At 38.7% G+C, this 72,089-nt stretch overlaps 1 long non-coding RNA gene across 2 annotated transcripts; it reads right to left on the bottom strand.

The window, feature by feature from the left end:
• Positions 1–49,378: 49,378 nt before the first annotated feature.
• LOC139591112 (uncharacterized) lies at positions 49,379–59,569 on the bottom strand. Of its 2 annotated transcripts, XR_011679560.1 has the most exons (4): positions 57,702–59,569; positions 56,652–56,808; positions 55,479–55,631; positions 49,379–54,209 (listed from the first exon to the last, which is right to left on the bottom strand). It is a non-coding gene; the product is annotated as an uncharacterized lncRNA (long non-coding RNA). The 2 variants fall into 2 exon arrangements; XR_011679559.1 differs by having other exon boundaries at positions 56,652–59,569.
• Positions 59,570–72,089: the final 12,520 nt, after the last annotated feature.

Below are 72,089 nucleotides of genomic sequence, written 5' to 3'. Positions count from 1 at the left end.
TTATTTGAATGCTCTATATAGTCAGGAACTGCAAACCAAATGAAAGCAGACGTCTATTTTGTGTCCACTGAAAGTTTTGCAAATTCTTTTGAGATGGGCTAAGAGATAAGAACTTGTGGGGACAAGGTAAAAGAAGATCTGATATTTCAAGATCAGCTTTAAAGAAACTTCTAAGCAGGAGCAGGTCCCTTTCCTTGAATCTGATCACTAGAGAAGCAAATGTTAAGACACAAATTAGACCACAGGCATTCCACTTCCTGTGCTAAAAATAAGGTGTTTTTACATTTACCCATACTTTTTAAATGCTATAAAGGAAGGTGTTTTGCTTATTTCTTTAACTAGTACTGGTTATTGCTGAGGAAGAATCTTTTTACTTGGCCCATGCTTTTCCTTACTATATTGTTTTAGATGATCAAAGGTATCTTTGGGGCAAAATGTGGAACACATAGGAAAAAATCAGAGCAGATTTTTTTTATCCCTTGCCTAATTGAACCAGCCTTTCCCCACAAAGGCCTGTGCTATTGCTTAGTTTTCCTCACATATTTATTGGGGAGACTCCTATTATGGGAATAATTCATTTAATTCCTTTAAAAGAATATATTTTTAAAAATCCTTTGTTTAGACACTTTTAAACATACTGATTCTCAATCATCCAGCCCAAAGCCTTGGATGAAGTGATTATTAGGTGTTAAGAGCTAACCAGATAACCACAGAGGTTATCTGTCTCCAGGCAGCCACTAAACACCTAAACAAGAGTAAAAGTATGAAAACATGAGGTGCTCAGGAGCATTCATCCATAGTAAATTCTGAAACAATTTGAAACATTTTGAGTTACTGGCCTGCCCTTACAGCCCCGCACTGCTGTGACACATCCTGGTGTGTTTAACAGTACCCACCCACTTAGAAAACTCGGTGCTCATGATAAAAACATGACGTGTTTAAATCCATAAATCTTCCTGAGGCCCCTCTTTTTCAACAAGGAAGCATTAAGAAAATCCCTCTCCCACATAACTGCAAATCATACAGGTTCATTTAATCAAGGCAAGGGTTTTGAGATGTTCTTGACCCTGAGATCAGTTTGGCTGGTTAGAGCATGGTGCTAATAATGCCAAGGTTGTGGGTTCTGTCCTGAATGGGCCATTCATTCAAGAGCTGGATTTGAAAATCCTTGTGGGTCCCTTCCAATTCAATATCTGCTATGATTCTTACTGTTTAGGAATCCTTTTGTTTTCAGAGGTGAAGATTTCATGTAAATTATTCTGTCAGTTGACTTGGAGCTCTTCATACATCCTTCCTCCATCTGCTGAATTCACAGAAATATAAGACTTGCCATTACAAGATTCATATCGTGTTCAAAACAAAAAGAATTTGTAATGTAATAAGTGGTTTTTTTTCCTCTCTCTCTCTTTCCTCTCATGTAATTTTTACATTGATCCTCTTTTTTTTTTTTTTTGGTGAAGATTCCAGGCTTTACCTACCTGATGGATACCTAAGTGATATTCAAGAGACAAACCATTTGTATAGTGCTTAAGGTAATATGTTGATAATAAGAATTTTTTTTCTTTCTTGGGACGCTAAAATATGTCTGATAAAGCATGATTATCACCATAATTAAAGTAGGGTACTTGCCTTATAAATCATTTGATATAAAGCTGACCAGCTGCTGCTGTGGTGAGAATGCACTGATGAAGTGGGTTATTGCAAAACTGTGTTTGAGTGTATTCCACTACCCTGATAAGTACACAAACATATCACAGAGATTTGTTCTCCACACTGAGCCCAACTTATCTTGAAGTAATTCAGTTAGCATACCAAGAATGACAACAATAATAAATGTGACTTTCTTTATTTTTTTCATAATCTCCTGGATCATGTTTGCACATCTATGAGGAGGTTTTGTGTAACCATGGTCCTGTATGCCATGGAGATTCCAAAAGCAGGGATCATTTTTTTGCCATTCAAGCCCACAATTTTTATCTGAACTAAGGTATACTGGTGTAGATGTGCCCTTCAGTTATGTCACATTACCACTGTATCCATGAGTTTCAGGCCATTTTAGGGAGTGTTAGGTCCAGATAGTTTTGTAGTGGCTGTGTTAAAATCCACCAAATCAGAGCTTTGCTAAAGTGAGAATCAAAACTCCCATGCACTTCAGGGGACAGTGTTTGGTCTTCCCTTAACTTTGACATGTCAGAGGTAGTAATACCATGGTCATGAGCAATAATAAGGGGATTATTTTGGTGGCCACAGATTTTCCTAGTATCATTTCAAGGAACTGGCTTTTTAATAAGAAAATATGAGAAAGCATTGCAATATATTCTTAGAGAATGCTTAATTGAATGGCACACTAAGACTAAAAGCATCTGTGAATATAAGACTTCCAAAATGTTTTTCCTTTCTAATCATCTCCTTGTATCTGTAGGTCAGACTCTGTCCTCACTTTAAACTGCAGTGTTCTCTCCTGCCCCCCCCCCCCAAAATATTTTCCAAGAGCTTGAAAATGATCCTCCTCAGATCACTTTTCATAAAATTTCTGAATAAGCTGAACCAAATGTGGCTTGTCAGAACAAGTTACAAATCTTATATTGCCTGAAATGTTCCTTAAAAGGTAAGGGAAATCAACAAGTATGTGAACTATTTAGCTCACTATTCAATATTTTACAATCTAAAAGTGATTAGCAGCAAGACAACTAATAAATACTTCCAGAGATACTCCAAATACATGCTATACACATTTATGTGGGGATTACCATAATAATATTATCACTAACAGAAATATGCACATATGAAAACATCTCAAAGTAAACATAACATTTGCACATAGTAAATACCCATATGTCTCAATAAACACAATTTTAAATTTTAATATGGCAAGTGTGTGGTTCTTTTAATTGAGGATAAAAAATTAAGAGCAAGCCCTTTACAGGGTGAATCCTGCCATTTTCAATGGGCAAAGTTGGTAGAAAAGCATGGCACACCCTGTGAAAATAGGTGGCATCAGGGCAAGGTCTATAGATAGTGATTAGAGACAGAACACCAGATTAAAGTGCCATCAGAACTACAGCACCAAAAAAGGTGTTGTGGTCTGCTTAACACTGTGACTACAATCCTGGTTTTGGCTACCAGAAGAATGTCTGCTCTTCTTTTTTGAAGTAATGGCAGATGTACTCCATGACATGTCCTCTGTTTCATGGTTTTTTTTGTAGTAGTAACTAATGCACAATTTTTTCTATTTCTCTGAATCCACTGCTAGTTACAGATAGCTTTGCTTGCAACACTAGCAAAAGAATAAATGAAGAGCAAAAATCTGTGACCATATTCTGAAGAGCAAAGTCTCTCATTTGCTGTAATTTCCAAACGTTGTTCTTTTTCTTATGTCTTGATTGTTTTGCTGAAGAATACCCTTCTAAAACTTTTAAAAATTAAACACAGTTCAACAGGACTAAATTCTTCCTGTGGCTGCATATTTTAGAAAGTCTTTGATTTTTAAAGTATTGGGAATAAGAATATTGCCAGCCTCAGAATGCCTTCATTAAGACTACCTTGCCAGGCCTTCTTCAAATATATGCACTCTGTCATTCTAACACAGACATTTTTAGCCAGAAAACTTCCTGGTCCTTGCTTCTGGCAATTTACTATTCCATCTTTCTTTTCTTCCTTTACACTATTTGCAATCATACCAGTTGTCTCAGAGAGCTGTTTTCAGAGAGCTGTGGTTTCACCATTGAAGTCTTCAGCAAAGACCTTCACAGTTTGATTTTGAGATATCAGACTGTGTTTTCATTACCAACTAATAATCACAATGAAAATATCACTTAAATTCTCTACTGAACCAGTGTGTTATGGACATATTGATGGAGCATAAATATCAGAAAGCTAAGATGACATAGAATTTCTGATTATAATAGTACTATATGAAACAGATACAAGATGGCATATGTTTCTAGCTGTTCCCTCCCCCTTTAACACATAAACACAATTTGTTAACATTCGGGTGAATTTAGTCAGGACTCTTGAATACCCCAAAACAGCTTTTACAGTTTCTAAAATGGATCTGGTGCCTGGGTTTTTCTTCAAATCCCTTCATGCAGAATGGAGACTGGACAGCAAACTTTCTAACTGTGCCCATGCACTCATAAACATCTGTAGCAAACCATAATTCTGCTGAATGCAGGAGCCACATGGCCATGACATTTTGGTGGTGAATGTTAGAGAAGCATGTGGCTCTGAATCCTAATGTTATGGATTTTAGGGATCTCAAGTGGAAGCCAGCTCTCCAAGTCCTGCAAGCATTCAACACATCCTGGAAAGCTCTTGAAAAGCAAAAGACATGCAATGTAAAGGTCTTGTAACCTGGCAGTAGCAAAAGAGAGGGTCAAGGTGAGGATGGAGGTAGCACCTCTCGGGAAGGGAATGGTTAAATGGCCATAGCCCCAGGAGCAGGCAGGCAGCTCCATCACTGCAACAAACAACAAATTATTAACACTGGGCAATTTAGCAGCTCAACTTAGAATAAGCAGCACATTGGGCACTGAGTACACAGTGGCAGACTGTCTATGACTCTCAGCTACCAGCCAGCCAACGAATTTTATTTTTCGCCCTAAAAAGAGTTCTTTGAAAACTCCACTATAATAGCCCATTCTGTACCTAGGAAAAATTTTAGAGGGCTGAGTCCCAGACTTCCTTTTTGCAGGTGCAAGGCAGTACATTCACACCTCCAGCTCCAGCCACCGTTTCCAGGGGTTGAGCTGCCCAGGCCAGACTGTAAAACAGAATTTCTCCATTTTCCTTAATGCTTTGCACCACCATAAGCAGGTCTGGCCCATCCAAATCCAGTCCCCCAGAGATGTGCAATCACAGCAGCGTTAAGCCAATGAGCAGCACAATCTAGATCCCAGGTTTGGAAAATCTGGCCCCCTCAAGCAGATAATTGTATCAATGCAGCACTATTTTTAAAAAGGGCACATTTCTTGATCATACCTCACACTGCAGAGCTTCTGTTCAACTAACTACACGACAGTCTGTTAACACTGAAGGAAATCCCCTGAAAGCTGTGTTTGTTTGACCAACACTGACTAAAATTAGAAAAATATTAAATGAAAGCAGCTGGTCAGCTACCAGCCACAATATTATCCCAACTTCCTTCACAGGAAATATTATAATAACATTTTATTTGTTTTTTCCCCTGCTTGCTGCCACTGGAGTGTAATATTTCTTTCATATTGCTGATAGATCAAGAGCACTTCTGTTGGACTCAGGCTGTACTACATGCTGACAGTGATTTGCCCAGCATGGACTTTAATTCATGATCCAGTCAATGTCTAAGGGTGCACAGGGGCAGGAGGGAGCGGAGTGAAAGCAGAGACTATTGACTGCTCTACCCAAGGTTACATGCAGCTTTGTTTTTTATTCTGGTTCAGTATTTTGACTTCTGTAAATGAATGAACAAATAAGCTCAGCAGACCTCTGCCTCTGACCTCTCCAAAAACACAGATCCAGAACCATGGGAAATGCACCATGAAACACCTGGGTGCTATGTGAAAGTTACCTCTGACACTGGGACCATGTGTGTCTGCAGGTTACTGCTCATCCTCCCTCCGTGCAGGGCAGCAAGGAGTGCCTGCACAAAGACTTTGCACCTCTCCTCCAACTTTGCATTCTCCCCTCTACTGCAACTTTTTCACTTCATGCTAAAGTTTCAGCAAAACTAATCAGGGGCCCAAAACAGGGCTTGAACTCCATGACACAAGCCACCCATACTCCCAAAACTCCCAGGTGCCCCTGGACTAAGACTTCAGCTCAAGGGGTTTGTGGCCCTGCCATATCAAATGAAGCCAATTTTGCCTGCTGGCTCTTTCACCCAGATCCTTGCAGAGGAAGACAGCCTGACCCCAAACCGTTGGACTGTCCCCAGACAGTTTTGCATATTCCTTCTCCCTCAGGGAACAGTCTTTGTTTCTCTGCTGTCACAATGGTTTTAACACCCCATTTACATAACACCTTTTGAAATAGACCCCTGAGGTCTGGTCTGTGCTAGGGAAGAGTTTGTTGGGAGAGCTCTGCCGGTAACCAGTCCTACTGTGACTGCCATTGTACCACCAACAGGACACTTCTAGCACAGCTTTTGCCAGTTCCTTCCATAAAATTAGCTACATCGGCAAAAACATTTCCTTTCCAGCAAAAATGTCTTTATAAACTTCTGCCAGTAATGGAAATCCCTTCTGAAAAATTATAACGTGCTTTTAATTGTCCTCTGTAAGCTACCAAACATTTCTGCTGCAGGCATAGCTTTATGCAGCAACAGTTATGCTTTAACATCAGTTTAAGTATATCAGGTATAATCAGTTCACAGGTTAGTGATAGCTCTTTTTCCTCAGCACATGCATTAAAAAACAATATGGCTTTCATCCATCTTCAGTAACCAAGGGTTTGTGCATATGGAAGCCATATGGAGCGTAAGAGCCTACCTATATCAGAAATTATAACAATATATAATAATGTGGGAATTTAAACCACTGTAGCTGGACAATATAACCCCCTTTTTCCTCCATAAGGATGTGAATGTATATGTGCGTGTGACTAAAATGAATGGATTTATCCATTTTAGCTTCTGTTGCTTTGAAAGCAGTTTATCTAAACTGGAAACAAAAATTGTTTATTTCTGAGTAAGAATGTCCACATGGAGAGTCGTGGCAAAATAAATGCAGCATTTTAACTATATGAGTATCATTTGTCATTCCTACAGACACAATTGGTTCTATATCAAAGTCCTATATCTTATTTTTGCATATAGCTTCTTGTCACTACCAGCATTTGCATTTTAGCAATCTGCATTTCTTCTTTCAAATTAAAAAAAAAAAAAAAAAAATGTTCAGTTGAGATTTGCAAATGAGCAAAGGCAGCCAGGTGAAGGCAAGCAGGAGAGATGGGGGAGGGTTGAAGGTGAAGGTGAGAGGCAGATAAACAACAGCAAAATAACAGCTTTGCTCGGAAGGGTTTGGTTTTTCTCCAACCAAACTTGGTGTGTCCAAGTTTGCATCATGAGTCTAGGTAAGGTGATTTTGCTCAAATGGCATCAATAACTCACTTTTAAGAGCACATATTTATTGATTTCAGGGTATAACATAATTAGGTCTCATATTACTCACATAGGCTGTGCAGTTCCTGCTGTAAACCTAGATATTATTCAGAAAATCAAAGTAATCTCTAGTGAGTATTGAAATAACAATACATTTGAGAAATGATTGCTACCATTTTTGAAACTGCATTAATGTTCATTATTTATGTAATATACAAGTTTAGAAGGGGCTGATTTTTTTTTAACTTCATTGCTAGTATAAAAAAAGTGTTTGAGTTCTTGGAATCAAATGAATGCAAGTTTCCTTTTTTGTATAGGGCGATGAAGAGAAATGTATCACTGCACATTAAAAATACATCTCACATTTTATACATTTACGTATGTGGTGCTCTTCATGTTAAAAAAACCCCACACATACAAAAAAATCTCAGAGCACTTTAGAGAATTCACCCAGAGACAAAGCTATTGTTCAGGAAAAGCCAGATTAAACATGCCTGTAGTCTTGACTTGAAGGCATTTATGGAATTAACATTCTGAGTCTCAGCTGGCACCATGCTCCAAAGCTGGGGGCAGAACATGCAAAGCCTTTGGCACCTATGAGTTTCCACTGATATTCCCATTATAGACAAAAGCCCAGCATTTTAGACAACTCCAAGTCATTTCTGAATATGTGCATTAATGGAACCAAAAGTTTTAATTAACATTTGTGGCCTTAAATAATGTGGTACTTTAAAGACTGTTGGAACTGCCCTGACATCACCAGGCAGGCAGTGAGTGACATGACCTTAATACAGAATTGATCTGGCTAGTCTGGGTTATTAATATTCAAGGGCAGCTTAGTTCTCCATACAGTGCAATTTGTAAAGATACCCATGATCAGGGATTTATGGAAACCTAGACTAAATGTGGCTAAACAGTGGAATATTTCCTCTTTTATCTAGGATTGCAATGCTTACGGTCCTTTGGAAAAAAGCCCTAGGATTTGTTTCTTTTTTCATGCAAAGTAACAGGTTCAGGGGCCCAGTCTGATCTTTAGTTTTGACAGGGCTCACCACTATCTTTCATGCTACATGCTAACATCAGCTTTCACAATCACTCTAGTTCCTGAGACACCCTGTGTCCGCTGTCATAGCTGCTACAGTACACAGACAATTCAAGGAAAAGCACAGCAAAGCACAGAGGTCAGTCCTTGACATGACCCAGGATCACAAGAATGAGTCCATATCAACCATCAGGAGATAGTGCTGCTCTCAGCTCATTAGTTGCTAACACACAATATCTCTGAAATACTGACACTTTGCTTGTTCTGGTTGAGCCTGAGATCCTTCCCTACCATACTAACATGGTTCCTGAGTCAACAGAACAAAACCCCATGCAGGAAGGTGGAAAGTACAAGATCCATAGAGGAAAAAATAAAAATCCCCAAAGGCACGGACGCACTCATGCTTAATTAGTCAGGAGCCAGTGGCATAGACAAGGGCCTGGTGTGGTGGAAGACAGCAGAGTAACTAATTCCCAGCCTATGGTGTAATGCTGTTACAAAAAGAAATGACAGATGTCATTCTGACATGTGTTAACCAGAACATCCTGTGTAAGACATGGGAAGAAATTGTCTCACTCTCCTCATTGCTAGCAAGCTCAGCAGTACTTCTGTGTCAACTCTCAGTGTCATACTTCATGAAAGATGTAGACAAATTGAAGAGACTGAAGAGAAGAGCAGCAGGAACAGTAGTAAGATGTTTAGAAAATGGGTATAATTAGAAAGAAATGCATGATAAACCCTAACCTTCACACTCTGGTGTGGTAATGGAGGAATCATTGAAGTCATGAGAAGAAGCATTTGGCAATTGGTTTATTTTTCAGCAGAAAATTCCTATGTGTGTGTGTGTGTGTGTGTGTGTGTGTGTGTGCACGCACATGTGTGTGTATAAAAAAAAGTTATATAGCTCTGGGAACTATGTGAAAACTTCAGCAAGGATGGGAGATTTTTAAAATTAGATTAAACATAATTTGGAATCATCTAGATACACTTCTTCCACCTTAGGTGAAAAGGAGGAACAAGATCACTTCTGTGGTCCAATCTATTTTGAAGGCTTCTGCAACATTGTACTCTCCCTGTTTTTCTAATATGTTCTGCTGTGTTACAGTCCACTCCAGTCAATTAATATGTCACTTTTTTTGCCATCATGAGTCTTCAGCACAGCCCCTTTCTACTCTTCCCCAGACATATTGCACCAACAGACCTTTCTGGGCAATTGCCAGGACAAGACATTCAGTATTAGAATAAGCATTACTTGGAATAAGCAGACATCATAGTTTCTAGAAGTTCCAATGTTGATTTGATTATTTTGCTGAGAAATAGAGTCAGACAAAATATCTTAATTTATATATGTATAGAGTGCCAGAGCCAACCAAGAAATTCTATAAGTAATGATTAATGCTTAATAATGATAGACCACAGGGTTTAAGATTTGTGTCTGATAATCAGGATATCGATGTGTTGTGCTTTGGGAAGAGTTAGAGTTGCATACTTACTTCCCTCTGTGACCAACACATGGTTGACTACAAAGAGCTGCTTCTCCACCGTATTTCCATATATCTCCATCCTGCAAACAGTACTGCAGGTATGGATTTTCTACACAGAACCAAGAAAATCCCTCATCTCAGCGCCTTAGGTTTCTCTCCAGCTATGTGTCATCACTAAACTCTACCAATGGTATTGCAGTACTTCTGGAAGTCACTTTTCCAGAATTCTCACCATTTCCACATTCCTTTTCTGAACTCCTTCCATATGATCCAGCTCTTATTTGGAAGTCTCAAAAATAGACCTAGCAATCAAGCTAGGTTTTACCATTTCTGACCAGAGCACAAGCATTTCTCCTGCATGACAGACTGCCTTCCTGTTTATAAATCCCATCACTAATCTTATCTCTTCTGGATCCTCATGATTTACAATCCACACTAACCCCAAAACTAATTCTGAAAACCTGATCCTAACCAAATTCCCTGCCCAATGTTTGGTTACCTGATACACCTGCCTTCTTGCATCATTTGATTTTTCATCCATTTTTCAGGCTGTATCTACAACTTGTCAAAATAATTTTGAATATTAATCCCATTTTTCAGCACCCTTTGCTGTCTGTCCAGCTTCATGTAACCGGAAAATATTGCAAACATGTATCTCCCATAAGGCTCATATTGTGTCACACTGAAACAGACCAAAAAGGTAACAAGATCCCTGCAAAATATTAATCAACATGAATTTGCATTTTAACAGGAAATCCTTTTTTTGATAACCTGCATGTGGTCATCCAGCCAGCCTTTGTAGTGCTGTATAGATTCTTCAACCAGACTGTGTTTCCATGTTGTTCTCATGAATGTCCTATGACATGGCGACAACATCCCTATGAAGTATTTGTCATTATCCCTAAGACTAAGTAGCAAGAAAGTTCCTAGTGTTACCCTAGAAATTATACACCTAAGCTGTAAACACAGTCTTTGTAGAGTAACTACAATTCCATGGAAGCCTAATAATACAGAACTACAGAATTTATCATTGCTATTGACTTCACCATTCATATATAGCCCTCAAAGGCTATATATAGATTCACATAATGACTCAAAAGAATGTTGTTGGGATAACTGGGGGATATTCTAGGAAAACCCAGGGAAGATGCTCCTAAAGTTATACAGTGTAGTTCAAGAAGTCTGTATTGCATTGGTTGCTCATGTTCCAGAAGGTTATCATGCCCTACTTACAAATACTTGGTGCTATAAGGCAGGTTCAACATCTGCATGGCCCTGGTAGACCAGTGCCTGAGCTGTTCCAGAGATGCTCAGGCTTCACCAGCACTATGGAAGTGTCTCACTGACAGTGACAAATCATGTTGGTGCATTCAGGCTTTGCTTTAACTCTGCAAAGTTAAAGTCTAAGAAACAGGCTCACTTTCCATTTGTCTTCATTGTAGGTGACTCTAACAGGTAATGACAGCTGGCAAACAGCAAATAGCAATAAAGCCAAAATAATATTCTGAAATGGGAATTATATCAACACCCAACACTGCCAAAATTGTGCTTTGCTCTAAAGACACCCAGTTCTTGGATTTTCAAAACATTTGCCTCAGCATACAACAGACGGTGTGAGAAAAAAATCTTAATCCTTCTTCACCTTCCACAACAACAAAAAAAACCAACCAAACAAAAAAACTCCACAAAACCCAAACAAAACAAAACAAAACAAAAAAAAGAACAATGTTGTTGCTCTGTGTTCCCAAAGGAAAAGACAAGGCTTCCTAAAAATGTTGTCCAGGCATACAAAAAGAAGGTAAGGAATGTGGCTGAACTCTCCCAGAAATACAAGTTGCTAGTGGGAAGGATGTGGGCTTACCAGAATTCATGCCAAGTTATGGAAGCCTACATATTCACAGCTCCCTACCAAACACAAACATAACATTAATGAAGGTGTAAGAAAGACATATTGCCTCTGTAACTGGGAAGGGAAGCAGTTTGGTCATCAGAAATTTCGTAAGTCATGGCACAAGGGTATAGGAAAATTATGAGGCTCAGAAGAATTAAGAGTATCTGGACTGTTACATTTTTTCAAAAACATAGATTAGTTTTTATTCCTGAATATTTTTACATTTTCATCAGATATTTTAGTATCAGGATTAGTAAGCATTCAGTGTCTCTTAGACACTGTTTTAATGAAAACATAACCTGCAATTAGGCAGTATTTGGGGGAAAAAACCTGTTGGTTGGAAATCTGTTTCCCTATTGACATTAAAAACAGTCAATATAACTCTGTGATGATGCAGAAATTTAACTTTTGTACATTTTTATTACATTCAGGGTACCAAAGATAACTGGATTTATTCACCGAATGGCTGTTATTGAGTTCAGTTTTCTGGTACAATTTCCTTCCCATATAAACCCATAAAAAGTATGATGGCTGAAACATTAGGAATGCTTAAAGCAGAAGCTGATGTATCTCCATACAGAAAGAACAGATATATTGCAATCTGTTTATGTCTTTTACATTTTTTACTGTATTAATAAGGAAACACTGTGATTACCAATCAAAAAAAGACTCAGGAGTGCTGCTTGTAAAGTGCACTATTATAAAGATTTATATCTGTATCTGGGGAGTAATATAGAGCATTGATATTTTAAGGAGCTCAGTTCAAAATCTCTTTATTCAATGAAAGCCCATGAGAGTGAAATATATTTTTCCTGGGACAGCATCATTGTTTGTTTATGATAGAAGCTATAAAATTTTTCTCCCAAAATTATATGTATGTCCAAAATATCTCAGAATTAATTACAAGAGAATTTTCTTGCATTTAACAGAAATATTTTAGAACATGATATTAGGCAGTCAAAAAAGAAATCATCTCCTGGTCCCTACATTTGATTATGTATGAACAAAAAGGTATCTGTATTCAGCATATTCTTCCTGAACCAAAATGTACTTCTCAAAATACATGGAGACGGTGACTGCTTACGTATATTTAAAAACTCAAACCACTGAGAGAAGAGCATGAACCAATCCTGCCACTGGGGTTGAGGGGAGACCACAGAGAAATCGCCTTTCTGGAGGCAGCTTGTCCTGCAGGTTGCATATGTGTATACTTTTGGCTACATTCTCTCAGCCTTTTGCAGGACCTGAACTTGTCCTTTTTGAATCAAGAGCCCATATGTAATGTTTGCTTACCATGGCATCTTGAAAGAACAGAATGAGGAGCTAGAACATGATCTAGCAACTCACAGCAATCTTTCCTAGTACTTAGTTAACTGATGCCAACAAGCTGTGTATAATGTAAAATAAATGGTTACTTTTTCATACAATCAACTGTAAATTCATGTGCATGCTTCTCACAGCACAAAGTACCATGGCAGTGATGTGTTTACAGAATGTTTGTGTTAAATACTGTTGTACGTATTCTGTTAATACAACAAAAGTCTTAGCAGTTTGTGCCTGGCTTGACTGTATCATACCTGTTCCTTTATTAATCAGGAGAGCTCCTGATATTTTAAAAATCTTTAGGAATCAAAAAAATTATATTAAAAATATTTTCTAAATAGTTTTTACTTTTCTAAATAGTTTTTACTTTTCAATATAATTTTTCCCTTCTTCTGGAGAGCAACATGTCTGCTCTCTGCCTACTTCAAAGATCTTTGGTAGGTCCTGAACCAATTCCACCATTCTCTTTGCTTTAGGTCACATTTTGATGTGCAGACTGGGAGAATACCCTACCACACCATTTCAGGTCTGTTTTGGCACAAATAGACACCTGCTATACTTTGGAAGAGCGCTGTATACCCAATATATGAGGTTCATCGAGAGAAAAATTAAAATGTGGTAATAATTTAATTCCTTTCTTCCTTCCTTTTAATTGTTAAAATGTAATCTCATGGCCGTACTCTTGTCCTTAGGGTATGATATATATCAAACCCATATGTGTGTAAGTGGATTTTTTAAATGTACTATGAAAAGTAGCAACGCACAGAGATCAGAATCTAAGCAAGTGAAAAATAAGACGCATAGGAACTGACAGCATAAATCCAAAGTTTATCATATAATTCCCAGATCTGTGTAGCTGGTCCCTAGGAACATAAAAAACCCAACAGTACAAAGGAAAACATTTTCAGATGTACTTCTTCTTCTTTTTTTTTTTTTTCCTAAAGATCCTGCTGCAGAGGTTATATCTGGCAGTGGGGAGTTTTTTCTCTTATCTTCAGTTCCCACAAGAACCAAGCTTGAACATCAGAGCTCCCTAAGCCTAATAAATGAGAGTATTCTTGTCTGCTTTATCTTTTTTTTTTCCTTCTGCCTAGTCATATGCTGAGGAAACAAATACATGATCTTGTTTTCAGAAGAAGCTATTATATTAAACTGAGGGTGTGAGCCTATCCCATCCCCTGGGCTCTCACCTAGACCTGTGTGGCAACATGCAGTCACGAGAACGTACAAGGCTGGCTGTTGCTCTCCTTGGAGCAATTGTCCTGGTCTTTGCTTTGGAGCTGGAAGGAAAGTGGCCTCTCTGCAACTTGCTGGTTATGCCTCCCCACAGTCACTCTTGTTCTGATTACTCCTACAGAATGGGGTGCACACCACAATCAATTTCCATAAATATTCACGTACGACTCTTTTGCCTTCATTTTCCACAAACATTCAAGTACTTGGCTCATGTTCACATGAACGCTCCCAGAAAGAGAATGTTAAGCTTACATGCTTGAGCACTTACTTGTAGTAAAATTTAAAATAACTGAGTATGCAAGTCATAAGATGGGAAATAGAGTGTCTTTGCTGGTCCCTGGCAGAGAGGCATTTAAATAAACCTGACAAGTACCTGCTTATGTCCTTCTCATCTACAGTTATGTCTGCACAAGCAGTTTTATTTGGAACAGTAGACTCGCAATTTGCTCCTCCACCGTAGTTCAATGGATGTGGCGTGGAGCAAGAAATGTACAGCCCTGAGTCTTTCTTTCCTCTAGAACAGGAATGATTCTGTTCTGTAACCTGTGCCCCATACCTTGGGATTCTCAGACAAAATCTATTCTATAAGTGTTGTAAAATATTACTGAATGTTGCTTATCATGTTTTTCATGGAAAAGATCTTCCATAGGAAAAAGTCTTCCATATTCTTCTGCAAATGGTCATGGACCACAAAGAAATCCAGTCAAAAAAGCATATTTTCTTAATGCTAGTGGTGTTTTCTGAACTCCTGAGTGCTCAAACTGAAACACTTAAGTCTGAGTGCAACCAATCAGCCTCAGCTTTTATGTCTCCTTCAGCCAGGCCAGCATTTCATTTCTGGCTCACATACATTTCTTCTTTATTTCCTAAAGTTTAAAAAAGTTAGAAATATGAGATTTGGACACAGGAGGTGGAATTCCAGATGGAAAAAGAGAGGTTTATCAAATGAAAGAGAGAAAAGCCAACAGAAAAACTGAGAAATGAAACATCCAAAAGAGTCACTAGCTTGAACATGGACACATGAGGCCAAATTTGTCCTCAAAGTATTTCTGCTCTTTCAAACCTGATGGATTAAGCCTGCTATTTAGTTGCTGAACAATCTGTACTAGCAGGAGAACTACTAGAAATGGCACATAAACAATTTACTGAGAAGTGGCTGTATTTGCTCTGAGCTCTAACTGGTTCCACAGACACCACATAAAAGATGCCCACATCAGTGTCTGGCAGTTTATTTCACCCTGAGCCAGCCAACACATTTTCTCTCCAAACCCCAGCAGGTCTGTTGCACAGAGGAAGGACACCTGGGGGTAGCTCCACTGCACTTGGAAAAACCAGCCTCATTGCAAGGCCTTTCTTATTTACCATTCAAATGTTGCTCTATCTCTGAGCTTTGCAGACTGCTCAGGCCTCAACAGACTGTGAGCAAAATTGGACCCAATGTGAATCTGCAGTAACTCACTCTGCAGTGCTTGATTCCCCTGCCTCCTGCAAAGTGTCTCTGAGGACTCACACACAGACACCATGCAGATCAATAACTTTACAGTACAAACAGACAGAAACTTTCCCTTTTGGGAACAGGATAAGGCAAAGTCAATTAATGTACAACAGAGAGATGAGTAATTGAGCCAGGAGTATTTTAATAGGATATACCAATCTGACATTTGCATTTTCAAACTGGTATGTACCTCCTGATCTAGAATCACTTTAAATAAAATTTTTTAAAATCCCTCTGAGGCTGGGAGAAATCATTGTCACTTTTTAGATATTGAAGAATGCTGGTTCGAATCTCCAATACAAAATTTGAACATAAGACTACTCACTGCATTTTCTATTTTCTTTTATATGTAGGCTTGCAGTGGCATAGCCTAAACTTCCTAGGTGTACATACTCAGTTCTCAGACTTGGATTTCAAAAATGCCAAGGTTTCTGTGCCAGATCTTGACTCTTCAGTGGCCAAGAGGCAAACATTGAGAATTAAATAACTAAAATGATGGCAACTGCCATCAGAAGTCAGCATTTTATATCATGGATTCTGAGGTGCCACAGGAATTTCCTTCCCTAGGGAAATGAAGCATTGTCTCAGGCATGGTTGTACCAGGGAGAGAAATGCTTTTTGAGGCCTTGTTCTCTATTGCAGAACATCTGGATTCTGTGAGACACCTGCTTGTCCTAAAGAAGCCCCAGCAGCCTTGGTGAACCCAGCAGCAGCAGTTCAGGCACTCTGAGGCTGAGATGCTTTGGGAAGGAGAGTGAGCTTCTATGTCAACATATGTGACAACAGCAGTACTCATTTTCTGAATGCTGTGGGAGGATTCATGTTTAAGTTATGATTGGGTTTAGAGACATGCAGAGAATATTTCATTTTTTAAAGGGGGACTGTCCAGACTGTGAGAGAACAGCACTATGGAGGAAAGCATAACTCATTCCCTCATCTTTCACCCTGCTTTGTGATAATTCCTGCACAGCTTCCACCGTCAGCTTTTATTTGTTTGTAGTATTTTACACACTCACCAACATTTTCAGCAGCTGTCTATGATTCCAGATACAGTTTGATGTTAAATACAGTAAGTATCTGGGAATAGTAAACATTTGCCAGTAAGACAGGAAAAACAAAAAGATTTAGCAAAGAACCCTTAATGAGAACCATGGGACATGTTACAACTCTGCTGAGGATGAATGTGCTTTGCAAAGGCATTTGCATACTGTCACTCCTCCCAGTGTGGCTATTTCCTTAACCTCTTTTTAGATTACAAACATGATAGGCCTGTGCAAAATTTCATTGAGGCTTATCCCAAATTGAGGATAAAATGATCAATGGCTAAATCATGACTCAGGCAAAGGAGACTTAGCGCCTAATTTTCTTCTAACTTTTAGTAAGTTTATGCTTGTATAACAATTCTACTGACTTCTGCGTTGTTTGCTATATTAATGTGAGCAAAACCAGAAGCAGATTCTGACAGCTTCAGACTCAACCCACGTAAGAAGTCAAATCAAGGACCTTGTGCTTGTTTGGTCAACAGCTGAATTTGATCCTTAGTTGTTAATAAACTATGTAAACTATATGCCTCTCCAAGTTTTATGGAAAGTCCTTTGAAGTCAGTGGACATTCAGTTGCCTTTTGTGGTGTTAGTGGAATGAAGGGGACCAGATCTGGCAGGGATAAAGATGTAACTCCCTCTACTCAATATGCTTAATAACCACAAAAAACACACCTCACTTCCTTCTTTTATGACCCCATGACCATTCTGTTATGACACAAATATGAAAGGAGGACCATATCTTTTATAAGAACAGAGGAAATTTTAAAGTTAGTTCACATAAGCAGTGATATCATAAACTCTGCTAGTGCAGTTTACATAATTTACTTGTCAAGAGATATTAGAGTCCCACAAATGCAAGTTGATCTGTGTTTGGGGCCACAGGAAGAAAACCCTGTGAAGAGGTACCATGTTGTGGGTAAGTGGAAAGGTATCATTTTACATCAAGCAGTCACTGACTAAAGGTTCTGAGAGGTTTTTTTTAAAAGCTGCCTTTAGCTAAGGAAGCCCATGTTGTTTAGCTTCTCAAATGTCAATGAGACAAGAAGGAGTTTAGTGACTGAGTCAGGATAGGGGCTTTTAAACCTTGTCAGGTTCTGAAGTGTTCATAGGAGGCACTGGCAGAAGGAAGAGCCTGGGAAAATGTACACTCTCTGAAGTCAGGGTTTGTAAAAAGGACACATTGCCTTACCTTTAAGGGTTAACTGGAAAGAGGGTACACGTTACTGCTTTACATAAATCTATCAGCAGTACAATGTGTACCATGTGCATTCCTGACTCCAGGGAAGTTCAAGAAAAGACTTCTTTGAGTTACAGAACATCATCCATTTTCTTCTCTATATTCCAAGCTGAGCTGCTAAATATACTCTAAAATGTAAAAATACTGCTTGTACACCACATCCTTTGGCATGTTAGCAGAGGAAATCTACATTTGTTCCTTTGTTATTAGAGACCCTGGAAGTACAATCTGACTCCATGAGTTTTATGGTGATTGAGATTCTTAGCTTTCTTGGCACTGGGACTGATGGCATACTTCCATACTTAAAAATTCCTTTTACTGTTGACTGAAATGCAACGAGTTGTCAGTGCTAAAATATTACCTTCGTGTCCATCACAAGTAGTGGGGTTTTTTCTGCACATTTTTGAGTAGTCTGGGAAATCAATTGGTAATTAGGGAAATATGTCTGTTAATATACCTATAATGTAATTAGTGTAATGCACAGAGCAAAACTGAAAAGCCATCCTAGTAGATTTCTGCACAGAGCTGCTTTCTCAGTCTTCTTTTTATTGGAAAGGCTTTGCATCAATAATCCTAATTGTAAGTATTTGCTTTAGGGTCCTCCTGCTCCCAGTGACATAGTTTGGTTGAAAAGTGGCTGCTATATTTTGTGTTAAAGCTTCTTGTGGTCTGGCTTTCAGTACGTCTCCTTGAGTAGGTAAACATGACAGAACAAAAGTGCCTGGAAATGCAAACAGTCCCTGAATTATTATGCCTATTACTTTTTATTAGTAGTAAAACCAAAAGAAGCAAGGAACAGTTCTATTTATGCAGAGCAGTTAGAACATAAATAATATTAAAATGTTACAACTATAAAACTACTTATGCCATATTAATTTAATTCTAATAAAAAGTAGGTTTTGGTCTTGCCTCCATGACAGCCAACGTGGTGCAGCTTTGCTTTCATCCAATATTTATTCTCAAAAACATTTTGGTTTAGGAAATAAACTAGTGATAAAAAATTACAGTCTCAGAATATTGGGCTTTGACTAGTCCCCTGCTGCCCTTTATACTATGTTTCAGTAAAATACAGTACATCTTGCTGTTTTATTTCATTGTTTGTGGCCCATGCAAAATCCTATTGTCCAGCTGCCCAACACAAATGAACAACAAATCAGAACAACCAGAAAAGCACAGTGACTGATTAAACTAGGTCAGAATTTTTGCCTGCACCGTTAGAAATATGACTTTATTCAGATTTTTGGTACATGTTTACATCACCTTGAATGGCACTGAGGAAGCCTGCTGATGGAGCGTTTTATTTTTAAGTGCTACAGACAAGCAAACCGTGCCAGCTCTCCTTAGCACATATTATCAAGTTGTTTGGTTCTGTTGATTTTTTTTTAATTATTCCAAATTAGCAGGGTGATCCTGCATGGGATTAAGCAGCATGTAAGTGAACGAGGAGAGCTACAGTTCAGAGCAGACATTTGAGCTGGATGCGCTCATTTGGACAATAAAGTCACCTCCGAGCACCCTCACCGCAGCATCAGGGCACCCCAAAACAAAGGCTCCCTCCAAGCACTCTAACCCCCTCCTCACTGCAGCATTTTGCTGTCAGCCCCAACTCAAGCCTTCCTTGCCTGTCTCAGCACCCATGATCTGGAGGAGGCCAGGAGCAAGCTGTGGGGTTATAAAGAGGTGCTGCGCAGGCTGATTCTCATCCACTCCCTTGGGGTGAAGAGTCCAAGAGACCAGTTATCTCTGGAATAGGTTTCTGGGAATATTTTACTGCAAGGGGGGAAGAATTAGCTGCCTCACCCAACAAAAAGTAGTAGTATAGTGAGACACAGCAAGCTGACTTTTAGTTTTCCCTCTTTAAGAATATTCTTGGACAGAGAGAATTTAGCCATAATTTCATCATGTTGTCAACTCAAACTTTGGGAAATTGACTTCACGAGCTGAAGAGCTAATGCAATTAGGTTTTATACTTATCTGTGTCTTCCTTCTCTCAAAACTTCTCCCAGAACCAGACTCTTAGATTCTCTTATGTCTCCTGTCTCTATCAGGCAAGAGACAGTACTTGCCCTGTTTCAGGCTATAAATCCACCTCCTGAGAAACAGCATAATGCCTGAGTTTTACCTTTTTTGACTTTCAGGTCATTGCAGTCATTCAGCTGAGGTCCCTCTTCAGTACCCAGACAATTTCCATGAAACTTTAAAAATGCAGTAATATTTCAGATCTACCCTTTTATCAAATTTGTTTGAAACTGGCAGCAAGCTCATAGGTCATTAGGAGGCTACTGATTCAGAGACAGAGAAATTTCATTATTCCATTAGCTGGAACCCTGTAATCAAACCCTCTGCACAATCATGAGACTTGTTTACAGATCATAAGACTTTGGAAAATAATAGACTGTGAGTTGTTTCCAGTTTCAACATGGGATGAAAGTAAAGACAAATATTACACTGAAAAATAGTTTTAAAAGGAGCAGCTAAAATGGCAAAATATTTCAGATCTAATGTTACTAGCTTAGAAAATACACTTGTCACCTATCAAAAAAGACTAAAAATACAGAAAAGCTTTTCGGCTTAAGCAGTAAAGTATAAGAGAAGCTTGAAAACTAAACAAAATATGTCTGTATCCTTCAAACAGAAGAAATCAAGGAAAAAATTAGATAAACTCTGTCTCATTTTATATAGCCACAGCTCTAAAGAAGTTTCTAAAACTGTAAGTAAGTCATATCAGGTAATAAAAAATGACAGCTCTGATGGGTTTTTAAAAAGTTTCCCAGGGGAAGATACAGACAACTACAGCTTCATAAGTCTGATATCATTAGGGTCAAAATTGGTACAATCAATAATAAGGAATGTGGGCAGTAGAGGTGTAAAAATGATACACTGGGACAGCTTCTGCAAAGGGAAATCATACCTCACCAATCCATTAAAATGTAATGAAAGTGTTAACAGTAGTAAGCAATCCAGCTGAGAAAGTATTTTTTGATTGAAAGAAATAGGTCTGGCAAGATCCTTCACCAAAAGCTTTTAAAGACATTAAATCAATGTGCAATAATACTCAAAGTACTCTGATGACTTAATAATTGGTTAAAAGACAGGAAGCAAAGAGTTAAAGTAAAGTAGGGGTTTCCTCTTAGAGGAAGGTTACCAGGTCCTCAGGGACACACGGGCAGACCTGTGTGCTTCAACATACCATAAATAATGTGGAATAGGAAGAGAATGGAGAGGCTGAGAAAGTTTCCTAATAACACAAAGTTTTTCAAGACTTCAAAACTGATACAGCTGGAGTCACAAAAGATTCTCACAGTGCTGAGGGACTGCACAGTGCAGTATCAGCGAAATTAAGTGGTGACCTGCAAGAAGTCATGAAGACCAGGAAAAAAATTCTTAACTACACAGACAGAAGTATAGGCTTTTCACTAGTATTGACACTAGGAAAGATTTCTTGGAGTAATTTTGAATACTAATCCAGAAACGTCTGTTCAACATTCAGCAACACTCAAAAAGGCCAGTAAAACATTAGAAACTATTAAGAAAGAAATAGCAAAGAAAATGGGAACATTATTCTGCCTCTGCCTTGTTCACCTATAACTTTGAATGCTGCACATATTGAATATTTTAATCAGCCATCTCAACAAAGTTACAGTAGATTCAGAAAAGGCATTGTGGATAGTGACAAAGCTGATCAGAGATGTGGAGGGAGTACCATGTGAGAAGTGAATAGATAGAGAAGGAGTTCAGCTTGGAAAAAGGAATAACTGAGAAGAAGAGCAATAGACAATCATGAGCAGTGTAGAAGAGGTGATCAGGGAAAGGTCATTCACTGAATGACTCTAACAAGTAAAACACAAAAGGAGATGTGCTTTCCCATAATTAATTATATCATGGAATGTAATGAGGAAAACATGAATGAGTTTAAAAAAGCAACTGGAAAATTAATTGAAGAAAAGTCCATCATGCAGATGCAATCTTCTCCCCAGGAGTCCCTAAACCTGACATGAAATTTCCATTCTTTACTTTCCTTCATTACATTTCTACTCCTGTCTCTAATCAAAGTCAGGACACTGGCTTTTTTCCCACCTATATGTTAAACAGCAAAAAGTAAACATTCTCCATAGGTAACAAGTCTAGGACCCCTGATTCTTCCACCACATCCTTTCCTTTTTCCCTTTCCAGCAGTCCATCCCACAGTATCATCTTTTCCTCTTCCCTCACTTAGCACCTTAAAAAACAACAGCATTTTTACCCTGAAGGAGAGAACTATGCACACTGGCTGGAATGATCTCTCGTCAACTTTAGCTGATCTTCACCAAAAAAATGAAAAGCTGTTTGGAGGGAACAGGTGGCTAGATTGAGGATGCCATTAGCCAATAAATAACAGCAGCCTTACCAAGCCAGTCTAAATAGATGGTGATCTTCAGAAATCAAATGAACTTACACCTCTGTGTGTCTTTGAGAGTAGACCCTCAGCCTTCTCTTTTAAAAGTCTGCCTCTGGCTATGAGGAGAAATCACCTGGCTTACAAGAATTGAGAACAAAGATGAATTTTTCCACACAGATCTTTCCCCATCATTCACTTCAGTCCTAATGAAATGTATGAGGGTTTTGGTTTGCATCCATGTAACTTGGTGCAACCATATTGTGACAGCTTTCTAATGTCAGGACTTGGTGCACTAGCTCACATCACAGAAAATGAGCTAAGTGCTTACTCAAAAACACAAATATACAGCCAACTAGCCTGGCACTTACTTCCCACTCTGTAGAAGGCCAAGGACCAGGCTCCTTGTCTTTCTTGCTGTTTTGGCTCAGCACCTGAGTCCTAGTTAGGGAGCATACAACAAGAGCATCTATCAATTATTTCATTTGTCTCAAACCTCTTAAAAAATACAGAACTTCCTTTTCCTGCTAGATGTGACAATAGGAATTATTGCTCAAAATAATGCAGAACTTGAAATTTCTAAAGCCAGTACTTTAAAGATATAAGAATTTAAAAAAATAAAAAGTAAACCAGCTTGCACCAATGGCCCTATGCTGTACTGCAGGCTGCAGGTCACTGCACAAGCAACATTGCTGACAGACACCACTAAGCCCAGCAGCTATCAACTCATCCCTACTATACATTCTTCAGGGATGAACAACTAAAAAAGCATGTAAAATCTGCAATCCTGAGGCTTCTCTTTGTGACACCATTGCTAGCTCTTCCTCTTTTCTTGTGTTGTAGCTACACATAGCATCATTTTCATGACATGGTGGAAATTCCCAAGTTGCAAGTAATCCTATTTTGCTTTATCTGTCCCTTTTTATTTCTGCAAGTCTTTGGGGATTCTGAAATTACTTTCTGACAATTTAAATATCCTGGTTTTCAGCTTTCAGCTGAACAAAATGGTAGCAGTTGATAACCTATGCTTGATTTGTTAGTGCTACTCTGTAATTTCAGAGTGCTAAACAGAGATGAGATTGACTACAGCCTACATGAATTGAGATTCTTTAGAAGTTTTTAGTTGTGGTTTTCTACAAATTTACTGGATAATAGGATCAGTAATGTTGCATCTATAACCTTATTTCAAAGCTTGAGCAGTGCAAATTCCTGACAACTGTCCTATATCCAGAATGAGGCATTTATGAATTCTGTGTGAAGTGTACAGACTTGATATGCAGTCTCCTTTCTCTCTCTAGTAGAATATTGAAGAGAAAGAATAAGAATCAAAATAACAGTTAAGGACAAGTACAAGGTTTTTTTCCAGCCAATATAAACAAATTAATACCAAATTTCCCTGTGCCACCAGTGTTTTATTTTATTTTCTATTTTTTCACTTGACTGTATTTCTGGCATAAGAAGAAGATTTTATGGCTTTCTCAGTTTATTATAATGCCATTATGTAAGGTCATATCAGAGGTTCATCTTTCCCAATACTATATCTCCAACACTTGATAACAGTAGATACTGAAAGAAAGGGTATGAGAGATGGTTGAGCTGATTGTTTGGTATATTTTACTGGCTTCCATCAGAAGCTGGTTTAAGGGCTTCTTGAACCAAAGGTTGCAACTAATGACTGAGTTAGCACAATCTCTTTTTGCCCATTTACACTTCTGGCTTTCATGCCATACTGTCTCCAAGACACAAGCCCCATGTAAAATACCCTAGTCATCCTCTGAAATTTTTTCCAATGTCTAAACTATGTTTGTATATTCTTCTAGAAGATATATCTGAAACACCTTAGGAATCATGTTCTTGATTGTTTAAAATTCCCCCACATCTCTTGCTGAGAATTATTCCTAAAAGTATGTACTGGATATTCCTAGCATTTTTCTCCTCCCATCCCCATCCCCATTCCCATTGTTCTCCAAGGTAGCATTTTACATTCTGTGCCACATTCAGTACCTCACAGCACCTAATTCCTCCCATAAGCTTCTCCTTATTTATTACAACCAAATGGTTTCCTGTGATTGATAAATCTGGATAGCTTTTCCAAGCAATAATTTTAGGATTTCCCATAACATCTCTCAAAGTGTCTTGACCCAGATTGTGGGCACAGTCTGGTTCTTATTAGAGAGACTGAGTGCCTTGAGAACTGAAATGGACTCTTCAGATTTAGTCAAGTCCAACCCCCCACTCTTTCCACCTTCTTTTTGGTATTATCTTTTAAACAAATTATTTTCTATTGCATTTTTAATTGCGGTGCAGAAGCCTTCATACTTCTGTGGTACTATTCTGTAGCTGAGCCTCCTCTGCCAGAGCTAACAATGAACTGACAACATCAATTCCTGGAGAATGAGCAACTGTTGGAATAAGGCTGTATCCCAACAGCCTTCTTTCCTGCTGGTCCCAATTGCTTGCAGCTACTGACTGAAGAACTGTTTAAACCTTCCCTAGTTAACTCCACTTTTGAAAAGGGTTTGAACTTTAATAGGGTTTTAATTGTTCCATTCTTCCAATCTGTCTGTTTCCTCAAATTGTTTAACTCTGGGTATAAGAGTATTTCAAAGCTGACAAAAACCTGCTGTGTTCTGCTTCTGAGTTTTAGGTGATCAGCAATATGTGATGTAAGCTGCTTTTATATCAAAAAGATGTGGCTTGTGACAGACTCTCCTCAATGTACTCTATCATTCCCTCTGGAAATGGTTCCTCCAGTCAGGGCTTTTCCCACAAGCACTTAAATACAGAAGATTATATGGGTCCATTTTCTTTTGCATGGGTAGGATGACTAGTAAAAGAGCTTGTATTCTTCCTTCTCCTGTCTCTCTACATTAAAATTGAGTCCAAACCAGAAAACATACATGGGTGTCAATCCTGAGCTGCCAGAATATAGGGCATGTCTCTAGCTTTACTGACAACCTTACCACAGCCAAGACACACATTCCCACAAGCATGCTCACAGATAACTATGTTTTTACCATATACAGGTTACTGTGCAGAGCTGGATTAAGAAGTGATTTTAAAGTGCCCATGCACTCACATGGTCTCTGGTCTCTAAGTGCCTCCATCCACAAGAAGAAACACAAACTGCTTCTTGTAGGCCAAATTCAACAATGGATAAATTTTTAAAAACTCAGAATGCCTAAAAGACAACAAGTAACCATTAGAAATCTATATATGATTTTGTAGGCTCTATTTACTGCTGTTATGAAATAATTTCACAAAAAATAAGCTCCACAATTCTAAAACTGAAACAAAAAATAAAGTTTTTAACATCTCTTTCACCTGAGATAATTGATGCCCATTTTACACCCATTGTTTTTCATATGTGGTAAGCACTGACATGACCCCTTGCTTGCTTGAAAACCAAACATAAATGCCTCACTTCCTATTCATAGCTCACTTCCAATGGATATGTCACTGTGGGGTACAACACCTGGCTGGTAAAAGTTAGTATGTGTCCCAGAGACATTTTGGACACTACTGATTTTCATCTCAGACCACTGGATTGACAAAAGACATCAACATTTGTCAATATTAATAGAACTCATATTCTAATATATACACTTCTCTGTGTCTGAAGAATGAAATTCCTGAACTTACAGCAAATACAGATCAGATTTCAGATTTAAGGAGCAAGTTCATTGCCAGGAATCAAAGGCCTGACTGCTAGAAAATAGCTTTGGTTCCCTTCACCCAGGTTGCTCTCTTGCCTGTTGACAAAGGCAACCAGCATAAGATTCACAGGGGACACAGCCTCAGAGGCCTGGATAATAAAACTTTATTGTAATTCATTACTTTTCAAAAATGTTATCCTAATGGATGCTAATTCTGTGGCCTTTCCTTCTGTGTGAGGGTGACTGTGGTCTTTGATCGAAGATAAAGCCTTTGTAAAAATACAATGGTAAGGCCCTCACTTTGCTGTAATTCACTTTGGTGCCATGAGTAGATTTCAGGCAAATGCAGCTCTATAAACAAAATAAAAAGATGGCATTTCAGCAGCAATATGTAAAAAAGATACTGGGTAGAAATACTTCAGAGAAGCAGTCTGCTTAGTTGTAAAATGAGTTTAAATTAGGCTTTAAAAAGGATTGCTAAATCTTGACACATATATGAGCAGCTTATTATCATGCAATTGTGCAGTAGTTGCTTGATCTTGTTACTGATGTGCCACATATGAATAAGTGATTAATTACCACAAAGGCTAAAACAGAGCAGAGTGAGAGTACTGTAGCTCACCCTGAAAGAGGGGCTTAAACACGTTTATTGCCCTTTAAGTGCATTTCATTAAGGCCAATTAAGGACTTTCATGTCTTATTAGAAAAATGAAGTAGATTTATGAGGTTTTCATAGGCTGGAAATGCTGGGGCTAGCAGATACGAAACTGTGCAGAAATACAGTGGTTAGAAGCTAAGAAAATGATATAAAGATACACAGAGGAATAATTCCACTAAGGAACCAGATCACATGAAGGTGGTCTCTGCATAGAAGGAAGGGGAGAAAAAAACCAAACCAGAGGTTAAAATGCATAACATTTCCTATCAGACTCACTCCCTATAATTTTATGGGCAGTTTTGAAATCTAGTTCTCTTTGGGGTCTCATTTTCTTCCATTCCATATAAAATTCAGGATGACATGAAGGGTTGCCATTCAGCTGGGCAGAACTTGCACCCAGTGGGCACACCTAATCGCATACCTGAAAATAAATGCACAGAGCAGGAGGGAGCAGATTTGTTGACCACCACACAGCACAACTCCCAGCAAGTCTACATACCTTAATAATGTTTAATCTTGCTGATAGAGATTGTATGAGGGCTCCTTTATTGGTGTAACTTGAAGCATTGACTCAGAAAAACACATATGGTCTAGCTAAAAGTTGATTGGAGGATGTGTTTAAGTTTTCTGCTGCATAGGAGTGAGGATAAGCACGCGCTTAAAGTTAAGCTAAGTGTGTGCTTCAGCATTTTGTTGTATAAAGAACTACAAAGGTGAAAGCCCTGACCTATTCATCTATACTTCTTATTTAGAGTTTCTGCATTTCCTACCTCAAACTGGGGCATTCTTGCTGCTTGAGATACTTCTATATTCCTTTAATTAAAAAATAATTTTAAAAACCCCAAATCCAGAAAACTATTGAACAGAAATGAACCCTTTCTATCTGAATAATCCATGTGTATTCAGATCCACAGGGCTCAAGAAATGAAACATGAATGCTGACCTTCTTTTCTTAAATCATGCTGTTCTTAAGGTAGCAAGAAGGAAAAGAAAGGAATGGAGTAAAAAAAACTCAGCAGCATGATCTGAGGACAAAGAAAAACTTTGCTTTGACTCTTCAGATTTCTGAAGGTTTGCGTCACAGCCTTCATCTTATTTGAGTGTAATTTTGTCTATAGAATTTCCTTCCTTGTTTTATTTTGAAAGAAATCTTTCATGGGAGGTTATAGAGTATGTATCATTATCCTTGGGGACTGTGTCTGTTTCAGCATCATCCAAGTTTCTAGGTCCCAAATACAGTATCTGGGCAGCTTTTTTACATATTATATGTATTTATGAATTTTTTAAAATATGCATTATTTACTCAGTGGACTGGAATAGCAATGTCAAGTGGGGGAATATGTATTTATAAATGTTTTTAAAATGCACATTATTTACCCCACAGACCAAACAGTTTCAGTCTACCATGTGTAGTCTTAGCCACCTAATTAAAAATCTTATGAAACTTCTTTGAAAAGCACTTGTAGTGCATATGCAGCAGCAACTTTTGGAGCTTTATTATCTCAGCTCTTTTTTATTTTTCTCCAAAATACACAAAGCATTTAGACATATTATGGTCTAATCACTTGCCAAATTTCATCTCAAATAGAAGCTATATAGGAATTCTACAAGCACAAAAAAAGCATCAAAAAGTGCAGATCAGCTATATTCTGGGGGAGGAAGTATGGGGGGGTTGCTGCACCGATATCATTTTAAAACAAACAAACCGATATTCTTTAATTTGGTGAAAAAGAATTAATTCCCACACTGAGATTTGTTTGTGCCAAACCTTAGCTGCTCCTTTTAATGAGGTTTTAAATAATTTTTTTCTGCCAACATATTCTTAAAGGGGTTTGTACCAAAAAATTGACAACATGCTATCTACATGGTCCAACCACTACTGATTAAATTCTTCAGGGATGAGAGACCAAAACTACATATTTTATAAAATTACATGATTAAAGAGAAGAGGTAAATGCAACACCAGCATACATCTGTCATTTGTTGTCCAAATATAATTTGAAATAATGATAATGTTCCCATATTATGTCCCTTAGGTTGGATTTCCAAAACAAAGGATGACTCATATATCTTTTCAGTCTTTGAGAAGGGATTTATTGATCTAAGAAGTGATAAACACCTGCCTCTGCAGATTTATAGAAGAGAATGAAAGTGGTGCATGTTGAGGGTAAAATGAAAATCCCTTGATTCTGTTCCCAGACACAATTCAGAGCACTTCACAGAGCATCCTGAAACCATGCTGCAGCATCACCCTGGTTTTTGGGGTGGGAGGGCACTTCTAGCTAAGCAGTCACAACCTTTTGGAGCGTGAACATCAGCTCCCCACAACCAGCACAGCCAACACAAACTGTATGTTCTCTGACTCTGGTCATTTGCACAGGCTGCAGACATGAAACACCTTAAAAATAGATTTAAAGACCATCATATGTTAGAAGCTTTGAAAGAAAAACTTTACCAGTCCAGGTTACACAAGAGGCTTTTGACTAGTTTATAGAGGTTTATACAGTTTAAAAATGGTAAATGCTTACCTGTGCATACTGTGGCCAGAATTTGTAGTTGCTTTCAAATGTGGAAATAGAATCCAAACTATATTTAGAAAATTAGCTTTTATTTCAAATATTTTTGACATATTTCACATTCCAACTGAAAGCAATTTACTTGTTAGAAATCACCAACAGGTTCTTGTTATAAAGTTCATTAAAACAACTTGATCATTTTGGGAGGCTGAAATTTTTCTATTTCCTCCTGATAGGAAAAATGTATTCTATAAACAAAGAGAATTGTTTTTAATAATATTAAAATTGGAACTAACTAGAAAATAAATTAATAGACTTTTTGTTAAATGGTAACGACTATGTGATGTGACATTATATTTCTGAGGTTTATAAATTATCTTAATTTTTAAAAAATTGGAAAAGGCATTGTTCAATAATATTCTGAGTATGAAATTTATGTGTAAATTATCTTCTGACATCTTACTGAAAGCTGGCATTGCAGCTTGGCACAATACCATAGTATAGTTCCCTGGTCCAAACAGAATTTGATGAATTGTCGAAAAGCCACTTTTTCTTTGCCTCCAGTCAGAAAGAATAACATGGACACTGGCCTTTCTCAGAGTGTTTCCAGCTCCAAACAGAAATGTTTTTGAAAGTAACTTCTAGTAAAAACTGGAGATGGACTGGATATGTAGTAGCTCTGGATGTGGTGGAAGTGCCTGGGTAGGCAGCACAATGCTTGCGGCAGGCTTTGATAGATGGTGTGACAAAGCCTCTGATGCAGTGAGAGCATACCAATGCTACTGGCTGTGCCCACGGGGCATCAGTCACACAGCTGCACTGTGCTGCTCCCTCCTGCACTTCTGCATTCCTAGCTGTATGAAATATTAGAGGGTATGAGACACCTGAAGTATGAGCTAAAAGATAAAAGAAAAAATGCAGGTAGTGAACTATCGCTTTCATTCCCAGCTAGTCTTACGGCCATGATGGTGTTCTTTGACTTGAGATGTCCAGTTGGGACAAGCAATGGTTCCTCTATCCCAGTGTTCCATTCTCAAAAGTCTCATAATAGATAATATTTACAAAAGTGTATGAGTCCCCATGTTGTCCATCACCCTCAGCAGCACTGAATGTCAGGTTGGACAGGCTCTGAGCAACCTGATCTAGTTCAAGGTGTCCCTGTGCCTCACATGGGAGTTGGACTAGATGGCTTTTAAAGGTCCCTTTCAACCCACACTGTTCTTTGTTCTGTGATTCTTTGATGTCTTGACTGCCCCAGCCTCTACAAATGTTGAATCAGGCACATCCTTCTTTGTACCCCTTACAGATGTACTTACCAGCAAACAGACTGCTAAACAATACCCTTTCTCTATCTTCTCACTAAAAATTCTTTCTTTTAGAAACATTCTCACAGAACATCTATAAATGCAACTTTATAATACTAGAAGGGTTCAAAACAGGTTTTGCATCAAGCCCTTTTAGCCAGTTTTCCTGCATTTCTCAACATATGCACATGTGGGTGCAGTGACTTGGAGCTATAACCAATCCACATATAAGCTAGAGAGGACTCTAGAGGAAAGAAATGTCCTATGAAAATCAGGCTTCAGTTGATTGTTGTGTCAGTGGGGCAAGAGCCTGATCTCAACATGGGAAACCTTTCCCTTGCTCAACCCAGTATCAGGATGCAGTGACAAAGAGGTTTGACCCAGAGACTGATAGGTTCTGGTCAACTGATATTCTCTAAATACAAGAGAAGAAAGGCAGAAGAATATATGGTAATGATTAAGGATTGTTGTCACAAGGCATAAGAATATTACACTAATAAATTACAGGAAAAGACACTTTACCACTTTAGGCATTCGCTAGCAGTGTTTCTATTGTCCTGGAAATTTCCCTGCTTAAATTGCCGGCTGAACTTTCTGGGTGTCAAAGATGAATACCCCCAAAGAAAAACAACCACCTCATGTAGCTCAGCTGTGGCACTTGCAGTGGATTAAAAATCAGCCAGAGCCTAAGCAGAGTCTTGCAGGCATGTGGGCTAACATAAACCAGAGATGACATTCTTCAGGCCATTGCCACAGCCTGGGGGGCTCAGCCACATAAAAGACATACAAGTGTGTTATCACATTCAACTTGAAAATTTTCCTGGCTAGGAGGAAATGGTTGGGTTTATAGGGCTGAAAGTACCCGTGCTCTGCTCTAAAGCTAAAACCACGCTGTGCCAAGGGAGGGGAGCACCCACCCTTTCTCCACCAAAGAGCACTGCACGAGCACGCTTGTCCTGGGTGGAGTCTGCAGGAGAGAAACGCATTCCTCATAATCAAGGGTAATTCGAAAGGCAAACAGTGACCAGGAGAGCATGCTATCCAGCAGAAGCCTAATCCTGAACCCAACTCCACAGACGGTTACACAGCCTGCTGCAGTGCCAGGGCAGATGCCAGGGAAGAGACCAGCCACAAACCGAACAGACAGACAATCCAGAGCTTGGCATCTGGGTTCTTCAGCTGCCAGCCTTGCCTCATGAGTAGCCACAATGGTTGGCTCTTGTGCAGAAAACAACAGAGGAAGAGGCTAAAGAGGTCTATGTGCCACACTGCCAGCACAGGGAGCAGGCAGTGCCAAGTGAGTATTGCAGTTTCATGCACGTGCCAATGTGCTTTGGAACCGCTTTTACATTTTCAAAAGTAACAACAGAATTCCGGAATAAAGCAAGACAAGCTCTAACATCAAGGACTGTTTCCCTTTCTTTTTTAGATTTTTTTTGTACATAAATTTCTTTTTCACTTCATTTTATTTGCCTCACATATACACTTCAGACAGCTGTGGCACAGGAACGGGCTTCATGCCTTGCACTCCATACTGATAAAATATTCGAATCTACAGGAATATGTGCACAAATCAGTTAATTTCATAACCAAATGACAAAGCCCCAGCTTGTAAGCCTCTGTTTTACAACATGAGTGATTACTCCAAAAAGTAGCTGCATGAACCCCTGTGTCAGTGCATGCTGAGGAGCAGCACGGCACTGTGAGGAAGGGGTTCACAACCTTCTCTTTGAAACACTCTTCTGCCCTGTTTACACTGAACTGACACTTTAATCAGAAGGAGATATTTTTTTATATGAATCACTACTTGCATGTTTATTTTGTTTGGGAAGTTTTTAGGCCATTAATTTGCCAAATGACCATTTCTAAAAGTGTGTATTTGGACACATGTATATATATGTGCTTTCCCACAGAGTTATTTAATTCAGACATTGTTGTTTCCTGAAATAAGTGCATTACTTTGTGTCAAATCAGGATAGTGAGTTCTATTGTTTGTATGTGAGCAAACAGCCAAAAGAAATTGAGATGAGGAAGAAACCTACAAAAGGGCTGGCTGCACCGCTTATCCACTGAAGGTTTTTGTTTCTGGAATGTCTTTTAACATAGGAGCCCTGTTCAGTTATGGAGACTTCTCTAGGTGCTCATCATGACCAAAGGGATTACTCTGAGACCTTAAAGTAACAGAAAAAAGGTATTCTAAATGATCTATATTACTTTGGTGCTACCAGGATGGGATCTGCTGGTGAAACAGAACGACTGCATCCTGGGATTTTGATGAGAGGCTTTAGATGTGACTAAAATGTTGGGTAGAGTAAAATGCCAGTGAAGGCAAAGTAACAAAGGGCTGAAATCCCTCTGTTTTTCAGGGTTATGCTACAGGTATAGGAATCAGTCTTTCTCCTGGGAGCTTCTAGAAGATATGTCTTTGCCTATAAATCTCACCCACTAAGGGTGTCTACACCACCTCCCTCGCCAGAAATTTATTAGCCTACTTAATCACATTTTCTCTTTGCCACCTTCAAGCTCCTTGCTTCTTCTCCTCTTGGCCTCCTCTTAGCCTCTTCTCTTACGCACTTCTTATTTTTAGACATTTATGGAATCACTGTGTCAAATCACAGCAATAGATCTGATTTTCAGGGGATGTCCCAGCCATGTTCCATTAATTGTGTCTGCAGTTTTACAAGTGCTAATAGCTATAGCCTTGCCATCAAGCAATTGCACATCATGTTTTAGTGTTTTTATTTGCTCAAAATTGACCTCTTTGTCCATTAGCCCAAATGTGGTAAACTCCACTAATAGCTCTCACAGAAGACCTAAGAAACTGAATCTTGGCTTTGAATGGAAATAGAACCAAGCTCAGACATTTCCTAAAAATCCTACTTCTGATGGACATTAGGCAAATCACAATATATTCAGAGTCAACAGGAAACTGCGAAGGATTTTACAAATTTGTTCCATAATGTTTTAAAGAATAATATGGTGTATATGCTGGCTTTCTAACAATATGTGTAGTATTTTTTATCTGTGCAACATATGAGTCTTTTGGCATTTGTTTCCTGTCCCTGAACACAGTTATTTTTCATTGCCTACCTTTTTATGGCTGTTCATGTTTCATTATTAATTTTTCCTTTGGTGTTTTTATATAATTCAGGAAAAAGCACATGCCCTGCATCAGGTCTTAGTGGGACTATTTGGTTCACCAGTTTTTAGTACCATGCAGCTACAGTAAAATAACATGAAACCTAAAATGAGATTATTACATATATTTTCCTTATCAACTCTCACCCCTTCCTCCATTTGCTGTAAGGCTGAGTTTAGCCCTATGGTGACTAAGGCCCTGATCCTGCTGTCACTGAATTCAAAGATATCAGCAGTTCAAGCAAGATCAAATTCGGCTGATCTGCTTTTGAAATTATAAAATCAGTAGATTTCTGTTTACATGTATGAGCTTGACTTGTCCGGCTCTGAAAATCCAATGCATGACATTCACCAGATAAATTGTGTACTGCCTTTTCTGCTTTAGCTATTTTTCTCCCTCTGATACATCAGGTACTGGTCACTACTGGATGCAAATGTGGAACTACCTAAGATAGAAATTTATTTTAAAATTGTTCAATCAAATGTTCCTAAAAATCTGGTTCCAGGTCCTCATCTGGTTTAAATTGCTGTAACTCACTTTATTGCAGTGACACAACACCATTTTACGAGGGCTGATGTTCTGACCCCTGTTTTTCAAACACAGATAGCCAGCTAAAATGCTGCTCCAAACGGGGCCCACAATGTTTTCCTCATTCATTGCACATGTCAGTGGCAGACGAGGGATAAGTCAGAAGGAAACACTTTTACACCATTATTGACACACAGAACAATGTCTCTTCATTACACTGCAATTTACCAAACTTATCCATGCAGGTAACAAAAGCACCTATCTCAGCAGCCAGGATGGCTGGTCTTTAGTTAGAGCACAGTCTTGCACTCCTTTACTATAAAAAAGATATATTATTAGATCCATAAATTGTCCCTGAAGAGGGTTACATTTCTTATTGCATACTTTTAAATTGTGCTTTATTACAGATTAACATTTCATGATTTGATGATTTGATATAAATATATTTCTGTTGAAGCAAGGTTCCCTCTATGTGTGTGAGACCCTGGATTTCGGTATGCAAAGTCCAGCCCAACTCTAGGCTTCTAAATTCTGTCATTTGCTTGGATAGGTAGCGGCAAAGAAAAAGGTGGTGGCAAAGGAAAAGGGCATGGAGGATACACCTTATTTGTGCAGCAGGACCCATTTTAAAGTCCACATATATGTCCAGGTCACCTGCACTAAGTTTTCACATCTCTGGTGAGACAGTTTAGTATGTTTGCCACCCTTATATTTAATACATGAACTTCAGCCAGTGTGGGAAAACCATAGCTTCCCACTTTGGCTTTTTCAGGGTAAAGAAATCTGCTTTCCTTCAGTAGATAAACTTTGTTAGGGCAAGCAATAAATTAACAATTACAAAATCTATAGAGATACGAATACTTAATTGATAAATTTACATTAAAGGAAGAGCAAAGTAAATTTTAAATTCATGGTACAGACACTCCCATATGCTTATGCATTAAAAATTATTTTACTATAGGATACTCATCTCAAAAAAATCTGCATAGGATTTTCTTTACCTCCTTTTATCCAACAGATCATGTACTGTTATTCAACATGCATAAAAGTAAGGGAATCTTGCTCATCTTCCATGAACAAGTGTGAGAATCTTATCAATGCTATAGCTTATAAATGTCTCTTATCAGTCAATGGCAAGTATGCACAAGCAGAGACCTGCTACTACAAGCAACAGTAAGATGCTCAATGTAAGATACTAATGCAATAAGATTATATTGGAGACGTTTCTCTGTAGCCTCTAAGCCAAATGTTACTCTCTGTTACACCCATAGAATGTCCATTAAATTCAGTGAGGAATTTAGATCAAAAAAAACAGAACATAATTTTTACATGACAAATTTGAGCTAATCTTACAGTAGTCTAGCAGACACCATAAGTAACTTAATATGAAGAGGCTCTTCTGTTTCTAGTTTCACCTGAAAATGTTGTCAGGAGATTCAAACTTTGCCTATCATTGGATTCACATCTAAAATACATTTAAAAAGGCAGCAGTACCCTAAGAAGCAGAACTGCAACAACATACTCTATTCTGAATTATATTTGCATGATGCATTTATATGTCTTGTTTTAGCATTCTCTGTGCAAAATCAAAGCCTAAATATTAAGTTGCATTGCTTTCCATGGCACTTTACTTATGATTCCTTTCTGTTCTCACTTGTCCAGCCATAAATATCTCTTCTTTCCCTTTTCCAAGTCAACAATCCAAAATTTACTGTATATTTTCACCTCATAGTTTCAGTACTTGTGTAGTCCTTACATATTCAATCAAATCTTTTCATTAATACTTGTTCCTAATATTTATTCCTTTCATTCTAAGCTTTGGTTCTCTGCCTGCAGGGACTCAGCAATGCACTCCCTAATGTACACATTTCTACTACCCTCTTGTTCGGACACTGTCCAAGGCTGTTATTCATAAAATGTTATTGTTTAGCTCAGATGTAGGAGAAATACCTTTAACACTGATCTAATATTTGGAGCAATTTTATTATTTGATAAAACCAAGTTGAGGAGCATCAGAGACTTACTGGCCCCATTTGTGTTTACTATTTGTGCTATTTGAGCTCTTCCAAGTAAGTCCAGCAGCCTAAGTTAAAATTGTGGAACAGTTTTTCCAGGGAAATGGTCACAGCACCAAGTCTGTCTGAGTTCAAGAGCCATTTGGACAACTCTCTTAGGCTCATGGTGTGATTCTTGAGGTGTCCTCTGCGGGACCAGGGGTTGGGCTTGATGATCCTGATGGGCTCCTTTCAATGCAGCATGTTCTATGAATCTATGATGCTGTGATTGTATGATTCTTTGCTGGAAAGATGCTGGCTGTAACCATGTTCTATGTATAGCTGTTTTCCTTAAGTTCATACACAATGGAGCTGGTTTTCAGCTAATAAGTACTGGAGACAGGCTAAAAACCATCCCACAGTGCTTTCAAAATCAAGTGGAAGCTCAGGCTGAAGCTGTGGTGCTCACTGGGTCACTGCACAGGTCACTCCCTTTACATGCAGGCCTGGCAGGAGGACATGCACCTGCGCAGCCCTTTCACCACCCCCTCCTCAGCCAAGGAAGCCTTCTGAGAGGACCTTTGCCATGCACTTTATAGCCTTTTCCTCTGCCATACAGAAAAGAACAGCATTCACATACCTGAGAAGTGGTCCCATTAGCTCATGAACGGCATTTTTCCCTAAAAAGGAAACCCATCCCTTCCACCTTGCAAATAGCTGTGCAGAGCAGCACCCTACAACTCGGGCATGACTGAGCTACTTTCAGTATCAGCCCTGATTATTATCTCCATGAGGAATGATTCCACTTCCACATAAAATAAAAATTACCCTAACCTTCAGCCATAGCATTAGGGAGTGAATCAGTCATATTTTCCCCTTCACATTTCTGAGAACACATAGAGGAAGAAATAAAAAATTAAAAATATTAGATATTGCCTTTTGACTTGACTGCTAACACAATAAAGCAGCATCGTAAACTGAATCATGGAAGTCTGCAGTCTTCATTGCTCCCTTTGCTGGTATTACTTCATGGATATTGGAGCCCTTAGGGAAACTGGAATATGAATAAAGATTTTTTTTTAAATCAGCCGTTTTTTTCTTGGTTCTGTTTCTAAAAATAATGCAGTTTGCAAAAAACAGAAGGTTTGGTTTATAACACAAACAAAATTGTTACATTCTGAATGGGTTGTAAGTACCTGATTCTTTGCCTTTTTACTCATCCCTGCTAAAAAAAAAAAATCTGCAAATCCATTTGCTAACCAGCTGCACCTCTGTACTGAACAGATAACAACCTGTGCAAGCCAGGCTTTGCTGTGAATCGGTGCTGATAGGCCTGAATCTCATAGCTTTTTTTAAATGCTAATGACAAGAAACATTTCCTAAGCCAAAACGCTCTTGTAGATCTGTCTACTTCTATTATGACTGATATTTGCTTGTAAGTACATAGAACACTTGTTCACTGTGCCTTATCTGCTATGGTGCAGCATGCTGACCTACATACCATTCAGCACAATATGATGCACAAACATCTTCTAAATAATTTTTCATTTTCGACTTAAAAACAGTAGAGGCAAAATAGGATTGCTGCAAATCTAACAAAGAGATGGCATTATTTCCAAATAAAAATGTGCATTTTTCCAAAGAATTTATTTGTCTAGCAGCATGAAGTTCATACATAGCAATGCTTAAAAAGGGTGTTGAATTGCGATTAGGAAGGAAGGACTTAGGAAGAAGAACAAACCACATCTTTTCTACTTACATAGAATAATTAAGCTAACTTATTTCTCATAACAATTAAAAGTTCAGCCTTTCTGAACCATGTTTTTGCAATATCACTAAATGCTGCTGATATAAGAGTGCTGAAATAAGTGTGATAATAACAATAAAGAATGATGGATAGAAAAGGATACAGTAGCTAAGGGAACAGAAATGATAGTCTATTACCTGCCATTGTCAAGCTAAACAGAAGTACAGTATTTATGATTTTTGCTGTGATGCCTGCTATGTTGTATAAGCCCAGTCTTTATGATGATACTTGTCCACTGAATGAAATAATTAATATGTCAGTTTTTATTGTAAATAAATATATGTCTTCCCAGTGGCCAGACATTATTTATATTAACAGTAGCACAGCCTCATATCTATCAAAAGCTTGTAGAGGAAAATGTACTTTAAGAGCTAAATTTTAAGAGTAAAACAGAAAATCTCCATCAATTCAGAGCATTCCCAATCAATTTATATTCTGAAATGTTAAAGAAGGGCAGAAAAAGAAGCCTGCTCAAACAATAGAAAAAATAGAAATGCTTTGCCTTAGCAGGATACAGTAGCCCTAACTCCAAAATTAATATAACTATACATGACTTCTACATTGTAAAATGGGCTACATAAACCTAAATTAAAGGCATTTTTATAACAATCTGGTTTATACATGCACTGAATTGTGAAATATTTATTGGCCTGTTCCTACCTCTAGATGAAAAAAAAGAAAAAACAAACCCACTTAAAAATTAGAGGAAGCATCAATGTTTAATCATAAAATAACTTTAAATTAATGACACAACAGGTATGTACTATTTATTAGTTTTCTAAAAATATACTGAATTTTCATATCCACAGTCACTACAATCTTTTTGTTTCTGGTGGAACATATGGTCCAGGAATCAGCTTGATTGCTGTTTTAAACTGCAAAAATGAAAATAATTTGGGGAACAATCCAAGCTGCCGTGAGGTCAATAGAAGCATTTCCACTGATGCTTAGAAGCCCTTGGTCAACCTGTTGTCTATTTTATCCCAGGCTGTAGTTTAGAACCAGTGAATGATAAGAAAAAGTAAAATGTTTGATACTTTTACCTATTACCTATCTTACCTTTGATTTATATTTAGAACAAAAGGTTATCTGTAAATTCATGTCCAAAATGGTCAAAACTCACTGGCCCTTCTTTTGTTTCACTGTGTACCTTCTTGCACACAGTCCAAAGGCAACATCTCTCAGACAAGCCACTGACTTCTATTAAAGTGACAAACAGCTCTTGACTCACGTTAGTTATATATCATTAATGAGAATAACATCTTATAAATCCACAAGTAGCTTGATGAGTCCAACATACAAATGGTTTGCAGTAATGTGGCTTCCAGAAATAGATTGCTAGAGACACTGATACATCTTATGGCATTAGCCTGCAATTGATGCTGCTTTTGGTAGATTAACTCTATAAGTAAGGTGGATTTCCCATTCAGGTATCAGAATTGTTGTCCAAGTTCCTTTTTAATTTTGCAACATTTGTCAGAAAAACTTTGGGCCAGACCAGCACCTACTATTCCTTTAAATAGGGGTACATATAATTGCTATTGTGCTCAGCAGTCATGAGCTAACAGAAACATAGACCAGGGATCAGATTTAACTATGCTAGGTCCACAGTCCATGGGTTCCACACCAAAATCATGGACTACTAGCTTGGCTTTAACCAAGGTTCAAACCATTCCCTGTGCTCAGGAAAAGCCAGTCTTGGTGGATTCCTGATGAATTGGGCTTCAACATATTATACTGGTTTGTGTCCAACCCAAATCTACAAAGAGAGTGTGAACCTAAGTTGAGATGCAGTGCTCAGTGCTCACCTCAGGCTGAAGTGTTTCTACTCACCCGTGCTTCCAGCTTTGGCCTGCAGTGACAGGTGGGTGCAGGCTTGCAAGTAAACAACATGAGTAGTAGGCAAATCCAGGCTGTAAATGCCTGAATGAACTTGTAACCACTGGCATAACTTTTACAATCAAGAACTATATTAATCACAAAGACCCCTGCCCATATCTTACTGCATTGTCTAAGATTGATACATCATGGCCCAGGATTGTCTTCTGAGCCCAACAAGGCTTGTGTGACTTCTAATTTTTTGTTTCCAAAAGGAGTAAATGAGAGGAAGTCTCTAAGATATACATTGCTATAGTCCTTTCTCATTGAATTCATTTCATTAAACACACACATATCTGCAACAGAGTTTGCTGTGATGCACCTTTTACTGAAGAGCATGACTTGTAAGGGTTACAAGTCTTATTCAAAGTCTAATGGGAAATCCATAAAGGAGTGATGGAATAAATTTCACATATCTCTCCTCATCTTTGTTTAGGCCAGCAGATAGTATGGATTGTTTCTGTTTCAGCTACAGCTCTTCTAAAAACTTGAATTATCCTTAAATATACAGAGGACACAATTTTCACCCTCTAGATTGAGTACATGTCAGTAAATATTGCTATTCCAAAGGCTCTTTCTTTTCCATCACACTGTTCTTGTCATTGGCCAAATAAACCAAGTCTTCTAACACAACACAGGAAACATAGCTAGTGTCTGCATATTAATTAGCCTTCCTGACCTGAATAGACAATTACCTAGGGCCCTGGCCTTCATTTCCTAAGCACCCTAAACTCCACTGCAATGAACAAAATGAAAGAAAAGGCCTTTATTTTGGAATTACTTCTATGAAAATATTGCTCTTGCTTAAGAGATGGGATTTCTGAAAATGCCATGGAGAGTTTCTGACACTGCACAGAAGAACAGCATTGTTTTGTTCCAGACAAGGTCTTGTGCCCCCCTAAATGTCTGTCACCCAAAACTTAGGCTATCCTTTGTGCCTTAGAAAAAATATGGAAAGTATGGCTAGGGCTTCTATCATTTTGACCAAATATGTGTATAACTTAAAGCTGTTCTCTATTTTAATAAAAGAAAATGAGGTAATACTATAAAAATAACTTCCTTTGATCCTAGAAGCACTTTATTACAAGGTTTGCAAGCCAACTGGAATGAAAAACTTTTAAATAAAAAATTAATGCAAAAAAGCAGAGCTGGGAGATAGGTAGATTTAAGAAATATTGCCTTTTTTTTTTTTTTTTTACTGAGAGCTTCTGCAAAAAATATTTCTGTTTAAAAAAAATATGATTCCCCTTTCAACTCATTCCAGACACAATTTTACAGGTAGGCTCTGTGACTCATTAAATCCAGCTTTGAAGATGCACCATAACATAAAGTATTACAATTATCATATACCCTAAAAGCCTGTTTGGAATCTAACTCAGTAAAATTTATTAATGATCTGAAGAAGGTGGTAAATTCACACAGGATATTTAATTGGAAGCTACAGAGAGAGATATATTTACAGTGAATGAAGAGAAAATCAAGGTCTTGTTTCTATTCGAAAAAAATTAAAGAAAGTTACTAAATCTGTTTAACAATTACTTAAAACTTTGTTTCTCATAATTGTGTTTTCTGTAATGCATTTTTCCCCTAGAAGTATTGTTATGTATTTAAAATGGACACCTGGAAATTATTCAGTCCTTTTGAAATTACAGATATACCTTCTCACCCTTTACATTGCTGCAGAGGCAACATTAGGCAGTGCTTGATTGAGCTGAGTTTGACAGCAAAGAAACAGTATTTTAAAAATACAAAGAATGTGATATGAGAGAGCAAATCAATAAAAAATTATAGTGGTAAGAAGGAGGGCCTGTAAACGTTCTCAGGCCGGGAGACAAGAGATTGTAAACACAAGTGTAAAATAAAATGCATGTATGCATCATGTCAACTCAGAAAAAAATAAGGAAGGAAGAAAAGGACAGGTAAATATTTGAAAGGTGACTAAGGCCATATAGGCTATGAATTCACCTGCAAGAAGCCATACAAACCCCATCATTTGCGACATTTAAAATTGGACTGTCCATGGATCTAGAAAATGCACTCTGGAGAATAATCTAATATTGCAGGAAGGTAAATTAACAGACCAGCAAGGTCTCTTCCATTCCTTATTTATGTGATAAATCCATTGTAAAAACACTTACACCATAAAAATTTATATCTTTCCACAATGTACATAGAGCTGCCCTGTTCTAGAAGAGGCTGAGCAGCTGCTTGAAGGGCACAGGTACCCTGTGCTTTTAGGAGAGTCATGACAAAGCAGCGGTTATCTCCAAATTACAAAAAGAAAGAAAAAAAACCCCACTAAAGTAAAGACAGTATCTGACAATGTTCCATGAACAGAAGCCCATTAAAACTAAGAGGACATTTGCCTTTAAATGGATGGATATCATTATGCATGCAAAAGTGCCCAAAAATAAAAAGGCAGAGTGGCTGCATTTCGAGGAAACAGTTGAGCGGCAGCAACCATTACCTTAGCAATTGCAGCACACAGGGCTCTCTGCTCTGCAGTCTAAAATGAGGACATTCCCTTTGCTGTATGATTTACTTTGAGTATGCTGCAATCTTCTTTTTCCTCAGGTAAAATGTCAGTGAGCAGTGTCCCAAACGTTTTCCCTGATCTTGTCAGGAGTCACTTTGTTTCCACAAAGGAAAAAAAAAAACAACAGTAAAAACCCTCAAACTTTCTGCTATGTTAACACTGCACAAAAACTCCCAAAAAAGAGGAGCTGGTGTGAGATGGGAAGCTCATGCCAGGCAAGGATCACACAGGACTGCCGCAGTGCAAAGAATGGATCCAAATCAGCCTTTCCACAGCCTGAGCAATGTGTTCTAGCTTGGGGCCAGCATGCAGACTGCACTGCATTTCTATCAGGTTGCGGAGGTGCCACAGAGAGGGAGGTCGTATGAATGAAACCAAGTGAAGACAATAGGATTTGGCCCTTTATTTAGGTGCCAGAGAGATGGTCTGCAGAATTTAAAGACCATGTACTACCAAACATAATTGGATGGATGGATGGATGGATGGATGGATGGATGGATGGATGGACGGACAATTTTAAGATACCACATGATACTCAGGTTTTAACAAATATATACATTTCACAACATATTTATTAAGTGCTCGACCTTGCCTCTCTGTATTTATTGCATAATGCATAACTACTGGACTGTGAAAAGCAGAAAGTACCTTCTCTGTCATGGCAGAGCATAAAACATCGATGACTGAGTTCTTTCATTTGTCAGCAAGAAAAATGACTGAATAGATCTGAACTGAGATCAAAGAAAAGGGAAAATGCTGCCTATACATTGTTAAAAGCCATTCCCCGCATTCTTGCATTAAGCCTCATTGCAATAAAAGGTAGAAGAATGCAAAGTGGCCCCTCTGCCAACCCCCATGGTTGGCATGGTTTCAAGGAAAGTCTGCAATGAGATCAGCACTGAACCAGGAACATTTACCTCTGCCTCCCATTGTTTCCACCCTGCCCTTGGGTCACAGTGCGGTGATATCACCTGCTTATACAATATTGTACCCTCATTTTACATTATTCACTGGAAGAGGTAAGTGACATTCTTTTCCCTTCTTCATGCTGTAAGTAAGGCTTCTGGCGTGGGGAACAAATGGAGCATTCTTAGCAAACAGGTTATTTATACTTCTGAATTTATTGTTGAGATGTAGTGTTAATTCTTTTTTTCAGGAACATGGGGAACTGTACTTTTCAGAGACTCTCAGAATTGCTTTGAAGTAGATGTTGTGATGTGTTCTATTTTGCAGAGCTGCTGAGTGGAAGTCTAGTGTGAGCAAGTGTGTATTCCAATAACCATTGGTGACAGGCACATTCCCAGGCCAGAGATTTTTTTGGCTCAAAATCCCCATCCAGTTTTCAGGAAAAGGCTTTTTCATGGAAATAATAATAAGAAAAGTCCAGAAAGACAAATCAGTGGGATTTAATAGCCTACATGTGGAGGTCAGAAGTGTATTTGTAGATCAGTAAATCGAAAGCTGTATTTTAAATATCCATCTTGATGCTCAGTTCCTGAATAGAATGAAAATAGCAAGACAAAGAGAATCTAAAAGGGACTGTAAGCTGATCTACTGATGCAACAGCATGATAGTAATTTATACATGTGTCTGTTTAGTGCAGATTTACAGTAAAACTTACAATCTTAGCAGTAAAACCCTGCAATCTCAGGTGCTCTCTGAAAGTCACAGCACATGCACAGGACCAAAAAGAAGGAAAATTCCCATCAGTTTCATCCAGGACATTTTCATCCGTGATTTTCCATCAGTCAGCAAAGAGGAAGGTCATTTTGGGAAAGACAAATGAATTGTGGTATACCTGCACAGTTCAGTGTTATGCTATCAGCATGTTTGAGTTTGTATCATCAGTTTCATAGTTAATAATACAAGCCTAAAAGTCATGTTTGGCACATTATCAGTAATTTGCCAGTGGTATGCAATTTTTAGGGATATAGGTGCTTTTCACCACACAGGCCTAGAGCAATTTTCTGTGTTCAAGAACAGAGTTTTCTCTTGATTGTCATTCCCAGGAAGGTAGAGAGCTGTCTTTTCTTAGGCTTGCACTGCCTTCTCTAAACCCCATACACCTTATTTTTCATTCTTTCCACCCTTCTAACACAGGTGAGCGACCTAGTAGCCATCAGCTGGTTCCTGAACAAGATTGAGCACTCACAGGCCATTTGCTCTGGCACACTCATCCAAATGTTCACCTGCACAGTAGGAAAATCCTTTCCATGGAGCAGTGCAGCTGGCCTGGCCAGCAGCAGGCTAAGCACAGCTGCAGATACCTGCAGCCCCTCTGCCCTGGGGTTGGTCAGCCTGGGAGGGTGCTGGCCATGAGAGCAGCACCAACATCCTGCTCACTGGGGAGCCCTCCAGGGCCACAGACAGAACACCTGCAAGCAGGGACGTGAGAGGCAGGGACTCTGGGGGTTTGCTGCCACTGTGAGGTCCTCTGACAGCAGCAGCAAGGAGGAGTTGGTGTCAGGTCAGGGGTCCTCCAGTCCCTGGGACCTTCTGGAGCAGAGCAGAGTTTTTGTCAGTGGTTCAGTGGTTCCTCAGAGAAACTCTTTTTCCCTAGATTCAAATCCTCACATAAGACACCAGGCCTAGATTTTGGGTAAATATGCAGCATCTGTATAGGCATGAGAGTAGTTGATGTCACAGGACAAAGCCTTTTTTAAGGGTATGCTACAAATCTGAAGGGATACATAAAAGCTAAACTTAAGTGCCAGTAGGATTTATCACTGAAAAGCACAAGCTTTATGTTGTCAAAAGTGTTAAGTAAGAATTGTGTATCCATAAAGTGTAGAGCCAAGCAGCTGGCACCACAGAAAATGTACCTACAGATGCTAGGTATAACTTTATTTGTGGCTTTGCTGATACTACGGGACTTTTTGTTTTTAAGGACATCTTTTGTTTCTGTGTGAAGCTTGGAGCTGGTCACTGGGAAAACAAAAGACGTATGAAGGAAATTATGGGAAACAAATTTAGGCACCACTTTACATTTACCTGGAAACTAGAGAGTGCACGCTAAAGCCAATTACTCTATATAGTTATAAGTGGACAAACACAGCATCAATCTGCTCCTCAGACACTAATGAGGAGCATCAGTGGAGGAGACCAAATTCCATGCTGAAGTCCAGTGGGGACAGAGGAAGAGTCTGTGATTAGCTTCAAACACAGTTCCCTGTTTGAAGAAGGCAAGATATCAGTTTTCTCTGTACTTTGAGGCTGGGGCAGGGGCAATGAACAGTATTTTGGAATGAGCTCTAGTTGCTGAGAAAGGTTTGCCATACCTCAAGCTGCTTCTGGACAGGCAGGTGGAAAAGTTGGCTTCCTACCAGCAGAGTTCCTAACCCTGTACCAGCAATGTATAGGAGACAGAAGGGGGGAAGTACTGATGCATGTTTATGGAAGGGTGGAAGTATGCACATGAAGTGCTCATTGCAATCTGAAGGAGCAATGCTGACCAGGCTCACACTAACACACACGGCTCCAGACTCAGTGTGCTGGGTTAAACTCACCATTGCCACGTCTCATGTCTAATTAGATGAGGAGGCTGGGGAAGGGAAGGGGGTCCACTCTTCATATATGAACTCTGCTCTAAAAACTACAAAGTGAGAAATTGGAAACTTTGTTCTTTCACCCTTTTTGTTCCTTGCTTCTCGGTATACCTGCAGTGCTTTCCCCTCCCCAACCATTCCTGATCTTTCTTTCTCACAAACAATTGCACAGCTGAGTAATCGCGTTTTCATAGTAATCCAACTTTCTAAATTTGAGATCAGTCTAGAAAAGAACAACATTCCCTTATTATAACAGTATATCACATCTCATCCCCCACTTTCAACACAGCATTCCAGCAAGTTCCCACTACCCATCTGATGAGGAGAGGAGGTAGGTAACTTTCTGCTGAAGACAACATCTCTCTTGCCTGTTTACACTGGAACCCAAGTCAAACTTTTTCCAAGCAAAGCTTCTCAGAGGAGAAGGCCAGAGCTGCAGCATTGAATGGCTCTCTCCTCACACTGGAGCTGTCAGCTACAATCAAAGCATCCATGTATGGTATTTCCAGTGGAAAAAAAAAGTACACAGATGTATAGTTTGCATTTATGTACTGTAGGGACACCCTTGAATCGTGTTAAAAAATGTCAGTCAAGACATCTGGTCAGCTGTCCTAATCCATATTGGGGTTTTTAGACTACTGTTATGCCCCAATATGCTTTGAACATTGCCAATATGCTTTCTCTGCAGTAGCAGCAGTGTGTCCCCTTTGGTTTCACAGCCCATCCCCGGCATTGTTTTTTATAGTGTCACGTACAGAGCAAAATGAAAAACCACATACTGTATCTCGTGTGTCTGGCTAATGAAACTGGTAGGACAAACCTTGTGTGATTAGGAACAGGGACGGATTGGCTTAGGTCTAGTTCATCTTACGGACTGCAAAAAGAATCAGCTGTCACTTGTGCCATGCAGCAGATGGACAGTTTGCATCCGATTTACATGCAGGCGCCAAAGCCTTTAGAAGCTTTGGCAGCCCACTTGCCATCAGGCAGCAGACTTTGATGTCCTGCAGATGGTTCCAGCAGCCATCTTGCTCGCTCGCGGTGCGCGGCGCTGTTGTGCCTCCTCGCCAGCTCCGGTGCCTCTGGAGCTGCCGCAGTGCGTGGTGCCCACCCAAGGCTCAGCACCCTTTGGCCGCTGCCTAGGCACAGTTGCATTTTCATTTCAATACAAAGCTCCGCTGCGCTTTGCTTTTATGGCAACTGCGTGCTTGCACCCACATTAAAAATCCTAACAGTGCCTACTGCAAGCTGTCCCCCCTCTCTCTATGCTGAGTTTTGCTGTGCTTCACATTTCCTACCTAGAACCCCGACAAATCCACCACCCCCGCTCCCTTCAACGATAATAGCATAATTTCAGAACAACCGCTGATCCAATTTCTGTATGAATTTAGCTCACCAATGCAGCTTTGCCTTAACACGGTTCAACCCGTCCTAGGTAATGACACGGAACAAAGAGTTTTCTTCATGGTGGTCAGGCTAATCTTGCTCCATGAATAGCCCAGAGTAATCTATCAGCAGTGGAAAGCTGTGGCTGGAGGTCTTCCAAAACCAGCTCTTTCGCATTTGGTAGGAGCAGTTAGGAATTCTGACTGGCACTATTAGTCGGGAGCCATGTCATCACGCTACAGAAGGGACTGCAGTTGTCCCCACTAGGTAGGATCAGCCCAGCATATTCTACCACATTTTTCCATCCCTTGAGTATTACTGGAAGTTCAGCAAAAAGTCTCTGATGAGGCTTTAAGAACCAAGCTAGAAGAGGCAGATTCAGTAATTGTGATTTCCAGACAGTCGTAAGTAATAGAAAATAAATGGGGGGGGGGGGGGGTTTGCGGGCTGGGGGGACAAATTCATATCTACACACACACACACACACACACACACACTCGTATAAATTGTCAATTAATGTGGACTGGTTACAGCCAGCAAACAAGAAAAAAAAAAATAAACAGTTAATTAGAGCTTTTGGAATCATTTATATATATACAGTGCATCATTTGCAGGTGCTACAAAAGTGAAAAATAACCATTATAATTACTAGTATTCAAAGATTCATATTTTCCCCCATGTAATTGATTTAGGATTATCAGTTTTCTTGTAGTTATACAAAAGGCCTGTCAAGGTGTTTCCACACGTGTTTGGCTCATGCATGTTCCAAAAACAAGTCAAAATGCCATTGTATTTTACACGGCAGAGTTAAAGTGACTCTGAAAAATAGGCCAGGTTTTACCTGGATCATTATCTCAGTTAAATTATCTTACATATGTTTTAATTTTTTTTTTGTTCATACTTTCTTCATCTTTTTTTCCCCCTTTTTCTTTTTTGTTAAAATGCATCTGTGTTTGTTGACTGCCCCAGATTATATCTAAGTGAGGAGTGGGAGTACTTGCACCTGGTACAGTATATGTAGCTTAACAATACATATCATTACATTATTTACAGCTCATTTTATGTTATTCAATAGTAAACTGCAGATTAACCCTTTGAGAGCCTGGCTGGTGCTACTCGGCGAGGCAGAGGAGCTTGGTGTTTTTCAGGGCTGTGGGAGTACATCTATAACTGCATTCATAAAGATGGCAGTGTGCTCATTATAAAGGAGATCACCACCAGAGCCAGCTAATTCCTCTCCCAGGAAATCTCGTCCGTAATCACATTCCTTACCACACCATGCTTGTACTTCTGCTGATAACACAGGTTATAAAAGGGACTCACTCAGTGCTGGAGTCAATTAATGAGCAGGCTTTTTAACCTCCTTTATTGGAGTACATTCGGCACCAAAGGGACCCGATGTTGTGCTGCTGGCAGGAAAAGGGCCCAAGAAATGCCATTTCAGGACATTTCAGGCCTGGGTCCAGTTCCCTGAAATGGGCATCACGACTGACCTCATTCGGCACTGACTCAGCAGCCTCAGCACCCACAGGAGAGGAGACAGCGCTCTGATAAAGCCTGAAGAAACACTTTTCCCACAGTCTAGAGAGGAAAGTTGTCTCTGACCAAAGGACTGATGGATTCAGGCATCACCTTCACTTCCCCTGCAGCTGGAAAAAGCCATGAGTCACAATCTCCCATTGTATTTGCATTTGTGGAGTGGTTTGCTTTTTTGGCCAGAGGAGAGAGGGAGAAAGGCAGGGAAGTTGCACAAAAGCAGAGGAAATGAAAATGGCAGGATCTGGGGTGACAAATTTCGGGACTGGGAAACTTGAATACACAATGCCACGCAAAACCTTTCCCTCTATTTTAGCAATGTTCAGCGTGGTCACGCCAGGCAGAGAAATGCACAAACTGGCCTTTCCTTTCCCCAGCAATTTGTTTGGCATACAGCACACGTATCTGTCAAAATGTTGAGCATGCCATGCGGTGCTGAGATAATTCTTCTGTGGTAAGCACCGAAGTAGGAAGGGGCTCCTGCATCATAACACTCCTATTCCTAACCTTTAAATACTCATCAATATCTCTGTTGCTGAATTAATCAGTCTCAAGATTATCAGCAATTTAGTTGCATTTTGTTGGTAATTAGCTTGATAAATTAGCATCTGCAATATAAAACTTGACATCTTATTGTTCCCTCAGTTTTATGGTACTTCTGGAAAAAAAAAAAAAAACAACCAAACAAACCAACCAAACAGCAGTTTATTTTAAAAAGTGATCATTTCTATTACAATAAAGACAGATACCAAAACCAAAGTTTGACAAGCTTAGTAGCTGACAGAAACAAGCTCCATTGATATCCACTGGGCAAAATATCAAAGATGAATAGCTTATAATGCAAACTTCAAAAGTATGGTTTAAAAAATAAAATTTGAATCCGTTCGCTGTGGGCAGCTGCTTCTTGTAAGTAAAATAAAATAAATGTTCAATGAATCAATTTTCCACATTTTCTGTAGAAAGACTGACAAATAAACTTTGAAACATGAGGGAATTGACAATTAATAGGAAATAAATGTATTTATTCCAGCAGGTCTCTCAAAGCTATCTGAATTTTCTCAAATCACGTAAGAAAACCCAAACCTTTTCTTCTCACCCCACCTTTCTGTTCTGGGCCATATTGCTACATCTTGGGGACACCCCATTGTGCAGGACACCAATGTCTTTTTCTGTTTTGGGGGCAATCAAGCAGCAACCAAAGGCAAGCCCATACTCCAATCTCCTCCTTTTCATGATGAAAGGAAAGAGCGGGTAGGTATCTTTCTCAGAAAAAAAAAAAAAAAAAGGCTTAAAATACAGCAATTTACCAGTACAGATGTGGTATTATAAACTGAAAATTCCACAGCATTTTACCTTAGCCATTATTCCTGATGTAGAAAACTGTGCTAATAGAAACATTCCTATTAATCTGAATTTGAGATATTTCATACAATGTATATTACCTTTCTGCTGCCTGCAACCTTCTGCCAGGTTTTTTTTTCCCCCTTTTTTTAGGAGGTGCTTTGAGAGGAATATGCCATGAGAACAATACACAGCTGCTGCTGTATAGAGATATCTAATTGTCAATATTGTGGAATTTCTACAGCTTATTACTTGCATTCAGTCTAATTCTGGGCAAATTGCCAGTCACTTCAGGGACATTCAAGTGAGCCATATTACACGTGGTACGGCATCACAGCTTTAAGATACCCGGCTGTTTTGCCTCTGGCCAGGGAATGTTTGTACCAATGCTACTGAGTGAAGGGGGGTAACTACAAATAAAATAAAATTTGTATTTTTTCAAGTGGGCTGCATTTCAAGCCCAGATGTTAGTAATGAAAGATTCAATTTAAGGATTTAAATTACAAATAAATAAAGTATGAAACAGATGTGATTTTTAAGGAAGTTCAAATTATCCAGGAAGAAAAATATCTCTGTGCATGACAAAGTAATAGGGATTGTCTTGAGAGTCTGTTGAAAACAATCTGCTGTGCTAGATACACCCTAAGGACAGGATTGGTTTGGAATGGGAAGGACTGGTGGAGCTTGTCATTAAACAAAAATTGTGTTTAATAAAACTTTATAACCGTGATTAATCCTATGAGGCCCTAAAGGAGTTTGCAGTTTCTGATAAACACATTTTCCTTGTTTGCAATGGTAATGATATTTTGAAGTGAATGGAATCTGAACAAAAAACTCTAAGGGTAAAAAAGGACTTGTCAGGTACCACCTATGAAGAAATTACCATGGCACAAAAGAAAGAAGGGCCACCCACAAGGGAAACCTTAGATTATATGTTTGAAAAAAGGGGGGAAATTATGGGTTGATACAGGTCTCTCTTTACAGTAGTTTGATCACCACAGAATTGCCTATAAAACCCACAGAAATTATTCGAGGTGATCTCGCATGTGAAGATTAGAATCCCACATGTACAATGCAGGTGCTCACTGGCAAAAGAATGAAGTACTGGAGCTGCTGCAGTAATTTTAAACCATGTGTATACAGAGAGCAGGGAACATCAGCCAGTGTAGTTGCTTTGCTGACCAGCACAAAGTCCCAGGGCTGCATGTTTAAAAACTCACATTTTGCAGGGAGAGCGTGCAAGCAGTCGCTATTGATGGTGATGATGATTAAGGATCTAATTCAGCAAGGTGTTGAAGAACACAGCTGGGTTTAAACAGTGGGAGACATGCACCTCCTTATGTGCTGCATGGACTTAGGCTGAAGAGGAGTCCTTGCATTCCTTGTCACCACAAAAATAATTTTTAAGGGTTCCACAAGAGAGTAAGAAATCTGTGTGCACAAACCAAAGGTAGAAGGATTGAATAGCACATTACAGAAACAAACATAGAAATATTTGCTATTCCCCCAAAAGGGTGTGGTATAGAATCCTTACACAATGGGGTGAAAGTAGACCAGGTCAGAATACCTGCAGTAATGATGAGCTAAGGATTATCTGTCTTTTACCTGATTTTATTTTGAGAGGCCATCTGTAGTAAGAAGATTTCTTCTTATTGTATGGGCTACTAATAAATTCTGTATGCGCTACTTACCAGCCCTGGAATGAGTGATTCCATGCCCCCTGCAAAAAATTTTTAAAACCCAAGGAAAGCAAAAATCCAATAAAACAAACAGCTTCCTCTGGTATGAATACTCTAGCACTTTCCCAAATTGTCAGAAGCCTTTTCTATTTGTCTTCATTTGGGACAAAGCCACATCTAGAAGTGCTCTCTTCAGCTAGGAAGTGTTTGGGTTTCTTTTTAATAGGAGAGAATAAATGCTTTCAAGCTATGCTAATTTTTTTTTTTTTAATTAACCTATTTATTTTTCTCAGTTTTATTCTATAGGGGTTATATTTGTTTGAGACCTTTTGAGTCTAGTTCCCTTGCCTGGCTTATATCTGAGTTTAATATCAAAAGCACAGCTTTGCTACCTCTTTGCTCTTTGTGATGAATTTTTCATTTCCTACATCATTCACAACTCCTTGCTGTAATTTCATATGGCCTGTATAGCACTGTATATATCTGGACCATAAACAGAGACAAAATCAGGTTGAGCTTTTATGAAAATGCATCCTATTAAAGTGCAAATTTCTTTGCACCACCATATCACAAGCAGCTTTCGCAGGAAAAGAAAAGAGTGTCAATCCAGTGTCAGCACATGGGTGGCTCCAGTGACCCAAAAGGCCTTTACAATCTCCAGCTCCTATGATTCTGTAAAGATATGGTGCTTCAAGGCAAAGCAAGGAATACTTTTTTCCATCAATCGTCAAATATTTCAGATACTTCTATTATTAAGCATAGCATAATAACATGAAAAGCAAAACTGGGTTGTAGGGTGAGAAGAAAACAGAGCACTTAATTGCATACACTGTTACTGTCCAGATTAACAAGCAAATGTCTTTTTGAGGAGGTGCTGGGGCATGTTATATAGATATGCAATGTCTTCTCTTCATGGAGAAAAGATTTTGCTTGTGAAGCACAGAAATCCACACACAAAGAAAAAAAAAAAAGAGAAAGACAACTAAACCCAAACCAGCCAACACAACAGATTTGTATTCCCTTCTGGCACAGAGTCCTCATTACCTTGCAGTGGAAATGAAGGAACCTCAGCACCTTTCAAAAACACAGTCTCTCAGGGATCATCTCCACAAGCCATGTGCACCTTTAGCTAGCTTACACAAGGAAGACTAACATATAAAAAATCTGATAGCATCTTCGCACCAAAACCTGTTAATGCTTCCTTCATAGCAACACACTCTTAGAAAAGCATTAGATCCTGAAGCAGTCACAGCTTTAAGGTGCCATTTATGTTTTTCTGGGACTGACTAGAACCAGGACCCAGAAGATACCTTGGGGTGTGCTCAAAGATAAGCATATTTTTGTACATCATGCATTTATTGGCCATCTGACTTTTTTTTGCTTCATTTTTCAAGTTATATTAACTTTAATTCTAATTTTCTTGTAGTGGCTAGTGCTGAATTGTATTTTTTCCCCCTTCAGATTCTAAGGTAATCATTTGAGGACTTGTCTTCCAGTTAAGTGAATTCCATACTGGCAGCATTACTTTACAATAGGAAAACAAGTAGAATAACAATTTATCATTTTTTGTATGGCTGTGTACAGAACAGTGGCTCTGTTTCTTGTATTATTATTACAGCAGCAATTAAAAGTGCCAGGCAGGGACCAGTTCCCACTGCATTATGTGCTATTTAAGCATAAAGTTCAGCCTCTCTAATAAGTTTACAGTCTCTCTTACTCAGTTCCAGACTTCCCTGCCCTCACAAACACATTGGCTTCTTGCTATATCATCTTCAAAGGGTGACCTGAGGATGCCCTTGATACCAGGCTTGTCTGCCATGAAGACCCAGACAGTAAATACTGTCTGTGCCTGGGCTCCAGGGCAGGCAGGAACACCCCCCACCCCAGAGAGCCTGGCAGCAGGAACACAGAGCCCACAGACTGCCTGAGAGGCCACCAAGAGATGGGCTGCAACATCACCTGTAGCTGCGACTCTGCAGATGCCTTTCCACCCCAAAATTTCAGCAGAGGGTTGTCTGCCTCTAGTTACAACTCCACCATGGGGAAAAGATGATGCTCTTTCCCTTACTTTATAATCCATACCCAAGGACCTCATCACACAGCTTAACATATCCTTTTCTATGGTCTTTTAAGCACAAGTGCACATCTGCAGAAATATTTCTAAAGCTATATGTAAAGTTTAATGTATAGTGCATAAATAACAGATGCACAAGTGCATCTTGAGATGAACAAATTCTGTGAACATATTCATAATTAGAGATTATAACACATTGCAGACTTCAGGAAAGATATTTTCTATGAGGAATTATAGGCATCAATGCATCGCAGAGTGAGGGGCTGGATTTAGATCATGAATCTCTTTTTCCAATTTATAAAGCTGCCAAAGTTGACAGAAGAGTAGGTAAATTAATTGATGATCCTCGTGCTATAAAGGTGTAGGTTTAAAATGTAAGCCTCCATATCCCACACATCCTGCCGAGCCTGAGGAATGCGAGGCTCCCTGTGGGATGAGAGAAGCCCTGTGAGTCAGACCATTTTGCCTGTGGGGTTTGAAGACTTCCCTGCTCTGGGTTTATTCCCCTGTGGTGCAGTGCCTGCCTGATGTTGAGAGCTGGTGTGCACCCACCAGCACAGCTCAAGGGGCTCACCATCCTGTGGGACCCTGGCTAATGCCTCTGTACACAGCACTGACATGTGTGGAGGTGCCAGCCTTCTCAGAGCTCATTTTGGATTGCTTACATTAACCTTCATTGCACCTCCTGGACCTGCTCTTCTACTTGCTTCACATGGATAGGTTAAAGCACAAATACAGGTGCTGCAGGTAAGGACAGCGTGGGAGAGCCTGCAGGTTTTTTGCCAATACGACACCTGATCTATGGGATAAAAAGACCACTTTGGCTTCCAAGGACCTCAACCTGACAGCTTTCATGAGCACTAAATCCACTTTTAAAAAATGGAATCCCTCGATAGAATTAAAGCCTCGTAATACAGTTGTCTGTTATTTATTCTATATTTAATAATCCTTCTCTATGACACACATTGGAGATATAGGAGATGCTCTCATAAACTTTTTAAAATAAACCCATTTCTTTCCCAGGAGGCTCCACCTGACACAAACCATTACTGAAGATTGACAGGAAAGTGTGCTGGTAGCCAAGACATGCTCTAAGACAAGAAGAAGATACTTAAATGATTTATTTGTGGTAAGGCATTTGAGAAGCTGTTTGGCCTGTACAGAAATGAGCAGGGGTACTCTACCTCAAAACTGAGGCACCAATTTGGGGAAAAAAATTGAAATGCAGAACGTGTCAATTTATTGCACTCATTAGTTATTGAAACAGTATTTGTTTTTTCACAACTATTAGCCATTTACCACTGGTTTCAAACCAGCAAGTAGAAAAAGATAAGAACCATGAAGTCCCCTTGGGAACCCTACTCTCCCAGGAAGGGGAAGGGAGTTATTTTGATTGCCCAGTGTGTAGTAGGAGGCTGACAGCTGATCATGTTGAATCATTTCAAAGTTCAATACAAAGTCAACAGAAGTACAGAGGCAAGAAGCCAGGGAATCCTCCCAGGAGTCTAGATTGCAGGAAATAAAACCTAAATCAATGCACCACCAAGGATGCCTATCAGCAGACCATTAAAAAACACCAAACTCTCTTCTACAGCTGAAGAAAAATCCTGGCGTCACCTCTCCTAAACAGAGGAACAGTTTTTCTCCCAGAGCTGCTGGTTTGGCTTGGGGAGGGATTTGGTTCTAGGTCTGTACCTTATTAGACTGTAAATCATGAAGCAAGAGATCCCCCAAGCACTCCTCCAGAATGGACAAGAACCAGCTGAAGGCTCAGAAAAATCTTTCCACCGTATATGCAAAGATGGAAGCGTGGATACAATGACTTCTTTTCTTCTAAATTGCAAGTGGCTAAACACAAAACAACAATAGACATAAAACAACAAAAGTAAGACTTAAAATACTGGTAATTTTTTAATCCCTGTAAGCAAACTTTCCCTCTAATATGAGAAAAACAGGCTTTACTGAGAGGATAAATCTGTCATTTCTCAGACCAAACAATTTTTTCCACCTGTTTTAAAGGAAGAGGAAAGAGATGGGATATGGAAAGGTGCATGAGCCAGGCTGTGCAGTAGAGGCTGCTTGCAGATTTAATTGTACTGAGAGCTGCTGCCTCTCTTTATGTCTGCTAGATTTAAACCACCTTACACCACTAACAGATCCAAGGCAGCAAAGCACATCAACATGTGCTGAGCTCTAACTCATTCGGATTACTCACACGCCTAACAAAAATCATGTGCTCATGTGTTTTTCTGTGCTTCTCACCACAGAACCAGAAGCAATTTAGAAATGTTTTCACTCTGGAATGAAATTAAGAATTTGGGAGTAGTCAGCAGAGGCCTTTTCTAAAAAACCTTCATTTCTTTGTGTCTCTGCAACTTGACATTCTGCTGTTTCTGCCATTTACATCTTGTTAATGCTGGGCAGGTGTTCTCCAGTGCAGGATTTTCCATTTGCAGGATGTCAGAGGGACACACATAGGACAGTGGGATTCTTGGAAGCTGCAAGGGACTGGCAGCCTCTGAAGCTGCATGAGAAACAGCACGATGTCAAAATTTACCCTTGAAAATATTTTAAGTTTCAGATGTTGCATCACGTACTTGGCTAAATTAAATTTCCCGGCAACTGTTTCCTTAAGCAAACATTTGCTTTCAAACCAATCCCAGATTTTTTATTTTTTATTTCCCCCCTCAATATAATATCTGAATCAGCAGATTTTAAATACTCAATATATCTTTAAATGCCAATGCACAACAAGTATAGCAGGTGTTTAATTGTGGTTTAAATATCCACATTTTTCACATTTTACAATCACAATTAAAATTAAGCAATAACACCAAAGGAGTTCCGGTATGCAGCAATAATACTTACCCATATAGTGAAATTGATAAGGATCCAGATATAATGATGCCCATTGTAGTAACCCTGTGGTGACTGATTGCTATTCTGCTGTTAGCAAACAACTAAGAAATACTTTATTTTTTTCAGAATTATCAATTTGTTTCTAGGGTATGAGAACAATGAAAACCTTGAGGGAGAAAGCAATAGTTAGTGAGGTATTAAAACAGTTCTATAACTAATAAAAACACTAAATCAAGTTAGATATGCAGCAGTGTGTCATTTCTATTTTAATAAAAAAGTACATTATTCTCTCCTCAAAATTACAAAATTTTATTTTTTTTAGTCATTGCCAGCATAATCGGAAAGTTTAAAAAAGTCATAAATCTACAGTTTCTGGAACTGTCATTTATGTGATTTCTATTCTTTAAAAAGACTGAGTATAGCACATGTATTCATAAAACAATCTTTTTGAAAACTTATTTGCATCATTGCTCAGATTTTTTTTAAGGGGAGAGCAAGGGGAATTTTATACAAAAAAATGTTAGCATTTCCTAATGTCTCCATACATGAGTGATCTGTGAAACACATTCTTAGGAGCTATGCCTCCTACATATATTGTACTACATAGTAAAATAAATCTAATGGATTCAAACTGCACCACAAATCCTGTGGTATGGGAAAATCAACAGACAAACTGAGCTCTTCTAATGCAGAGACCTAAGTAATAAAATTCACCATTCAAATAGTAACTGATGGTATCACCACAAATTAACATGGAAAAGATCATATTCCTCATCTTCCAAAAATCCAGAGCAAGAGAGAAGTGACTGTCACGTGGCTGGGGGTGATATTTTTATAATTTGGGTGATCTGAAATTTATTGCTTTTTAATATTTAATAACTCAATCCCGTAGTTCTCGCTCAAGTAATTTTCCCATAGAGGTCCATAACATGTACAGATATATAGAAACAAAATTCAACATACATTTAGGAACAATGATAAATAAACCTTGGTATTGGTACCATTCTGGTGAGAAGGGCCAGAGGGAAGCAGCAGCTGCCATGAAAGATGGTCACTTACTTGAGAAAAGGAAAATTTGAGACTTCTTGACAATAGTACTCCTTCCAGACATGCTGAAACAAGCACACCACGACACTTCAAGCTTCATTTTCTGCTCTGCCACCTGTACCACCAAAAATATTAATCCTTTTGTGCACCTGGGAGACCTGTAGCTTTATGGAAAATTAAACCTGGATGGAGCCATATTGCCCACTCTTCCCTTTCTTCCTGAAATTAGAGGGAAAACCTGAGATTTTCCTTGATGAGGTGAATGGAATGGTGACCAGTTGCATTCCCTTCCCACCTCAACTCTCCTGGACATACAGGGATAGTGCTAATCAAGAGTATATAAAAGGATAAGAGTATCTACACATGTTCAGTCAAAATATGGATGCTCAATGAAATTCACCTTCCTTCTTCAAGCCCTTTCCAATTAAAATGTTTCACTTTATAAAAATATCAAGGCAATCTAGGGGGAAACAACTGAATTTGTTTCATTTTATTAAAAAAAAAAAAACTAAAAACCAAAACCAGCAATCTAGGAGGCAGAAGCATTTTGACAGTCTTAAAAGCATATTTTTGTTGACTTAGTGTAAGTCCAGCTTGCCCTCCATGGCTCATATTTCCTTGGATTTGGACTTTGAAAACATTCCTGAGATGTTAACATTTCATACAAGTCATGAAAATGTTTACATTTCCAAAGTTCTTGTTGAATGGAAGCATGGTTTCTTGCCCAAGTCTAGCAAATTAGCCTGCTCCCAAAATAAAGCATTGGTGAGAAGCTAATGCAGTTTAATTCCCATTGAAAGAAAACCAACCATTTCTAAATCCGTTCTTTTTCCTACAGATGTACCATCTGGAGAAGGTCATGAAGGAGGAGAGAGAAAGAATGGAAAGGAACAGAATGCAGAAAGGCTGCCATGTAGAAGACTCCAAATTTTGATGAGAATACATGCTAAGGATGTGGTGAGCTACACGATAAATGAGCGGGTGGGAAAGAATTCTCTGACGTTGGTTGGCTGATGTGTGGCCATCGAATAAATAGGTTGTGATTAAGAGGCAGTTCCCATCATAAAAAGTTTACAGTCTAAATAATTCAAGCGCACAAAGGACCAAAGGAAGAAAAACGAAATTTGTGGATGGGAAACCAAGGTACTTTGCTACCACTCTACTCTGTGTCCTTCTTATCTGACCCACTGAGCCTTTTCTTACAAATGCATTTTTGATGCGCTTAACAAAATGCATTCACTTCATGCAGTTGGCAGACTTAGTTGTTGCATCAAAAATAGTTAATGGCAAGTATCAGCATTTTTATATTTCTTTCCTTGTGCAAGTATTTAATAACAGGGAAATAGCAAACAACAGCTGTGTAAAGGGAAAGAGCAGTATAAATGAATGCTTATCCTGCATCACAGGGAATGATAGAAGCCTGAGACTCAGACTGGGAAATTCCCCCAGATTGCAGCCAGGTGCTTTTGTGAACCACTCAAGACTGGCCAGGAGAAATCTGTTTGCCACTCAAAACTAGTCAGGAGTAATCTGACGGGAGTTACTGTTCACAGGTACCTTGTGCATATATGGGATCTTATAAGGAAAGCATGAGTCTGCCTGTAAGTAAAAAAGACAAAAAAACCCTCCAAAATAGAGAGATCTAAACAAACCACATACACTAAACAGACCCCATTGGGACAAAAATAATCAGAAGGTCTGCATGCAGGACAGGATGTTGACAGTGACTCCAGCTCTACTGGAACAAAACTGCCCCTGACATCCCTGAAGACAAGGGCTTTTGCCCAGCTGGGAAAGTCTGACTTGCATTGCCTTTGCCTTTGATGGCACTACTGAGCCTCATTTTAGGAGAGTTGTGGATAAAGAGGGGTTTTTTTTCCTCTCTCTCTCTAGGCTTCCTTGATCTGATCATGACGCAAAAAACCTAATTACAGCAATTAATACAGAATTAGAATAGTTTCATGCTAACTCTGTGAGTAGCTTTCTAGCAGCAGATTGCTTAGAGATACAGGGTTTGAAGCAAACTCTAAAGCTCTTATTTTCCTGATTACAGCTGTTGAAAAACTAACATGTTGGTCCTCAGAATGAAGAGAGAAAGATGACTATGAAGCCCGTGTGAGTATATTATTCTGCAAAGTGCAGCAATACATTAATATAGACAGAGGCTTACAAAAGAACTAAGGAATGTGCTCAGAAGCCAAACCCCTTTTCATTCTCAGGCTCTTTACTCCTTTTTGGTGCCAAAAAATTATGCCTACCTGGTTATTTCCCTTTAACGTCACCAGAGAGATACACAAATCTAAATGGGAAAACAAAAGGGGGAGATGTAAAGGAAAGGAGTCAGCTGCAAATGTTCTTCAGTAACTTAAAACAATGTAGGCAAAATCTGACTAGTGCAGAGAACGTAACACATGATAACAGCACGACCTCAAATGACTCGCTCTCCATTTAAACTTCAACATCTAGGTCTCTACAGGAATTAGCATACACATTCTGGACACTCATTACCCATGCCTGGTTTTGTATAGCACACAAAAAAAAAGGCAAGAGAAAGAAAGTGTAAACCCTTGCCAGCGTATTGTTTGCTGGCAATAGCAAGCAAACCGAATACTGAGCAGTCATGCTTCATCCAACAAGCATAACTGCTAGCCAAATGCAGGCTTACAATTGTTTGGATGAAAAAGAGACTACCATCCATTCACCTCTGTATTAAGGATTTGATGAACTGTGCTGCAGCAAGCTAGGAATCAATCTTTTGGAAAGAACTGATATGAACATTTACTACAGGATGTGGCAAAGAGTATGAACTTCTCACATACACAATTTCCAAGAGGAAATAACTATAAACATCAGATTCTATGGCTCCCATTGACAGGGATCAAAAAAATACCCCAAACAGCTTCATCAGTGGGAACCATATGTGACCCCTAAAAGACATCAACTTCAGTTCTCTTCTCTTTTTTCAATGTTTTAAGAGACTGAAGATACAAGAACTAGGCTTACTTCTCTGACAGCTTAACCCCTTCCTCTGCCTCCTCAGTGCAGGGAATCCTCCTCTGCTGCTTCAGGGGAAGTGCAGGGAATCAAATGGGCTTGCACCCTCTTCCTCCAGTTAGTACAGTTTTAAAACACTGCACAAAACCAGTACCTTTTCATGGTAGCATGCACTATTTCAGCTCAAATGTCCACCCAGGGCTGCAGTAACAGCACCTCTAAAGGAGAGAGTCAGTGCAGCACAAAAATGGATCAAGCTGGAAAGAGAAAGCTGGAAACAGCCCCTAACAGCTTCTATAACCAGTCCATGAAATAGAGAAAGAGATGAAGGTCCTTGTGAGAGGTGATTTTGACCACGCTGTTGAGAGAAAAATAGGGTGAAGGAAAAGCAGTAGCAGCAATACTTTTTCCTCTGTTGTGGCAGTGTAACTTTTAGGAAGGGAAAGAGACTCTGGACCGTGACCTGGACTGAACTGCCGTGGTACACCAGCAAGTTTGTATTTGGTGTGAAATTGCATTACATATTCAAAGCACTCTGCATGTATCATTTGTAAAAAAATCCTGAAGATAATATCAGAATCCCTGTAACTTAGAATAATACAACCTGTCAAGGAAAGAGATGTGTCCACAGGAAAAAAAAATTCTGAGTGTGCAATCAGAAAATGTATGATACTAAGAAACCCTCTTAAACAAATAACCATTAATGGAACAAACCTGTTAAAATAATTCTTTTTCCATGCTCAAATGTTACAGGTTTAATAAATTTTTACTGTATTAGCATGGAAATGCACTTTCACTTTCCATAGCTAATCTTGAAGGAACACACATTAACATACTGTATTTTTCTGCTGTATTAATGGACATTACAACTAAGACAGTATTATACTCATTATGAACCTAATAACTAACACATGATCACAAAGCATTACTATGTTAACACTTTCCTGAAGAAATGTGAAATGAATAACACCTCTGTTTAGATGACTATTAAAAAGAATTTTCCTTATTAGAAGACAAAACCCCATACAGTCATTTCTAAGAAAGCTTAGAACATACCTGACATCCAGTATCCATAGCGTTAGTCACCTCTGCATATGAATTTATTGCAGAATCAGGGATTGGGTATTAAATGAGAGCACCAACTTATTTACCATTAAAAAAAAAAAAAAGAAAAAGGGAAAAAAAAACACCCACCAAACCACAACGCCCAATCCTTAGCAAAACTCCCAAAGTTCATAAAGTGGCCACAGGACTGGTTTTGTTCCATAGACTCAGCATGAATATCAATGGAGTAGAAGAGTGTTTATTGGAATTCAAGAAACAGAACACCATGTTTTCTAGTAATTAAAATGTCTAAACATTGAATACTGGAGTTTATTCTGTACTTGACCTGATAAACATTGAGAGACCCAACCTGAGTCTACAGTTCCACTCTCTTCACAAAACACACAGAGTAATATCTTCACTTGCACTGACCTGCCAACAAGTCTGGTACATCTTCACTGGTCAGATTAAAAGCTTTGCAGTCCTCATGCTCCACTTAAATGTCCCACTTCACACATTCCCAGTCCTCATGGCACTTGTTAACCATCCTTATCTTAAATAGCTGTTGTCATCTTCTTCCTACTTCTGGTATCTCCTTGTCATCTCTATCTTTTCTTTTTGCTCCTCCTGCTTTTTTCCTATGAGCATACATAACCATATCCACAGGCTCTAAATAACATCAGTGGTTGTTGGTGACCTGGTGTTGACAGCATAACTCACAGTTTTGCTCTTTTTTCCACCTGGCAGCAGTAATCAGAGGAAATATTCCTTCCTCACCCCAAATGTTTATCTTCACTGGCTCTGTTATCACCTTGGCACAAGAGAACGCACATGGCTCCTGCTGCACCTTCCTGACTTTCCTGCTTACAAGCTAGTGTTGGTGTTAATCTTTTGCCCTACTTTTTATCAATGTTACGTCTTTCCCCTTTATACTCTTCAAATCTGATCAATAAGTTTCAGAGTCTCGATCACTTTCCAGCAAGCTCTAAAGAGGCAAGCAATGAAGGAAGAGAAAAACATAAATGGCAATAGATGCAAATTTACTTTCTTTCTAAGAGTTCACACATGTAATTGGATGAGCTAGGTATGCTGTCCAAAATTAAATCCTTTACAGTGCTATTCAGGAAAATGTCAGGACTGCAGAAATGGACATGCGTTTGCATAGCATCTCTGGGAATTATGAGACTAGAGCAAGAATTAACATCAGGGCAGCAGAGGAAATACCATAATATCTTATCTCAGGCCCACACAGGGCAGATATCTCATGCAGATGACATTGTACAAGTGTGACTCATCAAAGAACAATTTCAAAAGTTGTCTAAAGATACCTACCATCCCAATAGACATGCTAAGGCACAGTTTTAAGGGAATTTCTAGGCAATGACACAGCTGGTATTTTTGTCAGTAGCAGCAGCTCTAGGTAGGTCAGGTTGAATTGGAAGCCAAGGTGAATTAGGTCCCCACGCTTTGGAAACTCTCATCTTTTCTTGGTGGTGTAAAATGTACCGTATGATAGAGGACTCTGATCAATGCACAGAAGCCTGTTTCTCTGACATTGTCATTACAAGCATCTGATGACATCCCAAGTAATCCTGAAGAGTATTCCAACATCTGTCACACTAGAAGAAGCTTGTCTGCCTTAGCTTGTCTGCCTTACAGACTAAAGCTCTTTTCTCTTTCCAGTTTACTTTTTTCCTAAGTGTTTCTTAATGTCACTACAAGGCACAGGCGCCACAGTGAATGATGACACTGGGTAAAGAGAGCTAACAGAAGATTTTGTTTTCCTGAAGAAAATGCATCAATCTTTGTAGTAATATGCAAGCTACTGAACACTATCCTGGTCAAACAGCTTCCAATTTGTGAGTAGGCATGACACTGTCCAAATACAGGGAGATGGTGAAGGACCCAATAAAGAGCTTCCAATTCTGAGTGCTGAGATCCCAGGTGGGAACGGCAAGACAGCTCTCAGCTTTCAGGTTACACATGAACAGTTAAAGGAATGTGCCACTGCTAATCTACAGCAGGTCATGACTGGAGTTGGCCCAAAAAAGTTTAAAAGCTTCCATAAATGTGTCAGTTGTGTTTGCCTGGTAGAAGAGAGAAAGAAAGGAGATGAGAGAAGGAGAGAGAAGAAATTGCTCTTACCTCTCTTCTCTTTTGAACCTGCTTACAAAAGACAGCAGGATTACACCTGCCCCAACATCCTTCTGAAACTCAGTGGTGTGGGGGCAAACACATCATTAAATTGCTACATTTCTGAACTCCCCATAATTTTTTTTTTAATTTTTTGCTTTATTCTGATATTTCACTTCCTTTAAACTAAGTAGTTTTTTTTCAAGACATGGAGAATCAGAAGTCCTGAAAAGCTTTTCCTCTGCTTCTTAACGTCTAGATGTTCCTGTCCTGCCCCCTCTCCAACACACTGCTATCCACTATTCCCAGGCTATAGAAGAAATTAACCTGAAATAAAACCCACCTTCAAAATCTGGATCTTTGCCTACCACTGCAAAATAATGTTTCTGAAGTATCTTTCCCATAAAGTGCAGCTCCTTTAAATACAACAGGTGTGTATTGATGGGATATGAGTTCAGCTGGTGCAGTTGCAATGTCTTTGTTGAGGAGCTGAAAGAAGCAATGCCAACATCTGCCAGGACTGGATGGCTGATCCAGCCATAGTCCCACTCAAAATATCATCATCCTACATCTTACTACTTGTGTCAGAATTACGTAGTTCCACAACACTGTCCATGAAAAGACAAGAATGTACAGGTAATTTAACTGCAGAAAAAACTCAGAATTAATAATCAAGTAAACTATGTGGAAGGTAAAAAAGGAAATAACTAACAGCCAGAATAGATTTATTAAGAAAAAAATCACATCAGACCAGGCTAATTTCCTTCTGTGAAAAGAAAACAGAGGACATGGATAGGGAAAAGTAGTCAAAGCTCTGCATATTGATTTTATTAAGTATTTGACAAACTTTAATTGTGCTTCCGCATACGCAAAGTCAGCAAAGACACACTGCAAAATTACTGTAAAGTGGTTACAAAACTGTTAAAAAAAAACTCACTGAGGAGAATCATAACCTGCTTTATTCCCATAGTGGAAGAATGGGATCTTACAAGGAGATTTCTTGAACCCAATATGACTTCATACTTCCAGTAATATTTTGGAACCTGAATATTTTTGTGACCTGCTGGTCACAACAATCTTACAGCTCCAGTAAGCACATTAAAAGACAGCCCTGGAATTCAAAACCTCCTTTAGAAGCTGGAGAAATTTTGTAAAAGAAATGAAGACAAAGACACACAAGAAGACAATCGTCTGCATTCAGGAAGAGGGAGAAGAGGCAGCTGAGAGAAGCTTTTCAGAAAAGAGTTCAGAGGTTGCAACATATCACACGGTAAACATAAGCCAGAAATTCTGTGCTATTGTGAAAAAGTCAGGAAATACACTGGCATGTGTAAATGGAAACAGGTATCTCCATGTCAACACGTGCCTTGATGCAGCCCTTCTGCTCTACTGATGCCTGTGAAGACTGCAGGTAGAAGTCAGTTCTGATACCAATGAGATCTCAGTTTTGCAAAGCATACTTCAAGAAAGATGTGAGATATACAAGACTTCTTCCAACAACAATAAAGTGGTAACTTATTCCTTTAAGAGAGGCTGCAAGAACTGGGATAATTTATTTGTGTACGAAAATAAACAGATGCAGGCAATAATAAGAATCTTCAGTATAAAAAGCTACTGTAAACAGAAATAAAATAAGGTGTACTGATGCAAAATAACAGGATTAAAATGCAGCAAGGGAGATTCAAGCCAGATACTAAGAAAAACTCTAAAATGTTAAAAATGGCAAAAGACTGGAATAAAAGGCTATGAAGACTCATGGAGCCTCCAATTGCAGGACTTTAGAAAGACCCTTAGCCAGATTTCATCTCTAGAGTCTTGTCTACCCCAAGTCCTATTTTTGCATTTCAAAGTGGAGTATCACTACACTAAAGGTGGCTCTTGCTCTTGACAGTGTTTGGGACACAGTGCTGCAGAGGCATAGATGTGACCCAGGTGGCAGTCACACTGTTAAAGCCCATGGAGGCACGGGCCTCTGGGATGGGCTGCCATAGACCTGGACAGCTTGGTTCTGCTTCAGCCCTGTGGCCTGAAAACCAGTCTGAACCTGTCTGCTCAGGAAAGCTAAGGCCTGAGAAGGTGCAACAGTTCCACACAGAAAGAGATGCTGAGAATTACTCTGGGTCTTCAGCTCCCCAGTCAATGTGATTCGTGTTAATGTATAAGTGGAATACATGTGAAATTCTACCCAAAACATCAAGCACTAAGAAATTAAACATTTTCTAGCCATGCACTCATACATGAGAACTATCACAGATGTATCCACTCCATACTCAAAATACACTGTATACACTGTGCTACTAAATGTGGGTACTTCAACAGTAAAAGACCTGCATTTGGTATATTACTTCTAGTCCTAGGTGTGCCAATTTTCTGAACTACTTCTCCCTAGACTATCTGGAATATATGTGTAGAGAATTTATCCCAGTTCTATTGCTGATGTACTATGCATGCTGTCCTTCTGCATTTGAAGAGCAAGATAATGGGATTATGTTCAGGTCTGGCACTGCAATTTTTGACATAATAGAGCATTTTTTCCCTAAAAGTGCATAAACTATGGACGAGATGGCAGTAAGAACACTTTTTGCTTTTTGTGGTAGCAAATCCTCAGTGAGCTAACAGTATAATCATTTAACTGCCTCTGTAATTTTATAAGCAAAAGAAAATATTAAAAAATCCAGAGTACATGCATTAAATTGAATATCCACCTCATTGACTACCTAATTAATTCCTAATGACATAAGCATTGGTGAGCAGTAAGTGCAATTCAGAAGGTCAGAATTCTAAAATTAATCACTGATTTTAAAAATTTTAAAACCCAAGTTCTACTTTACTACCTTTTTTTTATTATTGTCAAAAAGAAAGATGGAAGCGTGACCTGTTTTCAACATGGTGATAGAAGACATTTGTACAAGCTAAACATTCATAGTTCAGTTCTCACTATGAATTAACTCGAAATGAAAATATTTTTATGTGTCTGCCCTAAAAATACATAAACAGAAATAAAGCTGAGCCATGGAAAGATTAATTGCTACATTGTCTTCCTCATTGAAAATAAGGTCTGTATAGTCTACTGCTATTATGTGTGCTAAATAATCAATATTTTATAGTCTTATCATATTTAACCTCACAAGTACATCTAAATATCCTTTTTGAGACATTCTAGTGCAATACTGTGAACATAATTCATGGTCATATTCTGGTGAATTAATGATTCCCTGAAATACACCACGCATAGGAAATCATATTTCATCTGCATCTATTTCTCTTATTTGTTACCTAATCTTTCAAACCCTGAAGCTCCATCTGAATTTAAACAAAACATTTTCCAGTGGTCTTTTTCACAGGAAGAGCATAAATCTTCACATTCACCAGATTATAGACCATCAAGAAAGCCAGGATTAAAGTTTTCTAAAAGTTTGAAATCCTTGGGTCCAATGCCTTAATCAGCTAAAAACCCAGATGTACTAAAATGGTTGGTGAAAGGTTTAGAAAACTAATTCCTAAACTGCTACTGACTTGTACCACGAATGGTGCAAGGTCCTGCACTACAAGACCATGAATACCCAGGTCCTTTCTCTCCCTTCATGGCACTGTGTAGGGACTTGGTCCATACCAACTCCAGCTGCATTGCAGGTTTCCTTTGAATTTAGTGACGGAGAAATACAGTGTGACACAGCAGAACGTTTTCACATTTCAGTAGTTTTTGAAGGACATCAGATCAAAGATCAATATATTTTTTATATATTAGTTTAATTACATTTTGCAAATGTCTCTCCACAGATATTTAAACCAAACCAGGATTGCCAAATGTGTGCCTTTAAATGTCCGTCCACCACAGACACACTTTTTGTATGAGTGAATGCCGGGGGAAAAGGTAGAAATTAAAAGCAAGAGCAAACTTCTGCTGGTAGGATCAATTACTTTCCTATCCATGTATCTCCTTTGAACTTAACAACTACAAATAGCACCTCAATGCAGTCTTAAGGTTCTGGTTCAGAAAAGGTTTCATGCACAAGCTGTAAACAGGTGACCAAGTTTCATTAAAGTCATCAGGAAGTAACAACCCACTCAAGTCAATAAACTGCCAAGTGTTTTTCTCAGTCATGATGGCTTGATGAATCAGCTTTCAGCACCAGCAGCCTGAGTCCAGGTTGATCTCTTTGAAACCTGGTAAAACTTCTACCACCCTGAAATGAATAAAAAGCATCATCTTATGTCATCTTGTGCCTCTGATGAAGTAAAGCTGAGCATACATTAGCCTTCTTTTTTTTTCCCTGTAAATATATTGCTTATTTTTGCACTATGTTCACTTGAAGAATAACACTGTCTTTTAAAGTAGCATCATTTTGCAAATGTCACTGTAATTTTCCCCAAAGTATCATCCATTAGTTATAAAAGGTGCAAATGAAAAGGATTTTAAAATTGGCATGGGGGTAGAGGAATATGGAGTAATGCACTAATAGCCTAGGTGGTGGCTGGATTTTTGGCAAGCTTTCAGAAGAGAAAGGGGGAGAGAGAGACAGGTGATCAGCTGAACTTCTTGTACATTTTTATTCATGAAGTTAAAAGGGACAAAACTATCAGGAGTTATGAAAGCATTTCTAAAGCAGGAATTACAAAGAAGGATCCACTATTGTGGATAAACATGCATATATTTATATATATTTATATTCACACCTACATGTACTGAAATAAGAAAGGAGAATGATACAGATTCACAGTTAGGATGCTGTGTATCTCATCATCTCTAATTGTGTTTTACAATATTTGCACCACTTGTTGACCAAAATTGCAGATGACTTCCAGTTTGTCAGCATTAACATGACTGAAATGTATGCACAAACAAAAGTTTGATAAAGAAACTCAGAACAGATTTCAGTAATATTAGGTTTGCAATTGAATTTTTTCATTACTTGATTGTTTTTTGGATTTTTTTTTTTTGTGATCTCCTAAATTTTCTTGGAAAAATGGACAGCATTATTTTATCCCCTCTTATCAATCAGTTCATGGGTGAAAAGAATTTTGACCATCATTAGCTGCAGTTACATGCATTGCCATTGCCACCTGTTCAAAATATTAAGTTAAAAATTGTTTAGATGTTACTTATGAAAATACAGTCTTTAAATTCCTATTGTCAATATACTGATTTGAATTTTTTCAGTAAATTTCCTTTTTTGACATCTGAATCACTCCCATTCACTTGTTCTTCTCTTGCTTCCCCTCTTGCAGTGTGTCCAGTACCTTTGTACAAAAAGTATTCAGTTCAAAAACAGAGATAAATATATTTCCTCTGTTTTCTCTTCTTCTGCTGCTCCTTGACCACAAAATTGTGAAAAATTCTAAAGCAATGGAAAAGAAATGTTGCCAAAGAGCAAGCAACCTTAGGTAGGAGACCTTCTGCTTCAGCTTACTGCTACATTAACTGAAGCAACTGACTTCTATTTATGACTTGCACCCCTTTTAGCTCAATACCTTAATAATCAGCTATTAGCTATTATTAGCTATTAGCTATTCTGCTTATAGTCTCTTAAAACTATGATTTTGGCTTCCTCTGGTATCCAAGCTCAGCACTTTAATAATCAGGTTTTTAGTTATTCTGGTTATTATCTTTTAAAACTCGGAATGATTTTTACCTCATCTGGTGGCCAAGCCATTGGGAATTAGGCCTCAAGAAGCTTTACAAGACTGAAAAAAACACATTCAATCCACTTTATTTTGGGATTCAATATGCAGAAAATGTAAGGCACTTACCCAGTACTTCATCACACCCTGTATTCTTCTAGACATCAGTATGGGTTTGCCCCAAGTTTAACTCCGCAGTGTAATATAACTTCACTGCTACAGAGGAAGAAGAAAATACACACTCTTTAGGATTGATCTGAGACACCATGTTTTCTCTTCATTATTCTGGGAAACTGGATGACAATAAGGCCTCAGGACCTTTTTCTCTTTTTCTCTTTTTCTTTTTCTTTTTCCTTTTCTTTTCCTTTTTCTTCTTTCTTTTTCTATGCAGATCTTATCATCTTCTATGTATTTTAAATACTCCAACATGAAGTGCAACAGTTCATGGCTAAGCAAGTTTATAGCCTGTAAAGTATGGCACATGAGTATAACAAAATCTGAAGTCTTAGAATTCACTTTTTACTCTGCAGTTGCTGTCTGACAATCATTTTTCATTTGACTATGTGGTTTTTTGCATCTTTTATGAAAAAGAATTCCAAATTTTAGGGCACAATTAATTTGAATTAGCCTTACTGACTGGCTGTGATTTCACATATCCCCAGTTTTCAAGTATGCCAAATTAGGTATACCAGTTCACTCAAAGCAGTGGTTCCTTCTATATTGAAATAGTTTCTTGCCTCTCCTTAACGTGTAGAACAAAACTGCATACATATTTTTATAATAGGTGTTACAATTTTCTGATAACTGCACTGTAGAAAAACATTTTGTGGCTGCTGTTTTATTTAGACAGTTGGATTTTTGTTTGTAGGTTTGAGGAGTCTTATGGAAGGACTGAGTGGGAGGGGATTGCTATGTCTCTTGTCTTGCTTGATCAATCAAATGTTTCAACTTTCTGAAGCAATCTGTGGATGCTGAATCTCTTGTAACTGTTTTAACTATAACATATCTGCATTTGAGTGAAAGACAATGAAAGGAGTAACCTACTTTTAACCATCCTAACAAATACCAAAGATGGCAAGAAAAGCTGTATTCAGCCTGCTTAGGATTTTGTAGTATCTCTTCGTTTTCATAGCTTTAGACATGAAAATAACAATGAAAATTTTCTCTTGGCTATCACTAATACACTTGTTACTAATCTCCCTTGGAAATTCATGTTTCTTTCCATCAACCCTAGATGAAATTTAGACATCTCATTTTAGATCAGTAAAGATAATTAAGATGAATACAGTAATCTAGAGGCAGGGGAAAAGTGGGTGTGAAGGAATGACAGTAAAAAGTATCTCCATAGTTAAAGGTAGCCTGGTAGAACCAAAACTCTCTCTATGGAGTGTATGGGTAGAAGACTCTGGCAGCTTATCCTGAGACATAATATTACTATCCTAAGAGGCTGCATGATGCAGCCAGGGCTCACAGAACAGTAACACAATGCATTTTCTGCCTTCTTAAAGCTGTTTGTCATTTTTCACACTGCTTCAGATAGAATTATTCTTCAAAAAAAACCCATTACATTCTAAAATATTTCTCAGCTAAAAGCATCATCAAGTCTCTTTCATAACTTGTAAATGGAACAAAAACCAGTTAGAAACCGTGTTCTAGGTGCTGTAATGGGTGCTTACTGCTGCATTCACTGAATCCATCAGTGGCACTTCACAGACATCTAGCAGGCCTATTTGTTTCATAAATCATTGAAATGCGTGAAGACCTTTTGCTTAACCCAGAAATATTCTTTAAGTGTTTAACATCAATAATAATGAAAACTGGCATCACAACAACTTAAGCAATGTAAAATATGGCATCGTAGGGTTCAGCTTGACTTTCATTGAAGGATTTCTAAAAATAAGAGTACATCATCAACAGTGACAGCTTGCTTAGTGACTCAACACAGTGGGAAACCTATTGCTCTAGAGGACTATGTTCTGCCTCATTATTTAATACAGACATCACAACCATGCTGTTCTGTTTTCAGCTCCTAAATGCATGATGCAAAGGAACCCACACCTCAGTACGTCTGCCCTACAGAGTGAGAATAATTCAGAGTTGTTAGATCTGCATTACTGATAGTATACGATCAGCATATTAGTGCCAAGTTATATAATATATTGTGAGAGTTAGAAACATTTGATAGTCTTTCTGAAACCTCAGCTGCTGGAATCAAGATATTGTATGAAAACATCTGCTTCCATTTTCTAAGCATGCACACTTCTAGCACTCAGTATGTGAAGAAAAGCTCTAGCCCATGAACAAAATATACTCTGAAGCATGAACACAGAGACACACACAAATAATTGAAAATATAATTAAAAAACACTTTTAGTCACATTTTTGAAAGTTCAGCATTCACATTATTGCAACACTTTAATACATGATGCCCATGAACAGGAAGAAAAATGAAGTGGAAGAGAAATGAAGTGGAAGAGAATGGAAGAGAGTGGGGAAATAGGAGGAAGAAGATACGGAAGGCAGACAGACACCAGACAATGATCTGGGTCAAGTATTAGGGATAAGAAAAGGCAGAAAAGACCATGTGGAGAAAGAGCCAGGACTGCC

This window comes from Agelaius tricolor, unplaced genomic scaffold, assembly GCF_023055355.1.
Source record: "Agelaius tricolor isolate 1412-34295 unplaced genomic scaffold, bAgeTri1.0.p SCAF_6, whole genome shotgun sequence".
NCBI classification, from domain to species: Eukaryota; Metazoa; Chordata; class Aves; order Passeriformes; family Icteridae; genus Agelaius; species Agelaius tricolor.
This window is presented reverse-complemented; position numbering and strand designations above follow the sequence as displayed.